General features: G+C 40.4%; 1 protein-coding gene across 2 annotated transcripts; it reads right to left on the minus strand.

The window, feature by feature from the left end:
- Window positions 1-13,150: 13,150 nt before the first annotated feature.
- Window positions 13,151-49,249, minus strand: LOC124551079. 2 transcript variants are annotated; one of them, XM_047126006.1, is made up of 3 exons: window positions 48,825-49,249; window positions 24,569-24,851; window positions 13,151-13,678 (listed from the first exon to the last, which is right to left on the minus strand). In XM_047126006.1, the coding sequence occupies exons 1-3, from the start codon at window positions 49,083-49,085 to the stop codon at window positions 13,449-13,451; spliced, it is 774 nt and encodes a 257-aa protein (XP_046981962.1). In that variant the 5' UTR covers window positions 49,086-49,249; the 3' UTR covers window positions 13,151-13,448. The 2 variants fall into 2 exon arrangements, with proteins under 2 accessions (XP_046981962.1, XP_046981961.1); XM_047126005.1 differs by having other exon boundaries at window positions 13,151-13,702; window positions 48,825-49,246.
- Between the last annotated feature and the right edge of the window lie 22,840 nt (window positions 49,250-72,089).

The raw sequence follows: 72,089 nt of genomic DNA on the forward strand, positions 1-72,089 counted from the left end.
CGTCTCCATGTGTCTCTTATAACGTGCACAAGAACAAGTCAAACTCCTACTTGGTGAACATCAAGCAGAATTCAAATCACACAGATTTGGCACCGAACAAATTTTCTACCTGAAATCCACATTGAAAATATTACGGTGCTGTGCAGATGAAAAATGTAGTCTTTCACAATTAACAGACGAGAGATGGAGATTGCCAGATTCTACTAACTATGGCTGCATTATTAATTGTTTGTCCACATGAGCTTTTATGCCGTTTATTGTATCTATTTTTTGAATGTTAGAGCTGGAACAATAGAAACATCAGATTTTCGCGATATGGAACATTCGAATTCACCTTATATCCGTCAGAAAAGCTGACAACAAGAAGGCATGACCTGACTTCACACAGATGTGATAATGACAGTGATCTCAGTAACAATATTGTATAGCAAAGATAATTGCCAAATCAGCCTCTGGAGAATCTCCAAAATTGTGAATCGCATCTGGTGAATACACTTTCGGTCCGATTAAGGCAGTAAAACACAAAAAAATTTTCGCAGTTATTAATTCATGACGTTTCGCTTGCACTCAGTGCATCCAGGTATTACTAGTAATTACACTCTAGCACTTAAACCTAATTACAGAAATCCAAATAAGACTCATTGACATATAATGAGGATATTCCGGCCCTTTCCACCCACAACTTTGAGACAAAGTTATAGTCACTTCCGATGTCACTCACAGAACACATCAGCTAGTCTCCTTCCTGGCGGTATAACTGAAACTTGGCAAGAACGCAGAATATGTTTGGCAACTCTGTGACTGACGTGTTACTTCCTTGATGGCACAGAACTATCCTACTAAATTCACTTGATATTGTCGTGTTATTTGAATTGCATAATGTGAGGATGTTCTCTTGAGATGTGATATAAGGATATAAGTTAATGCTTTTGAGTCCACGAAAGTCGTCCCACACGAGATATACAACTTCTCTTGATTCTTATGTTGCGATTTATCTGCCATAGTGGCTACTGGGCCAATAAGTAAGGCCCGCTATTCTCCACCTCTTCCCTAGCTCAGAGGTAATGTGGTAGCCTAACAGCTACAAACTGCTTTCGTTCGCTGTCGAGACTCGCTAAACGCCAGGTTTTTAATTCTTTTGTAGCACAGCTACAAGCAGGCAGATAGAAACTCAATAAGGGAATCGTAAGACAACGCTCGATCAAAATTCGTCTTGCTACTTTGAGTACCCCATAGTGTCAGAGCGAAAATCTTACAGCACTGCAAAATTCATAATGCCACTTATGTTTTTTGCTGACGTATTTTTCATTCTTGTGTATACATAATTTTATCTATGACCAGCCATATTTACATCATACTTGAGTATGATACAGGACATGAAATAAATACAGACTTTCTCGAAGTCAGAAGTCGGTAATATCCTACTAATTCGTGTTAAAATAGGCACAATAGTCTTACGGCCACTTAATGATTTATTAAGATAGACTGCCGTTGTAATGTTTCTATAGTAAATTTAATTTAATTAGTATTAGTCTTGAACTAATTAGTATTAAATACAGTGAATATTTTGTTTGTATTTTCCATTAATTTACTGAATACAATGGTAAACATCACAAAGAAATTAATCAGCAACAGTACATTCATTCACAATATCCAAAACAATCTGACAATGCTAAAGTAGTTTACAAATACAACACCTGTAGAAATCTACTGGTTCTAACGATGTCATTAAACTAGTGAAGTTTGAAGAGCATTTTCGTCTAGAAGTGAGTTGCCTTGGCGGTTGATCGATGAGGAGCGGGAAAAGTAAAATTTTACGAGTATGCGATCTCAGGAACAAATGCCTGAGAGATGACTTCCCTATCAATCTCCTAGATAGTTTTGTTTCTCAAATCAACAAAGTGCGTATTCATGCAGTAGCACGCGTGATGTAGTTTTGTCGGTCGATTTCCTTGCACTGCGACCGGAAGTTGTCTCAATTGTTGGCATCAAATTCCAGCTGTGATGGACACATTCTTGGGGAAGAATTCTTAGTGCAAAACACACTTTTGGAGCTATCAGATGTAAAATATTATGTTCACACTACTCTTTGCTCGAATTAGGTCTTTTGGTAGGACTCGTTCTTTCATTTCTTCTTAGGAAATTAACAATCAAGGCATCATAACTCGTCACCAGCAACAGCGTTGCTTAGGAATGTTCAATGAGCGACCTGATGACGTTCAAGCAAAACTGCAATAATAGTCACTCTGTTGCTTCGAATTAGAGCATCAGTACTCCTACACCAGACCTCTGAACCTCGCCTGTTGAATGCAAATGTCGCGTGATGATTAAATGGTAATCCGTCACTTATATCAGCAATCGAGACTTCCTTAATGTGGAAAATTATTCATGCCAGAACGATCTCAGTGAAAACAAGAATATCTTTCCTTTGCGCATTTTTCCCAAAAGTACTCGCGCAACCCCCATTCAAATCCTCTGAGCTGCCTCCTATGCCTTTACCCCTATATTATATGAAAAGTGAATAATGTGTTGCAGATGTTGCACCTTTCTTCACTTGCGACCCAATTTTACAGCCCTTAACTGTAGTTCATGATTTTCAAGTATGTAATCTCCAATCTTTAACTGCAAGGCAATAACTAGAACTTCAAATTCGAAAATGACAGCTGATAACACACTGACTGCTTCACGCCGCGTTCACGTGGGCGGCACCCGATTTGAGGCGGCGGGTGGCGTCTGGCCGGTGGCCGGTAGCCTCTGCAGCGCGATGAAACGCTCGAGCGTAAGCTGTTATGATCGCGACGCAGCCGCGAGCTGTCCTGCGGAATTGCTTCTGGAAGTACTTGTTATTACTGAGACGAGGGCCTAAATGTGGTTAAAAAAAAAAAAAGATACAGTGGGAAGCTTACAGGGGACTATACGTTTCGATTGCACAACGATTACCACTAGAGCACTGGCTCACACAGCACAACAACTTCTCGGTAGTAGCCAACACTTCCTCCTGACACTTCCCCATCTGACGGTGTTGCCAGATTGTGCAGATGGCCGGACTTAGCGTTATCAGGGGTGGTCGGTTTTATTGGCCACCTTAAGTGATCGACTCGGAATTAGTCCCTGTGACGGCCGGCCGGCAGGCACTTTTTATGTCTAAGACTGTACCTTTACTCAGCCTAGATTAGTGAAAAGTCACGTTTAGAATTGAATGGATGTAACTCCATTAGCGAATCAAAATAGGAATGGGACCAACATACTACCATTGGAATTTATCTGATTTACCACGGATGCTATTGCCTTCTGCATATGGCCTGTATCTCAACAACATTTCTTCTATATCTGATTGAAAAAGGTGACATAGCAAAGAAAGTTTGGTACAGCATTGTCACAGAAAATACTTTATCGTGTTATAATACATAATATTACATGCTTCATAATATATCAGAATACAGTTACATGTATAAAACGGTAACAGCCTATAAATACACAGTTTATCACTGTAATGGTGCTAACTTAGATTTTTTAAACCAACCAATATTGTACACTGCAGCTTGTTTTATATTTCTTAGAAGTGTAGAACTGTTTTTTGTATTAGTTTACTGATGTGTACATTAGTTTCAGACAGTATCCTTGTAATTTTGTTAGTTAAACTGTTCATCCACGATACAAACATGGTATTGTTAACAATTTATCCTGCTGTGAACACCCATATATCTGCTTACCTGCATATATAAAGAAAGAGGAAGATGTGATGTATAACAAGTAGAGGAAAAATATCTCCACAAACACATGGGAGCCAAGAAAATGAGGAGAGGATGGGTGATAAAGGGTAAAGAAGAAATTGTACCCAAACATGAAGACAGTATCAGGAAAATATGTGAGACTGCAACATTTACACGAATATATTCAGGATGGGCATGGATAGAATGGCCAAGATGGTATGGGAGAAAATGGGGAAGACGAGAGGTGAAACAGAAAGCAACTGGATCCAGGAGCTCAGGAAAAGACACACATGTTGTCACTAACTGTTTTTCACCATCACAACTATTCTTTATTTGCCATTAACATCACACAAAATGTGTAGAAGCTTGTAATACATTTACTGCATTGCAGAAAAACAGCTGTCGACAGAATCAATACTGATTTTGTTTTCCACATTTCATATATTGTGTCAAATAAGAGCTGGAAAACATATTAATTACAACAAGTGAACACAAGTGATATGTGGGAAGACATTACTTTAATAATTTGCGCTAAAAACAAGAATGTAGAATGGAATTTCAGTCCCCTTGCTTCATGTGCCTTTTGGGTTAGATCATGTTTAATACTGATGTCATTATTAAAGAATATTCTTAGATTAAAATCATTTCTAGGTGTTTACTTCTCGACCTCCTCTCACGATTACTGGAGTTCAGTTGTCATTTCTTTTTCGTTTTGCTTGTATCTGTGATTTCAGGCAGCACTCATTTCTGACTAGCCATTAAAGAAGCAGTCAGAATTTCTTCATTGAGGAAGTTATTGAAGTAGAAGATTGTAATGAATTCATATGTTAGAAAACATATGAATATGTTAAATGTACTTGTGCAGTTTCATGCTCAGGTAGTAATGAACCTTTTACATTAGCCCTTATTTACTCAAAAGTGTTCTTTATTCACTGATAATAACAAACTAATGATGCTGTTGAAACTCACAATGTCACACATTAGATTAGATTAGATATTACAGCGTAAAAAGGGCAGAGGAGGAGAGACTTTGCTGTAGCTAACATTTAATGGCCCTGAATAGAGAAATTTTTCTGGAATTTTGGAATGGGACAGACCTTTCGCAGTGGGACACAGTGTGATGGGGTGAGCAGAGGATACTGACGATCTCAACATAAAAGTGACAAAAGAAGGACGAAAAGGTTGAGGAGGCTCCGTGAGAAGAAGAGGCAATTTAAGCCTTGAACAGAATATCCACGTATGGGCAGATAGTTCAACAAAAGGATAAATAAGAGGAAGCCTTTGATAGCTTATTGATTAGTATGTCGCCATATTTAAAATTTAAATCATTCATGTATAACTGCTAGTTATCTGTCCAGAGAGTACCATAGAGAATCCTTTAGTATTTAATAACCTTTTCAGATTACAACCAATGAGTTCGTTTTTCAGTCACTGAAGCTCTCAGTAAGTGCTATAAAACTTGGTTATCTGTTTTGGGAACAATATAGTAGAGGAAATTAACCTTTACTCGACTGTTACAGGTAAAATTGGGGAAACATTTCATCTGTCATATGCAGGGTGTTACAAAAAGGTAAAGCCAAACTTTCAGGAAACATTCCTCACACACAAATAAAGAAAAGATGTCATGTGGACATGTGTCCGGGAACGCTTAATTTCCATGTTAGAGCTCATTTTAGTTTCATTCTTCCATCTACGCTCAATGGAGCACGTTATCATGATTTCATACGGGATACTCTACCTGTGCTACTAGATCATGTGCCTTTACAAGTACCACACAACATGTGGTTCATGCGCGATGGAGCTCCTGCATATTTCAGTCGAAGTGTTCGTACGCTTCTCAACAACAGATTCGGTAACCGATGGATTGGTAGAGGCGGACCAATTCCATGGCCTCCACGCTCTCCTGACCTCAAACCTCTTGATTTTCATTTATGGGGGCATTTGAAAGCTCTTGTCTATGCAACCCCGGTACCAAATGTAGAGACTCTTCGTGCTCGTATTGTGGACAGCTGTGATACAATACGCCAATCTCCAGGGCTGCATCAGCGCAGCAGGGATTCCATGCGGCGGAGGGTGGATGCATGTATCCTCGCTAATGGAGGACATTTTGAACATTTCCTGTAACAAAGTGTTTGAAGTCACGCTGGTACATTCTGTTGCTGAGTGTTTCCATTCCATGATTAATGTGATTTGAAGACAAGTAATAAAATGAGGTCTAGCGTGGAAAGTAAGCATTTCCGGACACATGTCCACATAACATATTTTGTTTCTTTGTGTGTGAGGAATGTTTCCTGAAAGTTTGGCCGTACATTTTTGTAACACCCTGTATACACTACGGTAGAAAGCCAAGAAAACTAATTTTAAATGGAAAAAAATTGGAAATTCATGGTAAGGACTTATGGGACCAAGCTGTGGAGGTCATCGGTCCCTAAGCTTTCGCACTACTTAATCTAACTTAAACTAACTTACGCTAAGGACAACATGCACAACCATGCTGATGGGAAGAACCGCGTGGGCCGTGACAAGACACCTGAGACTGTGCGGCTTCCCCACACAGCTAATTTTAATTTTCTTGTGTACATACTTTGTATAAGATGATAAAAAAACTGCAAATAGATATTTTCACAAATTTTGAATGTTTCAGTTGGTTATTTAGCATTATGTGCTGGATGGAATACTTTAATATCCTAGTTCAAACAGTATGATTGTAGATAGTGATTTTAGTTCATTTGTTCACCATCATAATTTATTGGGCTAATAATTAGAAATATAGGAAAATTCGATAATTTATACTAGTCAGCTTGTCTGCAGTCATTATCATAACTCAGCATAAGTTTTTCAGTGGATTAAAATTATACCCTGTGATTTTGTGGAAGACCTAGTTCATATAACGAATGTTTTATGCTAGATGAAGATAGGGCATTCATTTTTTAGAAAATAATTCACTGCCACATAATCATGCAACATCCTATTTTCTATTACAAACTATTTTCTATGCAGGGCATCTGCAGCTGCTGAAGGTCATGATGAATGAAAACGACCCAGGCAGCTGGTAATACTTAGTTTTAATTGACTGGACTATTGGTTTTGCAGCAACCTACATGTTTAAGAATTGAAATATAAAAATAATATGTAGTGCAATTTTGTGCTGTTATAGATAATTATGTGGTTGATGCATATAGTTGTTGAGTTTTTGTTTTGGATGTTTGTACTATTATTGACTGCTGATATTATTATTGACTGCTGATATTATTATTGACTGTTATTTTCTTATTTCTGGTTAAATGTTGTTATTTGAGATTGCATATTGTCATTTTGTCATTAGAAATAGTGAGTGGAGCTGTGGAAACTATAAAATGCAGTGAAAAGTGGAGAAATCGAAACTTTTCCGACATATTCTTCTGTCTGTGTTCAGTAGAGGGGTGACAGCATCAAAGGCAGCCAGAAACATTTGAACCATGTAAGCGAATAATGCCATTTTACAGAGCACAGCAAGAATATGTTTTTCTAGTATTAAGGAGGATTGTTTTGACATTAGTGTCTCTCCACATTCAGGGAGACCTTTGGTGTTTGATGAAGATTGTTTAAACACATTACTCCACAGTGATACACATCAGTGTACTCGAGAACTAGCAGATGATGGACTGTGATCAGTGCACCACTATGCGACATTTGTATGCAATGGGGAAGGTTCAGGAATCGGGTGTGTGAGTACAGCGTACTCTGAGTTACGCCATTAGTGAGAAGAGGGTCATAGCATCACAGGTCTTGCTGGAAATCTTGTAATGCTCCATTGGAAAGAAAAAGGACGTTTTGAATCTAATGGAGGAAGCGAAAATTTTTAGATACAAGAAAGGTAGTATACACAACGCATTGAATAGTTTGTTGACCTTAAAGCAACATAATATTTTGGCATACTTTCATTACCTGTATGGTTAGCTGCATAAAGGGAAGGACTTTAAATATTATATTTTCAATGTAAGGGATGTTGCACCACTATTAGTCACGTGTACATTGTGACACAGCATCCAGACAATTGCTAGTATTTACTGAACAGTCAGTGTTTCCTGGTGACTGGAGTAGACAGGACCTACTTTTACAAGCTGCACCTTATATGTCTGGTTTGACCTAGGTAAGAAAGCAGCACACCTAATTTATTCTGCTCTGTACTTACAGTCTTGCACTATTTCGACCATTAACTGTGTTATGAATTCGAAATTGTTTTTAGCCTTCTGCATTGTTTCCTTTTCTTATAGATACTCGCTCATACAATGAATGACTAGAATGCCAGTTCAATCTATGCAGCAACATTCTTAGAGGATATCATATGTACCATCTTCTCAATTATCCTTTGTTCATCTAGTTTTTTAAGTGATGACAGTATTCTCAGAATGAAAATATCTAGACTAAGAACGTTGGGTTCAACCTATGATAGATCAATGTAATATTTTTTGGGAATATAAATATTCAAATAATATTCTATAATAGCATAAAATTGCAAAACATTTTATCATTATATTTAAGTTCTTAAATATGTAAGTTCCACCTGAAGCTGTGCCTGTGAGCTGTGAAACTTGCAGTGTGGTCAATTAAAACTAAGTTTTACCAGCTGGCAGTGGGGTTTTTATTCTTAATATTTTCTACTAGTTCTGTTGGACTGTTAAATATGCTAGTTGTTGTTAATAACAGAGCAATTGTTGAAATGTATGTCATCATAACACATCAGATGGGTAAAAAAAGAAGAGTGAAAGAGAGAGAGAGGGAATGAGAGATAAAAAGTGATTACTTTATGAACAAGATGTAAAAGCATCTGCTGCAGTAAGTATGAAATGGCTATACGTTTTTTATTCGATATCTTTTGAGGGGACAACTTTTATAATGTACTCAAAACAATCGAAGGCTAAAAACTCTAGCCTCTTGGTTAGTTATAATCCCTTTATAGGTGAGCAGTGGTTTAATGTTTATTTCCATTACGAAAATAAAGTTTTATGTAAATCGAAAGTCAGTCCAAAATACTGCACAATTTTATCATCTTACCAAGGTATCAAGAGAATAATTTGTGGGTTACCTGCTTGTGACTTCAGATATTATAATCAGTTATTTATATTGCGATGGATTGGCAATGGGAAGTAGCTTGGCTGGAATATTAGCTGACATTCATACCAACTATGTAGAACAAAGAATACTTCTCAACTAATCAGCAAATCACAAACAAAATAATATACTGCAAAAGATATGTTCATGATGCAGTCCTTTTTGATGGTACAAATAGTGAAATTGTTGTATTGGCATCGGACTTCAGCAAAATGATTAAAAATATTAAATTCAGAGTTCAGCACGAAACAAATAAGAGTATAAATTTTCTTGGTCTTAAAATTTGTAACCTTAACCATAAACATCAACTTAGCATATAAAGAAAGCCTACCACCAATTATTAATGGTACTAAATACTAGTAAATTTTGAAGTAATGTATTCATAAATGTTCAGGTAGCATCTAAGGATTTCACACATCTTCTTGTCCACATTTGTTTCTCTATTGTTACATAAAATACGTTTTTAACGCTATAATACACAAAAATTCTATGTATTTATAGTTGTCTATCTGTGTTTAATGCCCTACGCTAATGTAAAATACTTTTTCAGTTTAATAAAATAGTAATTTCACTTTCTTTCCCAATGATGCTGTATCTTTGTATCATTTTATTGCAGCATCTTTGACACTCATGAAATTTGTAAACTCTGTGTTTGTTTGCATATGTTGTGAATCAAAACATGTGGTGCACATTGAAAATTCGTTTGGTGGCAAATCGAGAGTATTTTACAATGCAAACCAACGTGTGTGATTGTGAAAATACGAACATTCTTGAGAACAAAAATGTCAACATTGACAACTCCTGATGTAATCCCAATGAATGGAAAAAAATGACATGTTTCAGAGCCATGGTACATGGACTGCTGAAAGTATCTATGAGTCATACAGATAAACAAAATGAAATTAAATCAAAACAATCATTGTGATAATAATGGCTATGATCCTATAATAACAAACTCCACAACAAAATAAAAAGAAAAGTCACAGTTTGGCAGAACACAAGTTCAAACAGCACTCAATCCAAAACAGATCAGCCTCCCACAGAAGCCAAACCAATATATTCCCATTATCCCATTATCCCATCACAAAGATCCAATATCGTACCAAATTCCACATATATTTTAAGTGAAGCATAGTAATGTCAGCTTCTCTGCTAATAGTAAATTACAGCAAAAAGTGATCCATTATGTAAAACATTGCAAGGCCCCTACAGTGAATCATGAATATACGAGCTCCAATGTGATTCACGCCAAAAATTCTGTGCTGGTCATACAGGCAGAAGTTACGAGATCAAATACAAAGAACACCTTGATATCATAAAATTTGGAAATTTTAACAACTCTATATTTCCAGCCCACACTGCAGAAGAAAACCATTCAGTGAGAAACACCGAGAGAATTATGAAAACATTACATTTTGCAGAAAAGTGAGCCACTATGTATCTGTTACAGGAAATAGAAACAAATATTCTTAATGAGCAGACTGAGTAGGCTAACACTCCATTCCTGAAAACCTTCCACAAAGTACTTTTCATATTGCAATATAAGTGACGTTTGTACACCTTTCTGCAGATCAAGTAATTAATCATACAACATTGTATATAACTATAATAGTAATAGTTATTCATGGCTATAAATACTAATAAATTTTGATGTATTATATTCATCAATGTTCAGATAGCATGTAAGGATTCTGCACAACTTCTTGTCCACATTTGTTTCTCTGTTGTTATGTAAAATAAGTTTTTAACGCTATAATTCATAAAATCCCATGTATTTATCGTCATCTATCTGTGTTTAATGCCCTACATTTAAAGTAAAGTACTTTTTCAACTTAAGAATCAGTAATTTACACTTTCATTGTATTGCAGCGTCTTTGACACTCATGTACTTTGTAAACTCTGTATTTGTTTTAGTATGTTGTGAACCAAAACCTGTGGTACACATGGAAAATTCGTTTAGTGAGTAAGCGAAAGTATTTTACAATGCAAACCAATGTATGTGGTGGTGAAAATATTAATATCCTCGAAAATGTATTTCATTGGAAGAAAATTGAAAAACAAATGCGCCACATGGACATTTCATATAAGTCGCATTATAACACAATTCTATAGTGCAATCATTTTTGTTACATGTTTGTAATTGTGAATTACTGTTTATCCTATGGCAACTTATGGAAAACCGATGTATCATGTGTTTTAATGAGAACATGAAAAATTGTCTCATGGTGAATAGTGAAACGTTCAAACTGGTAACAGCACTTTTTGAATATAGCAACCTAAAACCTCTTTGTGGCTGGTTGCTGTACACTATCAACAATTTATTGCATATAACAGGCATGGTCATGAACTGTGTCTTTATTTGACAAAACAGCAACAATCAGTTATTTTCTAAATATTGATTTTTGGCATATACATTTTCTATAAAGTACTAGTTAAACACTTATGCTAGGATAGGATTCACTGGCAAATAATTATGCACAGTTTGGTGTTTCCCATCAGCTCATTATGAAATGTATTTCTAGCAAAGATTTTAAATTATATTCAGGAAGGTATTGTTTTAATAATCTGTACATAACAACAAAAATAATTCAGTCTATTTAATTATGCACTGAAATAGTTGTCCATTTACTACATGCATTTAATTAGTTGATTATTTGGCAACATTTATACCCAGCATCACATCAAAATATTTCTTATAAAATTTCAACAATTGACAGACATATTTTTTTTCTAAAACTAACACCAGTCTTAATTAACTCCCTGCCATTGGATTCAGCCAATAGTATTTGTCAATCTTTCAACATTATTGTTTCAATTTGCCATATTATTTTATGTTTCACAAAGAAAATATAAAACAAATTTGTGTGTTTTTATATGTCATGAAGTGTCAGTTGAACATAAACTCTGATCTGGCTAGTAACTATTCACATTATCTTTTTTCTATCTCCTAAAACAATATTTAATTAGAAATTAATTACGAATCAGAGTGTAGAAATATTTCATCTTGTGGTACAGGAATCATTCCCAGATTTAAATTTGTTCATTTGTTTATAAAGCTAATACTAGTGTCTCTTAAGTGTTTTGGAAGATGTAATGCTGGTGTCATTCAAAGGTACGTGTCTACAATCTAACATTCCTATTTTAGTTACTTTTTTATTTTATGATTCAAGGAGAAAATGGAAAGAGAGTTATGTGTATTTCTTTGTAGTGATCACTTGAATGTAAGCTCTGTTATTTTAACTGGCACCATATAAACATGAAAATTATTTTGATTCGTGTAGTTCTTCTTCATTCCCAAACTAAGCTATACTTAAATTCATGAACAAAGCAGGAGTGTTGAAACTTTTCGTACTGTAGAGGCACTGCTACACAATAAAAGCAGAAAGAGTATGGAAATCCCTTTTGGCCTAACCAGATTAGCAGCGGTATTTTGGGAAAATGCCAAGTGTTAGATGTCTATGGCGGCAAAGAAGTTAGTTATGTAATGTTGCAGGGCATTCCAACCAGCAGCCTTTTCTTCTGGTGCACAAGGGACATCAATCATCTCAAGGCACGAGAGGGTTGCTGTAGTGTTTGATAGGCTGAACGTAGCAAATGTTGCTGCTGACACCTTCAGTATGTAGTACAAACTGAAGTACCATGGCGCGTTTTTCTGTTTGCACATGAAGGTAATTCTCAGGAAATACTGCAGGGGCTTTATACTGTTTTCTATAATAAATAGACTAATTCACGATCAAGGTTTTTGTATGTAATTTACTTCTGCTATACGAGACAAGTCGTCTAGCCACAGATACTTAGCACCACCATAAGGCATGGGTGGGTTGCTTGAATTATGCAACATTTTTGTTTTTTTCCATTTTAGTTGATGATTCATCAGGGAAATGCAAAGGAGATTATTGCATATTCGTGTGCAATGAAGTATCAGTTAAATGTAAACTCTGAGACCTGATATACTGGCAAACAGAAATACAAGTGACTTCAGTTCAGTTTGGTTCTTTCTTAGCTCCAAAATGTGCTTTATTTAACATTAATAACGAAGAAAGAGTCTAGAAATTTTCTTCGATGCACTACATCTACTAAAGCAACCATTCTCATATAATACATTTATTTGTTTGTAAGACTAAGACCATTGTCTATTAATGTCTTTGTGAGGTATACGGCTGATATCATTCAGTGATACTTGCAAATCATCTAACTCTACTTTTTTGTTCAGCATTTTCTTTTGTGATTCATGTAGAAAATCAAAAGGGAATTAGTGTGCATTTGTTCGTAATATTATAATGTATACCGTAAAACTGTGTTATTCAATCCACAGGTAAATAAATATGTAAATGATTTTCCTCTTTCTCACTCCAAAAATATGCTTTATTGGAAATTTATAACAAAGCAAGAGTGCAGAAACTTTTCAGACTGTAATACAGCTACAACATTTTACCCATCAGATGACAAAAAATGGGTACAAAGAAGGTATTTGTTTAACGATACAGTCTGTTAGAGTTAGCGGCCTTTCCTTACAGTACACAGGAAGAATGATCATCCCACAGCTCTAGGTGGGTACAGTAGAGCTTGATAGACTGGAAGCGGCACAGGGTGCCTACAACGGCACCGCCATCTTGGTGAGGGTAAGAGCAAATGGCAGCTCTACGGATAGACACACTCGGTGTTGTTCTGAAGCCTGGCGCTGTCCACATAGCGGAGCCCGGCGGCCTCAAGCCGCTGGTGGAGCTCCTCACGGGGCAATGCCGATGAAGCGGGATCCCTTCCTAAGACTGAGGTCCACTCGGAGGCGGTGGGCCGTACGCACGTGGTGACGGTCATGAAGCGTGCGTCGGGCGTGAAGTCCACCACGGCAACTGAGGCACCCATTGTGACTGTGCACGCAGACACAGAACGTACTGTCGTCACGAGAAACAATGAACAGTATTACCACAAAGATATACATACACAGCACACAGCAAAGCATAGCACCTATCTGAGGGCCCTGTGATGCCAGATGGTGCTCCCACATGTAGAAGGCTGAAATAAACATTGGGGACACCTGTATCTTGGTGTGAGGTGGCAACACTGATCATTTGTACATTGTAAAAACAGAAGAGCATCTCATTGGAGAGATACAGCCTGTAGTCACACTATGATCCAGAAGGGAAACTGACCTGCCAGTGTCTGTAGACAATATCAAGTTGCCTCAAGACCCTAGACTGCACTATCCCCACTGCATCCACTGTCTGTATCCATAACACCAATTACTGTAAGCAGCAGATGCTCTATGAAACTCATCTTGTTAAAATGAGTACCACCCACAGAACAATCAGAATCAACAGAAAAGTTATTACAAAATAAACCCCTGTAAAGACTTGGTACCAAGACCCCATGTGCATCTGTGGCTTAACAACTTCTGAAAAAGCTGGATACAGAACACACTTGTGCTCAATCACAGTTACATCCCATGTAGTTTATCCAGAATAAATTCCTTTGTCTTACATAAATCCCAAGTAAAATATTTGTATAAAAAACCATGTCATTTGAAACAAAACAGAATACTCCAAGGCACACAACCTTACAGTTAATTTTCTGGAAAAATATAGCCATCACAAATTCCCCACATGCGGACTTCTAAGCTCTTATTCTGTGTGAGCTCCCAATTTAACCTTTTAAACTGCTATGTCTGTGGTCATACTTCCTGAAGGGCCCAAGGAATTACAACTACTTACCGTCATTGCTGCGTTCTAGGTGGCTGATCTTAAGCTCACAGTATGGGAGATTAAACAGAAGGTAAGCCCAAGTCAGAACATTTAGACCTATAAAACAAATTCCATCCTAAACCTGACCAATTATAAGGGGACTAAGAAGATAAACAGCATCACCCGAGAGTTCAAACCGCGCACGTGGATGGTAGAAGATCTAGATGCACTATTATCAGTCACCAGCAATTAGCAATAGCTAGGAGGAAACAACACTGTACTGCAAAGGAAACAACATCGACGAAGAGAACATTTGTATGGAGTCAAATAAATAACCTGATATCCTGCACAGTGAAATCGAAAATGCCATCAAGCATCTGAAAAACAACAAAGCCTCAGGTATAGATGGTATTAGCAGAGAAATGCTGATTACGATGGGAAAGGAAGGCATGCATGTCCTACATTAACTATGTAATAAGGTGTGGAAAACGGGTGAATAGCCTAAAGACTGGACTACATCTATCCTAATTCCTCTGCACAGAAAAGAATCAGGTCCCGGCGAAGTCCTTCTCGAGCATGGGAGTGTGTGTTTGTTCTTAGGATAATTTAGGTTAAGTAGTGTGTAAGCTTAGGGACTGATGACCTTAGCAGTTAAGTCCCATAAGATTTCACACACATTTGAACATCCAAAACACCTGGTATCCTTACTAAAAGATCAGTTAGGGACAGTTCCAGCTATAGGACCATAGCATTAATATCACATGCTAGTAAAGTCCTCCTGCATATAATAAATCAACGCCTAAACATTTTTGGCAGTCTTAGATTTTCACAGAACAAGCGGGTTTCGTGTCAGGTAAAGGTACTCGAGAAGCAGTCTTGAATTTAAGGCATATAACTGAAAAAGGTAATGAGTTCTGTGTCCCTGTCTACATTTGCTTCCTAGATTATAAAAAGGCCTTTGTCTGTGTCATGTGGGACAAGTTGTGGCAAGTGGTCAACGAGTCTGGGGTTCCAAAACACCTGGTATCCTTACTAAAAGATCTTTATAATAGCCATACCGCAACCATAAAAGTAGATGGTGAAGACGCGGAGTTTCTAGATGTGACAAATGGCGTCAGACAAGGTTGCATACCGTCACCTCAGCTCTAAAATATCCATGCAGAGTGTGTAATCAGAAAGCGCTGGATGGCTAGGGCGGTGGGATTTCAATTGGCAGCAGGAAAATCAACAATTCACGCTTTGCAGAGGATACTACACTCACAGCAGGAAGAGAGGAACAACTTCGAAATCTGATGAAATCTTCTCGAGCTTCCATCCGGGTAGCTGCGTCGAAAATCAGCGACGTTTCGACGAATGTTATTCTCATCATCTTCGCAGCTACCCGGATGGAAGCCCGAGAAGATTTCATCAGCAGTATACACCAGGAAAGCCTACATTCACATACAACTTGGTAAGTTGTTCTCAAGAGTGAAAGATATTAGTCTAAACCTTCGTCTAGAGATAAACATGACAAGAAAGTAATGGTTATAAATCGTCAAGGCATCGATCAAAACCAACTTACAGGACGCTTAACGAATCTGGAGATAGTGAGTGATTATGTACATCTACACTCTCTGATCAATTGGACAGGAAAGAGTGATAAAGAAATAAGACGACGAAACATTCTTGGCCCAGTCGCAATGGTCAAACTGACTAAGACATGGCAGAATCGCGCAATATCCGAGACAACGAAGATGCACTTGGTAGGACCATTGGTGTTTCCTGTAACTCTAATGCGGATGCGCGACCTGGACCGTGAAAGGTAGTGATAAGAGGCGCATTGATGCCTTCGAGACGTGGTGTTGCCGGAGGATGCTACATGTACCGTGGACACTCAAAGGAACAAATGTTTCAATAATAGAAAAAAATCACAAGAAGGTTATCTTCTCGTGTCAGTCAAAGATACCTTCAGTTCCTTGGGCACGTCATGAGAAGGGGATAGTTTAGAGAATACCATCGTGCAGGGAAAAATTAAGGGCATAAGACCACGTGGGAAAGCAGAAACAGATGGTTGGATCAAGCGAAGAAGATTACCAGTCTGCTGCTTCACGTCATATTAAGAAAGGCCGAAGATCGCTGTGGATGGAGACATCTGTCAGAAGTTTCAACTACTCACATATTTCCTGCAACTCTTTACTTTCCATCCTATGGTTGGAAGAATCATTTTTTTCGTTAACACAATGACTTACTATGACTAATAGAGAAAGTCGCTTTCTATAGTATTCGTACACTGGTGTACAAATTATAATAGGTGAAAAAGGACAATGGAAAGGGATCAATGCCTCTAATCCCGCAATTCTGGTCACTTAATTTCTAGATAAATATCAGGACGAAACAAGTGCTCCTTAAAATGAACAAAAAAATCGCGATAAGATGGGATTAGTTATGCAATGTGCCAATCTTCATAATGATTTTTTTTTTTTTTTTTTTTGCAAAGCTGCCACTTGCAGGAAATATGGAAAACGTGTGTCCTTCGTCTGTCGACTTCCTCTCAGCCTGCCGTTGGTCGATTCTGAGAGTATCTTCTACTAGCTCTGTACATCGCTCCAGAAACATGGTAGGATCAAGAAGATGGAATTGTGTCTGAGTCACGCTTCCCACATCAAGAATCACAGCAAAGGGGGTAGCGCTAATGAGGTGCCTGGGACCGGCATAGTGCTTATTGGTATGTCTGAATGAATAACTGACAGCTTATTCTGAGAGTGTATTCTGCTGCAACATATTCGCTGTAAGCCAGTTTTACCCACCATTATTCCTACTTTTGTGTCGAAGGACCCTGTACTTTCTTTGTAGGGAGGGAACACGCCCTTGGGTTGCTTCATTGGCCAACGGCCAGTCTGTCCCTCCTGCTGGTTTCTAATAACATTCTTGTCACTACATGCCTGTCACTACTTCCTTTTCTTTTTTTAGTCATTAGTCTTCTGGATGGTTTGATGTGGCACAATACGAATTCCCTGACCTGAGAGTAACACTTGCACTGTTCGTCCTCAATTCTTCTTTGGATATGTCTAATTCCTGACATCCCTTATGTATTTTTTACAATCTACAGCTTCCTCTAGCACAATGGAAGTTATTCCCTGACGTCTTAACACATGCTCTATTATCTTGTCCCTTCTTCCTTTCAGAGTTTTCTCTACTTTCCTTTCTTCGCCAGTCCTGCAGGGAATCTCATCATTCCTTATCTTACGAGTTCACCCAGTTTTAAAAATGCTTCTGTAGTTCCACATCTCAATTTCTTCAATTCTCTTCTTTTCCGGTTTTTCCACAGTCTATGATTGACTACCAGACAATATCATGCTCGAAATTTTTCTCAGAAAGTTCTTCTTCAGATTAAGGGCAACTTCTGATGCTAGCACATTTCTCTTTGCCAGAAATGCTGTCTTTGCCAGTGCTACTATTGTCTTTCCACTGCCGCCCTGCTTCATTCTTCATGTGTTATTTTGTTTCCAAAGTATCAGAATTCTTCTCTTCAGCTACTTCCCAGTCCAAAATTTTGATGTTATGTTTATAGTTGACTTCATTTCTGTTACTTCTCATTACTTTCCTAGGTTTATTCTCAAACTTTATTATGTATATTTAGACTGTTAATTCGATTTAATGTAGTTTTTAATTGTCTTCACTTTCACTGATGATAGCAGTGTCATCAGCAAGCTTTATCATTCATATTCTTTCACCCTGAATTTTAGTCCCACTCTCGACCCTTTCTTTTGAGAGAGGACAAGTTACTCTCTCAGCTATTTTTCGTATACAGAAAATTATTAAAGATTTTATTACAACCTCATGCATCTTGAGTGAGACTCTAGACAGTTAATGGCCTGAGCAGACGTTGATGGAGCCTGTTAGGGCACTGAAAGCATGAGGTATTTTTATGGTTCTTAGCTCTTAGAAACGGCATGTTGGGAGTTAAAAGCGATTGGCAGTTAGCCCATCCCTGAGCAAATCTTGCTGGACAGGGGACAGCCGTACAGGGCAGACAGAGCAGCTCCTCGTTGATACAGGTCTCCAGCAGAACAATGCTGAGCTACCTGCATTGGCGCCAGCCGAAGGCTTGGCTGGGGGCGACGGACTGAAGGGACATGTCTACACAATGGAGTTGTAAACTGGGCATTGTGTGCAGAGCCACGCATAATAAAAATTCACAAGTTTTCATGTTCGCTGATACTGCAAATAGGCCTGTGACCCATACCATTGGCCACCTCGGTTCTATAAGAAACTCCAGCGTCTGAGAAACGTTTAGAGGTAGAATCTTTATTACACCTCATAGCTAGGACTAACAAGCTCCAAGGCACAGGCGATTTAGATAATGATTGTATCTGTTCACTTGTTGCCGTGGGACATTATGCGACTTCGGAAAAAAATACCTTCACCCTCCGTGAAAACTTAAAAAAGGTCAGTAATTGGCGGTTTCCTTTTTTCTCCAGAGATGGAGGTTTTGTAACTCTTGCCCTGATTAGACAGGAGTTAGTGCTGTAGTGTGGGAGGGGAGATTTAGCGCCTCTAGAGCCGTATGATTGGCTCTCAAGACAACGTGACAGTGGTGCAGTTCATGCACTTTGCGGGAAAACGGATTTTATTTTCTGAAGAGGTGTGAAGCACTCGGGTGCTGGATTTTGTCTTGTAGGAGATCTTTTGGTCGAAGCTATGACATGTGTGGTTGGTACTTGTGATCCATCCTGAGACTGACTTCTGCTGTGAGTAGTTTGGACTGGGGAGCCTGTGGTGAAGTTCTTACTGTACTGATAGTGTGACTTCAAACGTCTCGGACTACTATTTTGTCGAGGGCACACTTATTCGTTTTTGGTTTACCGGTCTTGACGTTTGGTATCCTTGTGCGCTCCGTCATATAAGTGAACCGAATTGGTCCATGGTACAATCAGTGAACGGGTGTGTCACACACTGAAATCTACATCACTTGCTCTCAGCTGCACCTATATCGAGAAACTTCTGTATATTTGAACAATCCAAGTCTGCTCAGCGTCAGATCAATTCAGATTGCGTTATCCACAATTTTAGGGCCAGATTACTTGACTCACTTCTGCCACCCAAGATCGTTCTTCACTGTGGTCTTAAATCACCTATTAGTTTTTTACGGTATTAAATCATAACTTGTTTAACATAATGTATGTCTGTCTTTGTTTTCGGAAAATAAATGTTGTCAGCAAACTAAATTTTGCATACATTCTCAATCATTTTAGGTAACAGCCCCACAGGGTTAACTCTCACTTTGACTACCGCCATTGCTTCTTCTGTCTGTTGACTGGAGTCGGAGCAAGAGACTGCATCCTTTCTTATTCCGAACACTTCGTTGTTTGTCTTCAGTTCTTATTGTCCCGTCTTGGTTCTTGCACACATTGTCTTTCCCTACAGCTTACTTCTGTTTATATAAGAATTTCTAACATTTTGTACCATTTTACATTGTCGAACACTTTTTACATGTCGACAAAAGCTATAAACGTTTATTGATTTTTGTTAATTCTTAATTCCATTATAAGCAGAACGACAGAACTTTCTCTCTAGAATACATTCCTTCCCAAACCCCAAACTGATCGACATCTAACGCATCCCGAGTTTTCTCTCCCACTCTCCTGTATGTTATTCTTGTCAGAAACTTCGATGCAGAGCTGTCAAGCTGATTGTACGAAAGTTCTCGCACTTACCTTCCGTCGCTATTATCGGGATTCTGTGTGTGCGATATTTTCCCGCAAATCTGATAGTAAGTGTCGAGTCTCATACATTCTACACGCCAACTTGAACAATCACGTTACCACTTTACCCAATGATACACTATGTGATCAAAAGTATCCGGACACCTGGCTGAAAATGGCTTATAAGTTTTTTGGCTCCCTTAATCGGTAATGCTGGAATTCAAAATGGTGTTGGCCCACCCGTAGCCTTGATGACAGCTTCCACAGCATACTTTCAATCAGGTGCTCGAAGGTTTCTTGGGGACTGGCAGCCCATTCTTCACGCAGTGCTGCACTGAGGAGAGGTATTGATGAATTTGAAGCCATTTTGACTATTTTTTGACCGTGAATGTCTCAAGAAATAGGTATCTTTGAGACTGCCACGCCAGAAGAACAAAGATGACCACAGCATTTACGAAAAGGCTATGTAATATCATTATGACCTTATTGTAAAGCTGTTTTTGTAATGTCATTTAGCCTGAAGATAAGGTTTAACTCTCGAAACATGTCGCTAAATAAACAAGTAATACAACAGTTGACAAAGTTTGTGACTGGTAGCGGTAATTTTAAAAAAAAAAAAAAAAACCTTGACATATCTAGAAGTATTGATGTTGGTCGGTGGGCCTGATACGAAGCCGGCGTTTCAAAACATCCCAAAGGTGTTCTATAGAATGCAGGTCAGGAGTATGTTTAGGTCTATCCATTATAGGGATGTTATTTTGTTGTAACCACTCCACCACAGGCCGCTCATTATGAACAGGTGCTCGATCATGTTGAAAGATGCAATTGCCATCCCCGAACTGCTCTTCAACAGTGGGTGTGGCATCAGCACCCCACTCTCCTGGCTGTTGGTACCTTTCAGAATCTTGGAGCTGCTACCTTTCTTTCAAGCAGCTCCTCAGTCGACATCACGAGGCTGACTGGACCCTATTCCAAGCAACAACCCCTGATGACAGTTACAGGAATTGAAGTGAGGTCCTCCGCATGGCAGGCTTCCACACTGATCACTCAATCATGGAGGTGGCCTTAATATTTGTTTTTTATTATAAATTCAGTATCGTTACAGTTCTAAGGCACCCTTCAATAAAACTACGTCTCATCTCAACATCAGCAGCTAACTGACAAACCTTAGAACACCATTGGACTGCCTTTAGATAGGCCAGCACCTCACAGTTTGCAAAATACAAGAAGTGCTGTATCCCAAATACAAAGAGGGTGACAATTAATGAACTAAATGAAATAAAATCGTCATAACTTCTGAACGGTTGTGTGAGAGCGTTAAAACTGCGTGGCTGGCCGCGGGGAATTAGTATCCACATCCACACGTGCCTCGTTATCATCGGCCATGTTCATTTGGGTGGGTTCGTTCAAATGGTTCAAATGGCTCTGAGCACTATGGGACTTTAACATATGAGGTCATCAGTACCCTAGAACTTAGAACTACTTAAACCTAACTAACCTAAGGACATCACACACACCAATGCCCGAGACAGGATTCGAACCTGCGACCGTAGCGGTCGCGCGGTTTCAGACTGAAGCGCCTGGAACCTCTTGGGCACAACAGCCGGCCCCTGCGTCTTGGATAGGAGCATTAATCTCAGTGGGCGCTTTGGTAATAGGGGGAATCGCCATGTCCCACAATAGGTTTTGCCATCTCCTTTCTCTCTTACCGCAAATACAGCAATAAACTCTACATACACTCACGCTGGGTGTTGTGTGCTGTCCTTAGGTTAGTTAGGTTTAAGTCGTTCTAAGTTCTAGGGGACTGATGACCATAGCTGTTAAGTCCCATAGTGCTCAGAGCCATTTGAACCATACACTCACGGCGGTCACCTCAACATGTACACTTAAGGCATGACAAGCCGAGCACATACAAAGAAAGTGACGACTTAATCCACTCCTCACGATTACAGAGACAACAATGCTATACAGCTTTGCCCATCATACAGTTTCTCAGTAGCCCGGAACAGTACATTTTCCACGACAGAGAAACCTTAGATTAGTTACGTTATTTGTATGTTTTGTACAGTCTTGTAAAGTGAAACCCTCCACACAGCATCTTGATAGCGAATATTTCCAATGGCTGTGTAATGGTGTCTCGAGGCTTATTACACAGGTAGCTGCAAGGAAATCAATCTTCCAGTATAAAATCTTCTCGGTTCACAAGCCGCGTCCGAAAGAACGACACCACATACATAATTAAACCGATGACGGCCAATGATCCGTTCAGTGCAGATGCATACCAATCGGAATCAGCGAGATGCCGCTAGAAAATGGCTCTAAGCACTATGGGGATTAACATCTTAACTAACCTAAGGACATCACACACAGCCATGCCCGATGCAGGATTCGAACCTGCGACCGGTGCAGCAGCACGTTTCCGGACTGAAGCGCCTAGAACCGCTCGGCCACAGCGGCCGGCGATGCCGCTAGAAATGAGACTAATAAATAGGGGCTTTACATCGGTTGTGTGTGGTACAAGTTGAGAATTTCGGTTTGCTGTAGGTGTGCTCGGGCAGTGGTGACCACTGTGTTCAGATGACGTAGTGGTCAGGGCATGTGCCTTGTAACCAACAGACCCACATTTGAATCCCGGTCGGGCACAAATTTTCAAGTTGCTCCATTGATATAAATTGGTGACCTCTGGCAGCTTTGGGCTTTGAATAAGACATTCAGTTTTCGAAAGCTGTCACCGCTGTCTTCATCAGGAATAAAAAGCCACTGACTGCCGGGTTGGGCACGGTGTTGCGAGTATGTAGGAGCGAAAACAGCGCCTGGAACCTTCCAGAGGGATGGAGCTGACGGTAGGACGCGTTGGAGAGTTGGGCAGCTCCGGTCTGTAGACGGACCAAGGCCAACGAGATATACTGGCCCGCTGGCGTCTGTCACAACACGTGTCACGACCAGTCTTACGATTTGCAGCGACCGTCTCCAGCGGGGAGCAGGTTACTGTGTGAAACCACTTTAATATTCCATATCTACGTGTTTAAATAGACTTACGCTCTCGATGCCACATGACAAAGTTAAGGACTTTATTAAGTACCTTTTCATTGTAACACCGATTTCCCACCTGGGTCCAGATGTAGTTGAGCGTTCGTGATGTATGTTGAGGAATGCACCTCAAGTTCGTTGTGGGGCCTATATTTCCCATGTGTCCTGAACGAGACTGGGTTACGTCATGTGCCACGACAGGCCAGCGACACATTTGAAGTTGTCACTCCTGCATTGCTACAATCGTCAAGAATTCATATTTACTTTCGCAGGCCATTCAAAGCCCACACAAACGACCTAAAATTCTGCTCCCCCTCCCACCCCCCCCCCCCCCTCTCGTCAGCCCCTTTTGCCTCATACAGTTTCACTCGTGTCAGTTTTTACTACTGATTGTGATGTGCACTGTATACAAATCTTGCCCCTGGGTTTCAGAAACAGATATTGCACCTGTTTAAGAGGAACATTGTACCCTCCTGGCAGTTCGTGTTTTTCACCCCCGATGGTGATGGTGGGCTGTTGTTGTTGTGGTCTTCGGTCCTGAGACTGGTTTGATGCAGCTCTCCATGCTACCCTATCTTGTGCAAGTTTCTTCATCTCCCAATACCTACTGCAACCTACATCCTTCTGAATCTGCTTAGTGTATTCATCTCTTGGTCTCCCTCTACGATTTTTACCCTCCATGCTGCCAGCCAATGCTAAATTTGTGATCCATTGATGCCTCAGAACATGTCCTACCAACCGGTCCCTTCTTCTCGTCAAGTTGTGCCACAAACTCCTTTTCTCCCCAATTCTAATCAATACCTCCTCATTAGTTGTGTGATCTACCCATCTAATCTTCAGCATTCTTCTGTAGCACCACATTTCGAAAGCTTCTATTCTCTTCCTGTCCAAACTATTTATCGTCCATGTTTCACTTCCATACATGGCTACACTCCATACGAATACTTTCAGAAACTACTTCCTGACACTTAAATCAATACTGGATGTTAACAAATTTCTCTTCTTCAGAAACGCTTTCCTTGCCATTGCCAGTCTACATTGAAACCTCGAGTGTTTTATTCGAAGCGATGAGGCCTGTAAACCAAGGAGATTTTTTCTGCATGCCACTGTGAACGACTCTGGTATCATAATATTCCAGTACTATGTAATCGTGAGGAACAGACATTAAGCCCAGCACAGCACAAGATAGAGTGCCGCAGTGAACAAGCAGCCGAAGTCAGGAGTCGACTTCCTTCCCTCACTGCAGTGACAGATGGCAGCTGTAGTGTCAGCGTGACCAGTGCTGCCAACTCAAGCAGACGTCGGGTGTCCCCACAGTCTGGGGACCATCGGCAGCAGGGAGTGGCAGGAATAGCGAGACTCTCACCGGGCTGATCCCAGATGGCGCCGCCCGAGCCCTGAACGACGGTGGTCGTGTCGACGCGGTAGCTGGAGGTGTGGTGCTCGTTGACGTGCCGGTTGAAGCCGCGCATCACCAGGTGCTCGGGGCCCACGGCAGGTGGCGGCACCACTTCAGGCATCAGGTTGTTCTCCTCGATATCCCAGCGCCAGAAGTCCACACCCGCACACGCGTCCCGCCGCTTCTCCTTCTCCTTCTCCTTATCCACATTTGGGGACATTATCTCCAGCACGTACCAGCGGCCCAAGACCTAGAAGAAAGCAAACATTAGAGAATAATTCATTCTGTATTTCATTACAAGATCAGTATGTTTGTCGGCTATGAGAACAATATGACGGAACTATGTAACAGACAAGCTGAGTGCCTGGCTTTGCCTTAGTATGTATTTATTTCAATATTCTATTAGTCTATCTCCTCCTTCTACCTCTTTCCGCCTATCTCCTCCTCTCGCTCTGTCTGTCCTTCTCCTCCTTCCCCTCTCTCTCTGTCAGCCTCATCCCTGTCTCTCTCTCTATCTCATCCTCCATCTGTAAGTTCATCTCCTACCCACTCATCTCCTCCTCACCCACATTAAGTCATCTCCACCTCCCCTGACTCCCTGTCCATATCCTTCTGCCTCCCCTCTTCCCATCCATCTCATCCTCCCCTCTCTCTGTCTACTACCTCCTCCCTCCTGTACTTATACATCTCTTCCTCCACCTCTCTCTGTCCAGCACGACCTCTTTCCTCTCTCTGTCCACCTACTCTTCCTTCTCTTCCTGTACATCTCCTCCTCTCCCCACTGTCCAATTCATCCTCCCCTCCCTCTCTTCATCTCTTCCTGTTTTCTTCCTCAACCCATTCACTCCTATTCCCTCTGTGTTTCAATCTTCTCTTCCCTTTTATCTCTCCCCCATTGTGTGTCCACCTTTTTCGTCCCCTGTCTGTCTATCCCCCCCCTTCTTTCACTGCACTATCATCCCCATTCCCATAGATTGTTGCTGTTTCTTACACCCACAATATTTCTTTCCAGCTAGTAAATATGTGTACTAAATTTGGTTTCAATCGATTCAGAGTTTTAGGAGGGGCTTTTTACCTGCAACTTGGCCGCCTAAGTTCAAATGGTTCAAATGGCTCTGAGCACTATGGGACGTAACAGCTGAGGTCATCAGTCCCCTAGAGCTTAGAACTACTTAAACCTAACTAACCTAAGGACATCACACACATCCATGCCAGAGTCAGGATTCCAACCTGCGACCGTAGCGGTCACGCGGTTCCAGACTGTAGCGCCTAGAACCACTCGGCCACCCCGGCCGGCGCCGCATGAGTACTTGTCACACATATTTCACATACATTTAACATATTCCACTCATATTTTTGCGCATGTTTCACCTGTATCTCTAGAGATTTTTGTCCTGCAGTTTCACTTTCATGCGTCTCATTCATTACGACGACATCTTGACGTATCTGTCATATAATCACATATTTTTGCTAGTACATTCAGGGCTACATGTAAATACCGTCTAAATAATGTGTTGTGAAAAGAGTTATTAGTAATGAAGTAATAAACTAAAACGTCATGCCTGGTGCGGCAGTTTTACTGCATGATCAGCGAAAATGTAGTGTATAATAAACTGTTTTCCTTTCATCATTTTGTAGGGGGTGTCAGCGAGAAGGTGTCTCGTAAAAGATTATTAGTTAACCTTGTTGCAAGCCAATAAGAGCTCTGATTCTCAAATATATAGATGAAAATAGTCTGGCTATTTGCGCGTCGTCAGCTTCGATACTTTTTCACGCCTATCCCTTTGAGTGGCAGGTGGTTCTCAGCCACACAGTAGTTATTTCCAGGCAGTAAGTTATACGTGTACCAAGTTCGGTTGAAATCGATCCAGTAGTTTAGCAAGAGATGTGGAACATACATACATCTACATTTATAATATATCTGGATTGCAATGAGGACGAATCCTTTATGGGGAAGCAAGTGTAGTTGACAGGCTGCCTATCTGTGTGTGATGCATACGATTTACGACGAAGTGAAACCTTTGCGTAAGAAAGGAGATAAGAAAATACCATCAAACTTATGTCCACTTTCAGTTTGCCCGCATCCACAAAAATTTTAGAAAAGATAATATAATGCCGTGTTCTTAACTATCTCACCAGAAATAAAATATTGTCCAAGTCACAATTCGGATTTTTGAAAGGTTCCGACATTAAGAAAGCTGTCTAATTTTGGGGTAATTTATTACATTTTTTTGACTGATATTCCACGGCAAGTATTCAAAATACACACTTTTCAAGGTCGTCAAAACCAAAGACACATGTAAATACGACACTTTTAATGATTAACTATTACCACAGTACATGATCTAAATATTTAAACTCTTTCCACGTAGCATATCTTTGTTTCACTTTAAGGAACTTGTCCCTGCATTACTAGTGTGTTAAAAAAGAATGATATCACAGCGTAATAAAAACAATGACGTCGCTATACATCTGCCTTACAGTAAGATTATAGCAGACTTGTAAATAACTGCGGGAAATCCGACTAGGAGAGTATCAACAGACATGTCTTCTTTATTAGTGTCAGAAATGAATATCATACATACAAAGAAAACTATACAGTATTCACCCAGAATTGGGCAACTTTGATAGCATTAGGTGCTGCAGACGTTAAGACCTTCATGCTACAACTGGTTGGGCATAAGTTACATTGTCTGCAATTCACCTTGAAAGGTCTCTGTTGGATTCCTTTCATGTTAATTTCTTAAATCTGTTGTCATTTACGGCATAAATTCCTCTTCTAAATTTACTGTGGTGTTTCTGACTATCTGGGAGGAGACTGAGCAGTGAAACGTGTTACTTTTACACATAAAACGTGTTACTTTTACACATAAAACACAGTTTATATGTAATTCATGTCACACAGTCGCATACGGAACCTACATCCGCTTTCTTTTATATACTGTATATGATAAGATACTGTCATCCCCCTTCCCTTCTGTGTGAGAGGATGAATGAGCAAATGTATTTCTAGTTGCATGCTGGATGGTAGCAGACAAGCCTGTCTGCTAGAGAACAGTAGGACCAATGTTGGAACAGGTAGCTACGCTTTCTAAAAGCAAAGAGGTTTCTATCCTTAGTATGGTCCTGTCCGTCCCTTGTCATGTTGGTATAGGAAGCTGCCTCCGTGGCCACTTCCGTTTGTATCTGTGAGGCACCCCTCAGGTAGGAGCCCAGGGCAGTCTGTCTGCGGCGAGCGTCTGAATTGGTAAGATCTCCGGCTAAGCGCGTGTCTGGTAAGTCCATAGGACAATGGACTTCTTAAGTTCAGCCTAACTGAAAATTTAATCACCTTTATTTCAGGTTTAGCTCTAAAATATCTAATGTTATCTTAAATTACAACGCAGTGTAATTCGCGTGTGAAGTAGTTCAGAATATCTTCCGGTAGTTGCTTTGTCACTACTTTGTGAGTAAAGTGGAACCACGTGTTGATCAGTAACTCTAACTAAGATCATCAATCTTAAATGCGAATGCTCGTGTGATTATAACGTCTCGTCTTGACAATATTTTTCAATATAGCAACTTTTCTTTATGTTCAACCCACGTGGGGTGTACTTTGTGAGACCAGTACCACGTGTTTATACAATTGTTTGACCCATCAGGTTAATGGTAAGACGTTAGTAACCAGTTTGAGGTTTTTCTTCTGTAAATTGCTTTTCGATCTAATTTATTTTAATTATCAAAATTATTGTGAAGTTACACTCTTTGTGTAAACCAAGTTGACCACGTGAAGCATGTGGTGTAATCATCAAAGTAGCCCTCAGCTATTCTTTTCGGGAAGATTTCACAGAGAGTTAGTATGAATTTAGTATACCAGTGTGTGGTAATTACATGACGGACAGGATTGTGCTACGAACGTAACTTCTTTGGGTGAAAATTGAATCGGTTGGTTGTGGTTAATTTCCTCTTGCATATGTTTCAACGTTCTTCGTGTGTTATTTTATGAATGCAGTGTTGTATGCAGTCTCCCAATCTTGGCTCCATGTTTGATGTGTTCCGTAAGATTATAATCTCCCATTTTCACAATCCTAAATAAGGCATCAGTTTAGTTATGAATCAAGTTTAATATGCTGAAATTTCAATGATCAATGTTAAGATAAATTTCCAAATATAAACTGATTTATTTCTATTTACTTAAATTCTCTTTTATATATATATATATATATATATATATATATATATATATATATATATATATATATCACCGGTTGTCGTATGACTATTAAAAGATTATAATTAATGTTAGTCTGGTTGGGAATTTGGTAAGCTAGTCTTGATACCTAGTGAAACAGTTGCGCAGTAATGCAAGGTTAACTTCCCCAGACAGATCACTGCTTTCAACCCGCTCTTATTGTCTATCAGCACCGCTTACACCACAAATTAAACGAACAACGTTACACATGGCGACCCTGTTCTGTGATTCCGCTAGACTCTGGAATCTCTGAAACGTTAGATTGCGAGAGTTGTATAATCTTAATTTTTTTTCCCTGCAGCGCTCAAACAACTTCTGCGTTGTATCTGAGCAGACTTTCAAAAGATTCACGGCGTTGTTGAGCGGCGTTGTGTTGTTTGTCTTGTTTTGTTTTCTATATTTGTGTGTTTTATATGTATGTGTTTTTTTTCTCGCTTGTAAATTGCACTGACTTCGATCAAAGATATAAATTTGATGTGCGTGTGAAAAGTGCGTACTAATTTGGGTACCTTTCGTGTGAGCGTCGTAATTTTAGCGGGATATATTTATTCTGATTAGCGTGTTGCGTACCGGGCATAAATTGAGCTAATGCAGACTCGTAACCAAGCTAAAAGTAGGCGGTCCAACAACTTAAGCAACTAACCAAATTGATTTGGCAGAACTCATGATAGCCTTATTGCAACAAAATAAAGAAAACGCAGAGAAATCTGAAAAATCGATCCGAGAGCTAGGCGAACAAATGACGCAGAAATCTGAAAAATTGATCCGTGAGCTAAGCGAACAAATGAAGCAGAAATCAGAAAAATCGTTCCGAGAACAAAAAAAATCATCCGAAAAATCGATCCGAGAGCTAAGCGAACAAATAGACGAAAAACTAATCCAGCAGACAAATAAAGTCGACAAGTCGATGCAGAGAGTGTCCGATGGTATCTCACAAAGAATAAACAATCTGGCAAATGAAATAAAAAGTGATATTATGAAAGAATTAGGCCGTACATTTGAACAAATCGATGATCATCTGCAAGCCTTAGAACAGGGCAAGCGGAGTCGCGATGCGGAATCGAAAGAGAGCGAAGAACAGCTACTCAGGAATTTCCAAGCGCTGAGAGAAGAATGCCAAAGGGAACACCAGCAGGTACTCTCGAGGGTCCAAGAGGCGGAAACGCATTGTCCAGCGTCCATTTGCAACACAGTAGCGGACAACAGTCAAGCGATTCATGCACTCGAACAGCAAGTAGAACAATTGAAGCAAACTGGGGCGGAGGACAACAGAGAAATACATGATAAGATTGCGGCATTAGCGGACATCGTAGGCACGATGAAGGTGATGGAAAGTGATTACAATACTACACCGGTAGCGGTCGCAGAGACCGAAGTGCGTTCGCTTCTTAGCTTTCAGAAGGGACAGTTGGAATTGAACAGGCGGCACAAAGCTGTAACAGGCGAATTACAAGAACGCGTGGTGCATCTGGAAAACCGCATGGCGTGTGATTCCGAACTCGCCAATAGCACTAAAAATAGCCGTACGGACAGTGCAGAGAGGGACTCCGGCCACGAGAGAGATTTTGACGACAGGGAAGAATGTATTTTGAGGGGCAGACATGAGAAAAATAGAAACATTCAAGAGCCTCGCCGGGAGGAAATGCGGGGATTTGATTTCAAACATTTCCTTACGGTGAGAAAGTTTGAGATATTTCGAAATTCGCAAAAAGGAATACATCCACGAGCATGGCTCGAGCAATTTGAGTTTTGTCTTCCACCCGACTGGGCAAGTTCACATAAGATAGAATATATGTGTGGCTATTTGGAAGGCGAACCGGCGATTCGCATGAGGTCGGCAGCTCGTCACTGCAACTCCACTCGGGAGTTTCGACAAGCCTTTCTGTCCACCTATTGGTCGGAAGCGGCACAAGATAGGGTCAAGCATGGCATAATTATGCTGCCAAATTTGAACGAGTCTGGTTTCGGCAGCCCAGCACGCGTATTCGACCACATGCTGCAGGCAAATCAATTTTTATACGACCCATACGGGCCTGCGGAACTAATTAGGATATGCGTCACCAAATTGCCGATGCACTTGCGCCACGTCATTCTTGCGGGACGATGCAAAGAGGATGTGGAAACGTTTAAGACACTTCTCCAAGAGTTGGAATACAATACAGCAGAATGCCCGCCTAATCAGGCACAAAGTTATTACGGGGCACAGCAGTGCGATCGCAGTCGTGGGCGTATTACTAATCAACGGCGTGACTGGTCGTCGCGACGCGAACGGAACAATAATCGGGACAGGCCGTATAGAAGCTGGGGTAACAGTCGCGAACACAGGTGGAACAACGGAAATGATCGAGGACGTGGAGAAGATCGTGAACGCTACAGGTACGGCAACCAGGATCGATACTACGATGAATACGGTTGGAATAGGACTGTAGGCGGAGCACCTCATGATGTTGAAATGCGGCCGGCTAACCCTAGACATAATCCAGCAAATGGAAATGAACAAAACCGGCAATGACAAACGATCAGCGCAGAAGGCGCCCAATCGGAACAAATGAGCGACATGGCAAATGAGTAGAAAGGACAGTGAGAAGTAGAGAGGATGGTGAGGAGAAAGAATTGATTAGTTTAAATTTGTGACGTATGCATTTTGAATAATATGTTGGTAAAAATAATGATAAAGATGTTTCTATGTGATTGATTGAAGTGATGTTTTTAAATTTTTTTTCTTTCCTTGTGCAATTAGGATTTAGGTTGGTTCAAAGGTGAAGATAAAAGGTTTCTTTGTGAACGAGTGAAATGCTGTTTATGTTTTTTTTTGTGTAAATTGAAACGAGTCGCTCCTGAGAGAAGCAAGATCTGTGTTGAATTAATGCAAAACTCAGGGGAATATCCGATCTGTGGGTATTATGGGTCTGGCAAACCCAGGTCCCCAGCTGTTAGTAGCCTTGTTTCCGATTTTCTGCTTTCAGTGCTACTATCTGTCTATTACTATTCTATATCTGTCAGTATAAATGAGGATCTCTTACTATAGTATGCGTGCTGTATGAATATTTTAAGATAGGAGAACTCTGAGAAAGGAATGAGTAAGTTTAGAATCTTGAAAACAGGATGCGATAACACGATTGTTTAACCATTAGCTTCCCAATATTGATGATATACGTTTTTTTGTTCTTTATAGCTGAGTAGGTAAAGTGCTGTCTGTGGATTTCGTCAGTATATTGATTCCCTTCAAGGTGAAAGAAGAATTGTGGTTTGGGTAATTTACGTGGCCGTGAAATATTATTGTGGTAGTCAAATACGAGCAGTTTTTCAGCAAATGGAGAATGGAACAGAAATATGGATCCTTTCTGTAGTCTTGATTGATGTTGAGCCAAAGCCTGAAAAATTACTCTGCGTTAATACTTGTCCTAGAAAAGCGACGTTTATGTGTTTTGCTGATGCTGTGAGTATTACAGCTTACTGTTTCCGCTGGTGCGGGATTTACTGCAGCCTATATGATTTGTACTGAGGAAATTTCCCTCTTGAAGGTAGAGGAAGATTAAATAATTTTGATTAAGGGAGCGAAGAAAAGCTTGGTTTAAGGTAATAAGGATGAAGCAAAACATTTGTCATTTAAACTACAGTAGGATTCGGATCTTTTGTGTCTGTTGTAAGTTCAATATGTTAAGATGAAACTGTTTTACAGAATAGAGGAGACCACAATTTTGCCATTCATGAGAAATGAATCCAGAATAACCACCACAGGCGAAATAACTGATTTGGAAGCGAAAGGTAACTTAAAGAAGGAACGAAATGGGTAAGAAAATGTAGTATAACCTGTATAATGAAAATATTTTTACCCTTCTCAGAGTCATCTGCGTGATTAATTCTTGTGATAACGTAATTTTAGATGAAATTTTCTTACTGTTTTATGTGTGAATATATGAGTATGATAAATTTATAATTGCGAGTCTCTTATCAGGTGTGTCAACTGGTATAAATGTTTTGGCGTGCAAATAACCATTGTTCTTTTTACTATGTATGTTTAAGGAAAGTTTCTACATAATTATCATGTGACAAGACATATGCCGCGAGCGTCAAGAAGAGGACGAATTAGAACAATGTTGTAGTGGTATAAACACTGTGTTGAAGTAGCATTGATGTAGCTTGTTGGATGAACTAGTAGTGGATTGAAGTAAAATTTTGAGTAATGCATGTTTATGGGTAGTTAGTTTGTAGAATAGACAACAGGTTTGCATGTGTGTGTGTAAATAACATGTGAACCCTATGCTGTCCTGACCTATACTTGCACAAGGCATAATCCTATTCATTTTAGTGAATTAATAAGTAGCATTTGATTTAATAAAACACAAGTGAACTACATTAGTTATGTGGATTTAGGTATTATATTGTCAGCTCATTTAATTTTTATTTTTATACTGTCAAGTCATTTCACTTTTATTTTTTTATATTGTCAAGTCATTTAACTTTTATTTTTATATTGTCGATTCATCTAACTTTTTTATTTAAAAAAAATTAAGTCTCACTTTTGTTCTTAAAAATTGTGAAAGACAATACTAAGTGGTATTATGTATGACATTTTGTAATCAGATAACTATGATGAACAATTTCTGTGAATGCAGTTGAGAACGTGAAAGCGAACCGGCTAAACTCTTACGAGACAGCGGGAGCAGCGAGGAGGAGGGCTAGTTGTAAACTGGCGGGTTTCCCAGCAGGACACACTGTCAACCGGGCTACTTCGGGAGCGCGGTCGACCACAAAAGAAGGGTACGCGGCAAACACTTTCCCTTGCACCCAGAGCTAATGGCCAGCAGCACCAGTGCGACCCTCCGTGGAGGCAATGACCTGAGATGGCAGAACGGTCCACCGCGCGGAAATCCATCTGCTGGCAACGCACCACTCATACGCGACCGTGACGAGACGGCCGCAGTGAAACGACAAAAGACAGGGGATAAAGAGGCGTGGAGCCTTTTGACAGGTACTGTCCAGAGAAACTTGCAGACGTCAACGACGCCTATCGACATTTCCTGACGGATGCCTACTGTCAAGCGACAGTAAATCATGGTTCGATGTTCTCTGGTCGCTAAGGGTGGCACAAAGAAGAGCCATTAAGTGTCATCCTTGCCCAGGAATATCAAACCGGCGAGCCAATTGAGGATAACTCAAGAATGTAACAACATAAGGGGCGTGGAGCCTTTTGACTGTCCAGAGAAACTGGCAGACTTCAACGACGCCTATCAACATTTTCTGGCGGATGCCCACTGTCAAGCGACAGTAAATCATAGTTCGATGTTCTTTGGTAGCTAAGGGTGGCACAAAAAAAGAGTCATTAAGTGTCATCCTTGCCCAGGAATATCAACCTTCCGTGTCAAACGAGGATACCGCACGAATTTGAGAACACAAACATGGAACCAAATCGAGATGTACGTGACATGGGCCACCAAGAGAAACTTCATGAGAGGGCAGAGACGGCGGGATTGCACGCAATAGATGGACAAAAATCCCTACTGACAGCTGCGGCGACGAACGCCCCCCCCCCCTCCCCTTATATTGTGCCTCGGAACAGTGGAACTACTGAGTGTGTCAGTGAACAGTGATTATATGGTTCTTAGTTCAATGCATATACGTGTGTTTCTGTCACAGAAACTTTGACTCGTGTGTTTTGCAGGGGTTCGATTTATTGGTGTTTATTAGACTGACTCTTGTATTTTGCAGGTGTTCTATTTATTGTTTTTTTTTAGACTTTGACTCTTGTATTTTGCAGGTGTTTATTTATTGGTGTTTTTTTAGATGTTGACTATTGTACTTTCAGAGCTGTTTTAGTGATCAATGTTTGTTCTTGTGTGATGTATTACATTTGTGATATTTTGTTTCGTAAATTCATTCCTGTGGCATTGCTTCGTTTATCAGTCAGATAGCTATTCATTCTCTTTGGACTGTGATCGATTAGCCTTTGCATGGGGCATATTTATAGTGAAAACCCCATAAGGGTAACAATCACATAATTATTGTAGTTTCAGTATAATGACACAGTGCTCATTGTTTTCTAACTAACTGAAATATAGTAGAGTGATTAAATTAGTGCCACATAGTTATTTTAATTCTACAAATTATTAGTTTTATAAGATATAGAATTTTTTTGCGATAACCACTTTGTAAAACATGTTTTTTCTCTTAACTCTTTTTTTTTGCTTTTGCAGATTGTGCAGTGTAATGTTCTGCTTTATAATACTGATGTTATTTTCATGTTTTTTTAATTGCTGTGGCACCTTTGCTATTTTCATAAATTTTACTTGTTAATAAACAGTCATAAATTTTCCTGTGATCAGTTGGCTCTTGCAATGAGTAAATACTGGTGAACTCCATAAGGGTAACAACCAGAAATTGTTTTCATATTAATGCACAGGAACCATTGTTTTTACTTGCTGACCGAATTAGGTCTACACTATCTTTTAAATAGGTGTCACAGATTGTTTTTTTTTCTCTTTGAAATTGGTAGATTCTAAAGATGTGTTGAAATTATTGTGTTTTAGCAAGTAGCTGGTGACCTTTTGCCTTTTCTTTACATTTTTGGTTTAAGTTGGGTGTGAGAAACGTGCTTGGGAATGTCCCAGCATGGCCAGAAAATTCCCTGCACAGTCTTATCCCGGAGCGTTCGGGTTATGAAATGTCTCTGTTGGATTCCTTTCATGTTTGATTTCTTAAATCTGTTGTCATTTACGGCATAAATTCCTCTTCTAAATTTACTGTGGTGTTTCTGACTATCTGGGAGGAGACTGAGCAGTGAAACGTGTTACTTTTACACATAAAACGTGTTACTTTTACACATAAAACACAGTTTATATGTAATTCATGTCACACAGTCGCATACGGAACCTACATCCGCTTTCTTTTATATACTGTATATGATAAGATACTGTCATCCCCCTTCCCTTCTGTGTGAGAGGATGAATGAGCAAATGTATTTCTAGTTGCATGCTGGATGGTAGCAGACAAGCCTGTCTGCTAGAGAACAGTAGGACCAATGTTGGAACAGGTAGCTACGCTTTCTAAAAGCAAAGAGGTTTCTATCCTTAGTATGGTCCTGTCCGTCCCTTGTCATGTTGGTATAGGAAGCTGCCTCCGTGGCCACTTCCGTTTGTATCTGTGAGGCACCCCTCAGGTAGGAGCCCAGGGCAGTCTGTCTGCGGCGAGCGTCTGAATTGGTAAGATCTCCGGCTAAGCGCGTGTCTGGTAAGTCCATAGGACAATGGACTTCTTAAGTTCAGCCTAACTGAAAATTTAATCACCTTTATTTCAGGTTTAGCTCTAAAATATCTAATGTTATCTTAAATTACAACGCAGTGTAATTCGCGTGTGAAGTAGTTCAGAATATCTTCCGGTAGTTGCTTTGTCACTACTTTGTGAGTAAAGTGGAACCACGTGTTGATCAGTAACTCTAACTAAGATCATCAATCTTAAATGCGAATGCTCGTGTGATTATAACGTCTCGTCTTGACAATATTTTTCAATATAGCAACTTTTCTTTATGTTCAACCCACGTGGGGTGTACTTTGTGAGACCAGTACCACGTGTTTATACAATTGTTTGACCCATCAGGTTAATGGTAAGACGTTAGTAACCAGTTTGAGGTTTTTCTTCTGTAAATTGCTTTTCGATCTAATTTATTTTAATTATCAAAATTATTGTGAAGTTACACTCTTTGTGTAAACCAAGTTGACCACGTGAAGCATGTGGTGTAATCATCAAAGTAGCCCTCAGCTATTCTTTTCGGGAAGATTTCACAGAGAGTTAGTATGAATTTAGTATACCAGTGTGTGGTAATTACATGACGGACAGGATTGTGCTACGAACGTAACTTCTTTGGGTGAAAATTGAATCGGTTGGTTGTGGTTAATTTCCTCTTGCATATGTTTCAACGTTCTTCGTGTGTTATTTTATGAATGCAGTGTTGTATGCAGTCTCCCAATCTTGGCTCCATGTTTGATGTGTTCCGTAAGATTATAATCTCCCATTTTCACAATCCTAAATAAGGCATCAGTTTAGTTATGAATCAAGTTTAATATGCTGAAATTTCAATGATCAATGTTAAGATAAATTTCCAAATATAAACTGATTTATTTCTTTTTACTTAAATTCTCTTATATATATATATATATATATATATATATATATATATATATATATATATATATCACCGGTTGTCGTATGACTATTAAAAGATTATAATTAATGTTAGTCTGGTTGGGAATTTGGTAAGCTAGTCTTGATACCTAGTGAAACAGTTGCGCAGTAATGCAAGGTTAACTTCCCCAGACAGATCACTGCTTTCAACCCGCTCTTATTGTCTATCAGCACCGCTTTCATAGCAAATTAAAGCAACAACATTACAATCTCATTCGTGCTGTGTTGTGTCGACAGTTGGCAGTTGGAAGTTCCATTTAAGGAGATTGTCCCTCGATCTTGCGACTTCGGTCCGCAGTCTGTTCAAGGACTTCCAGATGACCCACCTCTCCATGTGTCCAGGCGGCAAGGATTCTTGTGGTGTCATCCAATTTGACAGGTGTTGGCATCTTCCTTTCCACTTGGTGGGTCGGTTAGCCGCAGCTTATCCTTCTAAGGGCTGTGAGGTTGTTAGGAAGCTCTTCCTGGACTTCAGTCTTGGCTTGGCAGGTTGTCCAAAGAGTGGATGTGAGGTCAGTGTATTTGATTTATGCCTCTAGATGTTAGCAGCGACCTCTCTTCTGATGTCACATGGAGCAATCCGTCAAAAGAAAACATGCAAAACACATCACTAAATTGAGCTCTACATTATTTCCTCCATTTGTGATGTTACCGTTACAACTGGACTAGGATAGAGAGCACATGTCTGATGACATCCTAAAAGAAGAAACAGGAGTCGATAGTGAAGAGATAGGGATCTAAAATTTCTTTTTTCCTTGAGTCATCATTCTTCTGACTGGTTTGATGCAGCCGAACACAAATTTTTCTCCTGTGCCGACCTCTTGATATCAGAGAAGTACTTGCAACCTACGTTCTCTACTGCTGGCTGGATGTAGTCCAATCTCGGTCTCCGTCTACAGAGTTTGCGCTCTGCAGCTCCCTCTAGTACAAACTAAATTAACCCCTGATATCTTAACGGATGTCCTGTCATCTAGTCCCTTCCTCGCCGATTATGCAGAGAACCTCCTCATTCTTCACCGAACCAATCCACCCAATTTTTAGCATTCTTCTGTAACACGTTTCAAATGGTTCAATTCTGTTCTGTTCCGGTTTTCTCACACTCGATATTTTACTACCCTACAATGCTGTGCTCCAAACGAACAGTCTCAGAAATTTCTTCCTAAAATTAAGGCCTTTGTTTTATATTACTGATGATGATGAAGTCCCATACTCCTTCACGGAGAGTAGGGGAACGATGCGGGATACCCGCACCGCCTTACTAGGCAAGGTCCTAATGGAGGTGGTTTGCCGTTGCCTTCCTCCGACCGTAATGGGAATGAATGATGATGAAGAAGACGACACGTCCACACCCAGTCATCTCGAGGTAGGTGAAAATCCCTGACCCCGCCGAGAATCGAACCCCGGACCCCGTGTTCGGGAAGCGAGAACGCTACTGCGAGACCACAAGCGGCGGCCTTTATATTACTAGACTTCTCTTGGACAGAAATGCCCCCTTTGACAGTGCCAGTCTGCTTTTTGTTCCTCCTCGCTCCGTTTATCGTCGGCTGTTTTGCTGGCTAGGTATCAGAATTCCTTAACTTTGTGTACTTCGTGAGCCCCAGTTCTGATGTGAAGTTCTAGTTGTTCTCATTTCTACTACTTCTCATTACTCTAGGTTTTATTCGGGTTACTTTCAGTCCACATCCTGTATGCATTAGACTGTCCGTTCCAACACCGGATCTCGTAAATCTTCTTCACTTTCGCCGAATATAGCAATGTCATCAGCGGATCTTGCACGGTGAAAATTATTGAACTACATGAAAAAAAGTAAATTAGTTTCAAACCACGGAGTGCACTTACTTCATTCGACATGTAAACCTCACTACAGATATTCAGATTTGGGTTATGACGTGTTCGATATGCCTGCCATCATTGTCGATTATATGGCGCAGACGAATAGCGAAATTCTGCGTGACCCGCTGATGTGTTGGAACATGGATGCTGTCTATGACCTACTGAATGGCTGTTTTCAGCTCAGCAAAAGTTTTGGAATTATTGCTGTACACCTTGTCATTAATATAGCCCGATAACAACGAGTCGCGTGTCTTCAGATCCGGATAATATGGTAGCCAATCGACGGTACCCCATAGATAGAATGCGTCTCCAGAGTGCTCCTCCAGGACATCACTCCCCAGATTCGATGTGGTCGAGTTCCGTCTTGTATGAACCACATCTCGAAATCAGGGTCACTTGGACAATGGGGATGAAATTACCTTCCCTAAACTTCACGTAGCGTTCGGTAGTCACTGTGCCATCAAGGAATATCGCACCAATTATTGCGTGACTGGACACTGCACATCACACAGTCACACGTTGAGGGTGAAGAGACTTCTCGGTCTTCTCTATCGCGAAATGCGGATTCTCAGCCCCCAAATACAGCAGTTTTGGTTACTGACAAACCCATCCACATGAAAGTTGGCTTCGTCGCTAAAGCAAACCATATGCGCATCCTGATACCCATGGCCAACCGTGCGGTTTGAACGACCTGACGCAAAGCGTTCAGAAGTTATGACGATTTTATTTCATATAGTACAATAATTGACACCCTGTGTCTTTGATATCCTTTCACCTTGCACTTGAATTCCACTCTTGAAGCTTTCTTTTATTTCAGTCATTGCTTCTTCGATGTATAGATTGAACAGCAGGGATGAATGACTACATCCTTCTCTTACACCCTTTTTAATCTGAACACTTCGTTCTTGCTCATTCAGTCTTATTCTTCCCTCTTGATTCTTGTGCATATTGTCTTCACCCGTCTTTCCCTATGGAACATCCCTGTTTTTCTCAGAATTTCAAACATCATATACCACTTTACATAGTCGAAAGCATTTTCCAGGCCGACACATCCTATGAAAGCGTCTAGCTTTCTCTTCAATCTTGCTTCCATTATCGAGCGCTATGCGAGAACTGCCACTCTGAAGCCTTTTCCTTTTCTAAAGTGATTGTCTTCTACCAAATCCTAAATGCTCTTTTCCATTATTCTGTATATTAACCTTGTGAGCTACTTGCATATATCAGCTTTCAAGCTTATTGTGGTGTTATTCTCATACTTGCCGACTCTTGCTATTTTCGGAATTGCCTGGATGTTTTTTCTGAAAGTCTGATGATATATCGGAAGTCACGAACATTCTACACACCAACGTCAATAGTGATTTCCCCCAGTGATTTTAGAAATTCGTATGGAATGTTAATTACCCTTCTGCCTTATTTGTTATTATGTTATTCAAAGCATTTTTAAATTCGGCTTCTTATACTGGATCCCCTACCTCTTTCTGTCAACTGCCGTTTCTTCTTTCAAAGCTCTTTTAAATTCTGCGTCTAATACTGAATCCCATACCTCTTCCCTGCCAACACCTGTTTCTACTTCTACCACGTCATCAGACAAGTTCTCTCTCTCATAGACGCTTTCTACGTACTCTTTTTACTTATCTGTTCTCTCCTCTGCATTTAATAGTGGAATTTCCATTGCACTCTTAATATTACCACTCTTGATTTTAATTTCACGGAAGATCGTTTTGACTTTTCTATAGGCTGAGTCGGTCCTTCTCACAATCATTTCTTTTTCGATTTCTTCGCAGTTTCCATGCAGCCATTTCACCCCATCTTCCCTGCACTTCCTATTTATTTCATTCCTAATGACTTATATTTCTGTACACCTTAATTTGCCTGATCATTTTTATACTTCCTTCCTTCACCGATCAACTGACGTAGTTCTTCTGTTACCCATGTTTTCCTCGCAGTTTCATCCTTGTTTTTCTTTCCATCTTCTGTCTCTGCTCTTTTTAGAGACATTCATTCCTCTTCAATTGAACTGCCTGTTGCGCTGTATCGACGTATCTGTAGCCTCAGAGAACTTCAAGTGTCCCTCTTCATTCCTTGGAATATCCGTATCCCATATCTTTGCGCATTAATTCTTCCTGACTAGTCTCTTAAAGTTCATCCTAGTCTTCATCACTACTGAATTATGATCAGGGTCTGTATCTGCCTCTGGTCACGCCTTACAATCCTGAAGCTGATTTCGAAATCTCTGCCTGACCATGATGCAATCTAACTGAAATCTGACCGTATCTCCCAGCTTTTTCCAAGTATATCTCCTCCTCTCACGATACTTGAACAGAGTATTCGGTTTTACTGGCTGAATTTTATTCAGTTAGTCTTATTCCTCTCTGATTTCTACTACCAAGCCCATATTCTGCCGCAAACCTTTCTTCTGCTCCTTCCCCTACAGTTGCATTCCAATCCCCCATGACTATTAGATTTTCAGCTCCCTTTACGTATTGAATTACGCGTTCAGTATCCTCATACACTTTCTCGGTCTTTTCATCTTCTGCCTGCGACGTCGGTATATATACCTCAACTATCGTCGTCGATGTTAGTATGCTGTAGATTCTGGTAAGAGCTACCCTATCTTTCAACTGTTCACTGTCTGCCCTACCTACCTGTCCATGATGAATCCTACTCCCGTTGTGCCATTTTCTGCTGCTGTTGATATTATCCTACACTCCTTTTATCAGAAATCCTTTCTTCTTTCCATTTTACTTCATGGCCCCCCACTATATCTAAACTGCGCTTTAGAATTTCCCTTTACAGATTTTATAGATGTTCATGCCTTCGACGTTTCACGCCCCGATTCGTAGAACGCTATCCTTTCGTTCGTTTTTCAATATTTTTCTCGTGGTCACCTTCCCAAAGATCCGAATGGGGGACTAGTTCGGAATCTTTAGTGCTGTGGAGAGATCATAATGACTTTTTTTCAATTCTTCAAAATCGCATTTCCTTCTGCATCCTCATGTATCATAGCTGGTACTTCGGACTTTTAGGGGCTGTTTCCCACGCCGAGGGCAATTGAGAGACCTGAACCTTTGTCAGTTCGTCGGCCCTCTTTTGATGAGGCCATTGGCAGAACGAGAGTGACCTCTTATGCCGTGAGTCTTCGGTGTCATTGCTGCTGATTACTCAAAATACATGCAGTGGCAAGATCGGAATCCAAGACGTTTTGATTACTGATCGAAGAGGCTACTTCTAGACCGCGAGTGAACCTCCAACCCAGCCTTGAGATGACGATCAGTTTGGCTTTAGTAATGGTAAACGTTCCGAAGGGCAGTACTCCTGACACTTCAGGGCTCAATTCGAACCTGGACTGATCAGTGACAGCAATACTACTCCAGAGATTCCAGGCCGCACAGACGTCTGGAGATGCCCCAGGCAGTGGCGGGGTACCAGCTTGACTGTTGACCGCCGTACAGCCCGACAACGACGGGTGGCAGTCTGGACTGCCATTTCTTTTGATAGGTGGACCACTTTACCAGTCATCCGTGGCACCTTCACAGCACAGCGGTCCGTCGACGATATTGGCTCTGAGCACTATGGGACTTAACATCTGAGGTCATCAGTCCCCTAGAACTTAGAACTACTTAAACCTAACTAACCTAAGGACATCACACACATCCATGCCCGAGGCAGGATTCGAACCTGCGACCGTAGCAGTCTCGCGCTGTTCCAGACTGAAGCGCTTAGAACCGCTCGGCCACCACGGCCGGCTCGACGATATTCTACGGCCCGTTTAGCTTACCTTCATGGCAAGCTATCCTCGGCTTACATTTAAACAAGACAATTCCCGCCCGCTCACGGTGAGAGTTTCTACTGGTTGCCTTCGTTCTTGCCAAACCATATCTTGGCGAGCAAGGTCGCAGCATCTCTCCACAATTCAGAAAGATTGGAGCATTAGGACAGGGCTCTCCAAACAGCTCGTGATTTTGACGATATAACTGACCAGCTGGTCAGAATTAGACATCCAACCACTCTGTCCATCAGTGCCAACCCGAATAACTGTTTGCATAAGTGCCAGATGTGAATCAATGTGTTATTGACTTCCTCAGTTTGTGAAGCTTTTTCTCTTGAATAAATCATCGAATTTTTCTGAAATTCTATTCATTTGTTTTGTATATCTGTGTAACATCTCTCTGTTTCCATTCCATTTGGATAATATCTTCGTGGTGCTTTGTTCCTTTTATTTTAGAGTGTATATACAAGGACTGGAACTTTAATAGTGGTAACTATTTATTTACAGCTCGTGCAAAATAGACACGTGTTTCAAAGTTTTACTGACCTTCAAAGTAGTCACCAGCACTGTGTATAACCCGTTGCCAGCGATGTGGAAGTCGTAGGATACTCTTAGCAGTGCCAGTTGTGTTGACAGTTCGAGCGGCGCGGTCTATTGCCCGACGAATTTGTAGCAGTTCTGAAGCGAAGGCCGTGAAGTGTTTCCTTCAGTTTAGAAATCGAGTTGGACTCACGAGGGCTTAAGTCAGGGGAGTGCAGTAGGTGGTATAGCACTTAGCAGCCCAGTCACTCAAACGAATCAGTAACAGCTTGCACTGTACGTGCTTGAGCATTGTCCTGCAAAATGATGGTCAGGTCCAGCAGAAAGTGTCATCACTTCTGCCTCTAAGTTGGTCGTAGGTTGTGTTCCAAAAATGACCAGCAAGGAGACAAACATGATGACACTTTCTGCAGGACCCGACCATCATTTTGCAGGACAACGCTCAAGCACGTACAGTCCAAGCTGTTACTGATTTGTTTGACTGATGGGGCTGCTAAGTGCTATACCACCTACTGCACTCCCCTGACTTAAGCCCTCGTGAGTTCAACTCGATTTCTAAACTGAAGAGAACACTTCACGGCATTCGCTTCAGAACAGCTTAAATTCGTCAGGCAATAGACCGCGCCGCTCGAACTGTGAACACAACTGGCACTGCTAAGAGTATCCTACGACTTCCACATCGCTGGCAACGGGTTATACACAGTGCTGGTGACTGCTTTGAAGGTCAGTAAAACTTTGAAACACATGTCTATTTTGTACGATCTGTATATAAATAGTTGCCAGTATTAAAGTTCCATCCCCTCCTAACTACATCCAGGATATTGTGCATCCACTTTTCTTTCGTAGATGTTGATCTATTCTTACAGGAATTGAGATAGCAGGGGAAGTGCGTTTGAAATCTTACTGTTCATGTCGCATATTTATGTCCTATCAGGCAGTATTAGGTGCTGGACATATATTCAGTCAGGTCTTGATGACACTTCAAATTTGTGCAAAGATTGATAATTTGTTTTGAATGTTCATCAGTCTAAAATTTTGCAATTCACAAAACGAAAAAAATGTAATACTCTGTGGCTACAGTACCGGTCAGTCACCGGTGGATTTAAGGAACTCATACAAATAGCTGGACGTAACAATTTGTCGGTGTGTTAAGTGGAATGATGAGGTAGATCCGCAGGCAGCAGACTACGAATCATTGCTAGGAAGCTTCGATATGGGAATCAATTTGGAAAAGAGATTGGATACAAAGCACTTGTGCGTCGCCTGGCAGAAAATTGCTCAGGTGTGTGAGGCCCATACCAAAGATGACTGAGAGGGGGCATTAAGCGGACACAAAGGACAATTCGGTTGGTCACAGTTTTGTTTGAGCCAGGAAATCCTGAAGTTGCATCTCCCGGAAGACAGACATTCCGCATCCCGCAAAATTCTGCTTACAAAATTCGAAAATACGAAGACATAGACTTTCAAAAATAAAGGAAGATTAATAAACATTACATGAGAAATATGGGCCCCAAACACCGAACTAAATCAATAAAATCAAAAATACGCTTTGTCTATATCGGCAAAGCATAATTTCTCAGTGTGAGTTTATTGATTTATTTCGAAGTTTGGGGTCCCCTATTTCTCATGTCATGTTTATTTATCTTCCTTTATTTCTCAAAGACTATGTCTTTGTATTTTCGAGTTTCGAAGGTGAAACACTTATAATCATATTGACTAATATGTTTCCACATACCAGTTGTCAGCAGAGAATCTTGATCTTATCAGAATATAAATCTGTTAATAACCCACTATAATTTATTGTTTCTAAAACTAATTTATTATTCAAACTTGACAACATGCCATTATTATTCTACACAAACTGTTCTACACAAACGTCATCTGTGAAGAAATATCGATATGAATGATACCCTATGATCTATCGAACAAAACTTCTGTATCTCTGATTAATGTTGCTCTCTTCTAGCAGTAGTGGGCAGTGAGCAGTGAAAGAGCGAAGTCGTAATATAACTGTGTTGATGATTGGACGTGCTGAGGTAAGACTGTATGTAACTTACCTGCAATGCAATGTGAAATATGTTGTCGGTGTTTGAAAAAATGTGAAACATAGTTCTGTGTTTATTCAAGAGTGAGAAAATGTATACAATAGTGATTTCAACTGTGTTTCATTTGATACCTGATTACAGTATTCTCAGAACACGACCCAGAAGGCCTTTTTGTAGACGACTGAATTGCGCCAAAATACTGAGTCCAAGAAGAAGGTTTGTATATTACTCTCAAACACTTTCAAGATCAAGGCATCCTCTCGACGAAATCGTATCGCGTTTATTTTCAGGAAAATGAACTATATCAATTACTACGGCAAGAAATTAAAGATGATTACTGTTTTCAACAATTAACTTTCACAACGTACAGTGTTAACGTAATAGATCTAGCGACTGTGCGCTGCGAATTGATGTAACCAGTTCTGCGCCATGTGTGCACAGAAAGAAATATATTCGTGATTGTTGTATTATTACAATAATCATTCAACAATATTCTAATTATGCCGCAGGATAGGGTGACTTCAGAAGATGCACATATAAGACAAATTTTCTGGAATATGCATTTAAAAAATAATAAATGAACTTAAACTCTAATATATCATATATATGCGCTTTCGCAATAATTCGTCCTCTAATAATAATAGATCAAGTAGACTATTGATGGCAAGTGCACAATACAATATTCACTCAGTAGCCGAAGCACTGTGTCTTTCATGTGCAGTCAGAATTCAGATGTCAAAATATTCATTGGTAAAAATCTCTTTATAAAAAGAGACAATGTAGACAATTACTGAACAGTTCCTTGCTGCTTGTGGTTCAAAAATTTTTACGGGGGCAGTTTGTAAAAGTGTAGCACCACATGTTACCAAACAGTTTGATAGACTTTCAGTTTTGGCTTTAGAACAAGGACATCAACAAAACGTTCAGGTTCTTCTTTTGACTGCAAAGTACTTGCACAGCCAAAGGTGTCAAGGACAGTAGGTATTTTGTTTGGTTTAACAAAAGCGTTTGAGTGTGATGCACGTTTTCTTAAGCTGCAACCCTGTGGAATTTGAGAAAAAGCCGTACAATAGTTAATTCCCCAAACAAAAAAGCAAGGTACAGTGTTTTGATCCCCAGTGTCAATAAACAGGAAACGATCTGAATCTGAATGGGATAGCTTTATGTTTTGCTTCTGTCGGTTTTATTATTGTTTATCAACGTCTTACCTCTAAACAAGGCACTTTATTAAAAACGAAAGTTGTATAAGCAGAAGGCACTATTAGCAGGAGGTAAAAATGTCATTGTCAAAGATGTAGAATGCAGTGTTAATGATTCAGCAGACAGGGTAGTGAGCAACATTAGCTAGTCACGTAACAGCTAACAGATCGAAGGTTAATTGCAGCGCAGTGTAAACATTTTCTGTCTCTGAAATATTTAAATCTTTCTCAAAGTTTAATGTGACCTGGGGAATTACTCGTTTTATGACCAAGTTGGCGTGGTTCACATAGCCTCAGGAAACGTGATGCTTGAAAAAAAAAAAAAAGAAAAAACAACACGTTGCAACAGTCACAACTGTCATCAGGTATCCAGATATCACATAATTAAATTCACTACTGTGGTCAAAATATAAAACACGCATTCATGTAATACAGGGAGCCTTGATTTAATGAATGTTTCATATTTTGATCGCACGAGTGCGCTTTAATGAAGTGACATTAAGTGCTAGGTACGTGGTGATGACAGTTTTTAAACGCATTGTCGTATAAGGCGAAAGTTATTTTACACTGAAGTTGATTGCTGTCGCATCATCACCGGTCCCTTTGGGACTCATTGATATCTCGCAACAAGAGTCAACATTACAAGTGTGCGAAGCTGGTAAGCATAAAAATTTCCACAAGTACCACCCTCTATGTAAGCATGATGATCTGAACAATTTTTACTACGCTCATAAAGCCTGAAACAGTACACTGCAAAAATATTAAGCTGCCACCAACACAAAGATTGGTTTTCAACGATATGCACAAGCCTACTAACTGTGGTACGCTAGGCCAACTGAGAATTGCACCACTTTACATTAATTAGTTAGTAAGTTACATGTACCACAGATCATTTGAGCGATTCTCAAATCGAAACGTTGTGGAACGAGTCAGTTTATGGGATACGCACACATGATCTTTGTTAACATTAATGAACACACAATTTTTTTAGCTCTACTCGTACAACCACACTAATTTTTCTTTATTTTTATTTTTTACTGGCTATCAAATTTTAGGCTGAAATTTGTGAATGGAACATGAGTTGTCCAGGACGAATGATTTTAAATTAGTTAAAACTTGCTTCGTTATTCTTTAGACATTTTATGTTATTGAGCAAATGATGAAAAACTTTTGTACCTACATATTGAACTCCCTTCTGAGCCACAGTTAGAACAGTGGGTAATAAAGTTCATTTTTCCCTCTACTGTTGTAGGTATAGACATCACTGTCCTCAAATTGTGACGGATGTGTTTCATTAGCGAGTATATGTATTGTGACGGAGCAGTTAAAACGCCTAGCTCCTTAAAGAGCGCCTGTGTGACGTCCTTGAGTGAACATCACATATTATTCTTACTGCTCGCTTCTGTGCAGTCAATACTTTCTTTTTACGTGATGTGTTACCCCAGAAAATTATTCCGTAAGACATTACTGGGCGGAAATGTGCAAAATATGTGAGCAGGTTGATAGTCTGAGTCCAGGATTATTAATTATACGAAGAGCAGAAGTAGCTCAAATTGACTGAGAAGCTCCAAGTTACGTATTCATCAAGGCCGGCCGAAGTGGCCGTGCGGTTAAAGGCGCTGCAGTCTGGAACCGCAAGACCGCTACGGTCGCAGGTTCGAATCCTGCCTCGGGCATGGATGTTTGTGATGTCCTTAGGTTAGTTAGGTTTAACTAGTTCTAAGTTCTAGGGGACTAATGACCTCAGCAGTTGAGTCCCATAGTGCTCAGAGCCATTTTCAACGTATTCATCAATATGTACACCCAGAAATTTGGAGCACTCTACGGTACTTACTGACTCCTGCTCTTATGCTACATCAATTGTTGTTTTACAGAACTGAATGAAGTGCGTTTTTTTTTCAAAACTAATGGTGAGACAATTTTCAGCGAACCACTTAATAATTCTCTGGAAAATATCATTTACCAACTCTTCTGTTGCTTTCTCTCTGATGGATTTTATTATAACATTAGTATCGTCTGACGTAAGTACCACTATTGTTAGTTGAATGTTAAGTGGAAGCTCATTCACATGTATAAAGAACAGCAGTGGACCCAAAATTGAACCCTGTGGAAGACTCTTCGTGATTATTTATTTATTTATTTTTTCTCCAGTCGGTTTCCGACATTATCTGTATTATTCAACACCCCCTTTTTGCATACTGTTTGTGAAGTGTGATTCAAACCTGATGTGTGTAAAGCCTTCAGTTCCACAAAACTAGAGTTTTTCTAAGAGACTAACGTAATAACACAATCAAACGCTTTCGAAAGATCGCAAAAAATACCGACTGGCGATAAGTTCTGTTTGATGAATGAATGTATAAATCGTAGTGTTGATACATACATATTTAGCTAAAAAAGCACACTCCAGTAGCAGCAATGGACTCACCGTTTCCAGGGAAACGTTAGAGACAGGCTTTATAAGACCACAGGCCCAGCCGATCTTCTTCAGCAGCTCAATGCCGGTGGGTGTCGGGGGCTCGGAGGACGCCTCGGGAGAAGTTTCGGTGCTGGTCGCGTCGATATCGGCGTCGGTGGAGACCTCGGCGCTGTCCCCATCCTTGATGACCATTGCCGAAGCTGCTGCAGCCACCAGCAGCAGGATCAGTGATACGGCCTGTAGGTCCCGGACCCAGCAGCGGGACGTCATCTTGGCTTTCTCGTGCAGCGAGTGTGGTACTGGTGCACCGGTGTCGCGGCGTGAGGAGGCAGTAATGCAGTGGATGGCCCCGTTTGGACGTTTTATAGTGACGGGTTAGCGCGCAGCAAACAGCTCCCCTCTAGTCGCGACCGTAACGAGAACCACTTGTCGCCAGTGAGATGGGGGAGGGAGGAGGGGGGGGAGGATTGGTAACGAGGAGCGAGCGGGCAGGATGGACTCCTGATGGGGTCTAATGGGTCCGCGCGCGCCGGCCAGGGTCAGGGCAGTGCGCTAGTTCGCGCGCCCGCCGCCAGAGTGTGTCCAGCAGGTGCGGCAGCCAATTGACGCCGCGGACGGACCCCCTCGTCACTTGTCAGCCAGCCACGGGCCGGAGGGGGGGGGGGGGGGGGGGGGGAGGGCAGGGGTTCGCGACGAGAGGGAAGCGCCCACTCAGAACCCGCCGCTGAGAGGGAAGTGGTCGCCGACACGCGCAGCGCTGCGAATTGCATGCACCGTGCGCCGCCCCGACAAGGCCGCAGGAATCTGCGTTGATTAGGTTTGACGTTGCCGCCGCGCACCGTACCGCCCCCGCCCCTTTGACACCCTCCCACTCCCTCCCCTCTCTTTCAGATCCCACTAGCCGTTCCCCCTCATCATCTAACTAACCTGTGACACCGCGGCGGACGTCAAGGGCATATTCATACACTGCACCCTCGCTGTTGCACAACAGTCCTCGGAATCGTTTCGTGAAAGGAAGAAAACACTTCAGCGTCTGGCCTTCAGTCCGAAGCTGCAGCTCTACACGTTGGCCTGTTTTGTGCACGCCCGTTCGTCCTGGCGTAACTATTATTACATAACGTCCATTTGAACCTGCACTCTGTTCAGGATTTGGTCTTAGTCTACACCTTTCAGAGTCCACATTTCTCTCCATTTCTAAACTGATTGATTGGAGAAGTATGTGCCGAAAAAGTGGGTTACGGACGGAAAAGACCCACCGTGGTTTAACAGCGCAATTCGGAGAATGCTCAGGAAGCGAAGACAGTTCCACTCGCGGTACAAGAAAGATAGGCAGAATGAGGACAGGCAAAAGTCAGTAGAGATTCGTGCTGCTGTAAAAAGAGCGATGCGCAAAGCATAGAACCACTACTACCGTCATACCTTAGTGAAAGATCTTGCTGAAACCCCAAGGAAATTCTGGTATTACGTAAAATCGGTAAGCTGGTCGGAGGCTCCCATCCAGTCACTCACTGATCAGACTGGCCTGGCAACGGAAGACAGCAAAACGAAAGCTGAAATTTTAAATTTAGTATTTGAGAAATCTTGCACGCACGGGGATCGTACAAACGTACCGCCGTTTGAGTCTCGCACAGATTCCCGTATGCAGGGCCTAGTGATAGACATCCCTAGGGTTGTGAAGTAGCTGAATGGGTTGAAAATAAATAAATCGCCAGGTCCTGATGGGATTCCAATTTGGTTTTACAGAGAGTTCTCTACTGCATTGGCTCCCTACTTAGCTTGCATTTATCGCGAATCTCTTGCCCAATGTAAACTCCCGAGCGACTGGAAAAAAGCACAGGTGACGCCTGTTTATAAGAAGGGTAGAAGGACGGATCCTCAAAATTACAGACCAATATCCTTAACATCGATTTGTTGCAGGATTCTCGAACTTATTCTCAGTTCGAACATAATGAATTTCCTTGAGACAGAGAAGTTGCTGTCCATGCATCAGCACGGCTTTAGAAAGCATCGCTCCTGCGAAACGCAACTCGCCCTTTTTTCACATGATATCTTGCGAACCGTGGATGAAGGGTATCAGACGGATGCCATATTCCTTGACTTCCGGAAAGCGTTTGACTCGGTGTCCCATTGCAGACTCCTAACTAAGGTACGAGAGTATGGGATTGGTTCTGAAGTATGTGAGTGGCTTGAAGACATCTTAAGTAATAGAACCCAGTACGTTGTCCTCGATGGAGCGTGTTCATCGGAGGTGGGGGTATCATCTGGAGTGCCCCAGGGAAGTGTGGTAGGTTCGCTGTTGTTTTCTATCTACATAAATGATCTTTTGGATAGGGTGGATAGCAATGTGCGGCTGTTTGCTGATGATGCTGTGGTGTACGGAAAGGTGTCGTCGTTGAGTGACTGAAGGAGGATAGAAGATGACTTGGACAGGATTTGTGATTCGTGTAAAGAATCGCAGCTAACTCTAAATATAGACAAATTTAAACTAATGCAGATCAATAGGAAAAAGAATCCCGTAATGTTTGAATACTCCATTAGTAGTGTAGCGCTTGACACAGTCACGTCGATTAAATATTTGGGTGTAACATTGCAGAATGATATGAAGTGGGACAAGCATGTAATGGCAATTGTGGGGAAGGCAGATAGTCGTCTTCGGTTCATTGGTAGAATTTTGGGAAGATGTGGTTCATCTGTAAAGGAGACCGCTTATAAAACACGAATACGACCTATTCTTGAGTACTGCTCAAACGTTTGCGATCCCTATCACGTCAGATTGACGGAGGACATAGAAGCAATTCAGAGGGGGGCTGCTAGATTTGTTACTGGTAGGTTTGATCATCACGCGAGTTTTACGGAAATGCTTCAGGAACTCGGGTGGGAGTATCTAGAGGAAAGGAGGCGTTCTTTTCGTGAATCGCTACTGAGGAAATTTAGAGAACCAGCATTTGAGACTGACTGCAGTGCAATTTTACTGCCGCCAACTTATATTTCGCGGAAAGACCACAAAGATAAGAGAGATTAGGGCTCGTACAGAGGCATATAGGCAGACATGTTTCCCTCGTTCTGTTTGGGAGTGGAACAGGGAGAGAAGATGCTAGTTGTGGTACGAGGTACCCTCCGCCACACACCGTATGGTGGATTGCGTGGTATGTATGTAGATATAGGTGTATGTCCTTACTTTTAGTCAATTTGTGCAATAAAATTCTGCTTCCCCATTTCGATTCACCACACTTTCATTACTTGCTTTGCATTAGCCTTCTAGTCTGTTACGTACCAGTGAATTCATGAGAAAGAGTGCTTTTACTGCGATTTTAACAAATATGGAATAAATAACTCGTCTGTCGAGATCCGAAGATGTTAACATTGATTACCGAAACCTGGTACCGAGAATAAAGGTTATTATTAGCGATCTTGGAAAAGAACTTTAGCTTTTCTGACGTAATATTGAGTTTTCTGAGTAGTGCAGATATTTCAATTATTTTCTGACATACGAGGGGCATTTGAAAAGCCCGTGCAAAAGTAAAAACTACTTACGTGTTTGGGGTAAACGATTTTTATTTTGCGACATAGTCTCCTGTTAGACTTATACACTTCGTCCAACGCTGTTCTAATTTGTTGATCCCTTCCGAATAGTAGGAATTGTCCAAGTCTGCAAAATAGCTATTAGTTGCCGCAATCACCTTCTCGTTTGAATAAAATCTTTCTTCATTTCTTCAGATTGGGGAACAAATAGTAGTCCGAGGGAGCCAAGTCTAGAGAGCAGGGGGGATGTGAAACGAGATGTAATACATTAATTTTGCGACCACTACTGCTGAGGTGTGTGCTGGTGCATTGTTGTGATGGAAAAGGACTTTTTTGCGGTCCAATCGCCGGCGTTTTTCTTGCAGCTCGGTTTTCAAACGGTCCAGTAACGATGAATAATATGCACCTGTAATAGTTTTACCCTTTTCCAGATAGTCGATGAGGATTATCCCTTGCGAATCCCAACTTTCTCTTGGCAAAGGTCTGAGTTCGAGTCTCGGTCCGGCATACAGTTTTAATCTGCCAGGAAAGTTTCATAACAGCGTACACTCCGCTGCAGAGCGAAAATCTCATTCTCACACATCGGACATAGGTGGCATACGAACCGACTGTCGCCCTCCATATGGCCTGGCAAACAGGAGTGACGGCCTGCGGTGCCAGTTTATTTCAGAACAGGACCGCTCTGGATGTTATCCGTGGTACCCTTGCAGCTCAGCGGAACAGCGATGATATTTTACGCCGCGTTTTGCTGCCCTCCGGGGCAAGCCACCCCGGGCTGGCATTTCAGCAAGATATCGCTCGTCCGCACACGGTGAGAGTTTCTACTGCACGTCTTCTTGCTTGCCAAACCCCTAACCTGGTCAACAAAGTCTCCGGATCTCTCCCCCACTGAGAACGGTTAGAGCATTTTAGTCGAGGTCCTCCAACCAGCTCGGGATTTTGGAGATGTAACGCGCCAGTTGGACAGAATTCGGCACGATATCTCCTAGGGGGACATCCAACAGCTCAGTCAGTCAATGCCGAGCCGTTAACTGCTTGCATAAGCCCAGAGATGGACCACTGCGTGTTTGACTTCCTCAGTTTGTGAAGATCTTTCTTTTGAATAATTCATCCTGTTTTTCTGAAACTGTAATCATTTGTTTGTCTGTCCACGTGCATTAAATTTACCCATATCCGCCCCATTCGGATAATTTCTTCGTGGTGCGTCTTTTTTGTTTTATTTCTTTTTTTTGTTTTAGAGTACGTATGATTGAGTTAGCACTCATCAATTTGATTCTGATACAACCTCCAAACTGGAAAAAAATTGGTAATTTGTGGTAAGGTCTTATGGGACCAAACTGCTGAGGTCATCGGTCCCTAAGCTTACACACTGTTTAATCTTAAACTAACTTACGCGAAGGACGACACACACACACACACACACACACACACACACACACACACACACACACACACACATGCCCGAGGGAGCCGCGCGAACCGTGACAGGACGCCCCAAACCGCGTGGCTACCCCGCGCGGCCTTCCAAACCAGAATTTTTATTCGGCGGAAATGCGCTGGGTAACATTATATACTTGCCTCATACGAATGATATTTCGTTTAGTTAGCTTGATATAGTCGAGCCACAGTCTAGGAGAGATGTCCAACTGTATGGCCGCTGTACGTCTGCCCTTCTGTTGTCGTCGTACGTGGCATTCCCGGTTCCAGCAGAATTTTTGATAGTAGATTTGTAAGCCCCGTTAGGGATCGCTGTTAGACGAGATTGTACTTCGGTTATGCTTCTCTTTGCTGTGCTCGCTGTTTCTTCAGTATTCTTCTTCAACACCTCGGTTCAAACGTTTTTATTCTCTTCTCGTCTTAACTGTTTATCATCTGTATATCACTTCCGCAGAAGCCTACTCTCTAGACAAGTACCTTTAGATTTTCTAACACTAAAATTTATGTTTCTCTTTTTAAGGAATTAATAAATTCTTCTTTTTCAGAAGTCTTTTTCGTGCTATTTTCAATTTCCTTTTCCTACCCTTGCTCCTCGTGTATCACCGTACCCATTACTTTTAGTGTCTCATTTCCAGGTTTAATTCCCTTAGCATGGCCTGATTTGATTCGGCTACTTTTCTCTGATGTATTACTTTCGTTCAGCTACTCTTCCAGGTCCTTAGGCGTCTCTGACACAGTTACGATGTCGTCGAGAACTATCAAAGTTTTTATTTTGTCCTATCTCTCACTTTAAAATCCATTTCCAAATTTATCCTTGTATTCCTATAGTGCTTGCTCAATGTACAGGCAGAATAATCTCTCTTCAGTATACTTCAATTAAAGTAGCCATATTACTGATTAGCAGTTTCTTTTTTGACAGCTCTTCTGATTCGAATGAAAAGACTCATCATGTGACACACACAAACAAACACACACACATATACACACACACACATACACACACACATATACAGGGTGTTACAAAAAGGTACGGCCAAACTTTCTGGAAACATTCCACACACACATAGAAAGAAAATATGTTATGTGGACATGTGTCCGGAAACGCTTGCTTTCCATGTCAGAGCTCATTTTATTACTTCTCTTCAAATCACATTAATCATGGAATGGAAACACACAGCAACAGAACGTACCAGCGTGACTTCAAACACTTAGTTACAGGAAATGTTCAAAACGTCCTCCGTTAGCGAGGATACATGCATCCACCCTCCGTCGCATGGAATCCATGATGCGCTGATGCAGCCCTGGAGAATGGCGTATTGTATCACAGCCGTCCACAATACGAGCACGAAGAGTCTCTATATTTGGTACCGGGGTTGCGTAGACAAGAGCTTTAAAATGCCCCCATAAATGAAAGTCAAGAGGGTTGAGGTTAGGAGAGCGTGGAAGCCATGGAATTGGTCCGCCTCCACCAATCCATCGGTCACCGAATCTGTTGTTGAGAAGCGTACGAACACTTCGACTGAAATGTGCAGGAGCTCCATCGTGCATGAACCACATGTTGCGTCGTACTTGTAAAGACACATGTGCTAGCAGCACAGGTAGAGTATCCCGTATGAAATCATGATAACGTGCTCCATTGAGCGTAGGTGGAAGAACATGGGGCCCAATCAAGACATCACCAACAATGCCTGCCCAAACGTTCACAGAAAATCTGCCTTGATGAAGTGATTGCACAACTGCGTGCGGATTCTCGTCAGCCCACACATGTTGATTGTGAAAATTTACAATTCGATCACGTTGGAATGAAGCCTCATCCGTAAAGAGAACATTTGCACTGAAATGAGGATTGACACATTGTTGGATGAACCATTCGCAGAAGTGTACCCGTGGAGGCCAATCAGCTGCTGATAGTGCCTGCACACGCTGTACATGGTACGGAAACAACTGGTTCTCCCGTAGCACTCTCCATACAGTGACGTGGTCAACGTTACCTTGTACAGCAGCAACTTCTCTGACGCTGACATTAGGGTTATCGTCAACTGCATGAAGAATTGCCTCGTCCATTGCAGGTGTCCTCGTCGTTCTAGGTCTTCCCCAGTCGCGAGTCATAGGCTGGAATGTTCCGTGCTCCCTAAGACGCCGATCAATTGCTTCGAACGTCTTCCTGTCGGGACACCTTCGTTCTGGAAATCAGTCTCGATACAAACGTACCGCGCCACGGCTATTGCCCCGTGCTAATCCATACGTCAAATGGGCATCTGCCAACTCCGCATTTGTAAACATTGCACTGACTGAAAAACCACGTTCCTGATGAACACTGACCTGTTGATGCTACGTACTGATGTGCTTGATGCTAGTACTGTAGAGCAATGAGTCGCATGTCAACACGAGCACCGAAGTCAACATTACCTTCCTTCAATTGGGCCAACTGGCGGTGAATCAAGAAAGTACAGTACATACTGACGAAACTAAAATGAGCTCTAACATGGAAATTAAGCGTTTCCAGACACATGTCCACATAACATCTTTTGTTTATTTGTGTGTGAGGAATGTTTCCTGAAAGTTTGGCCGTACCTTTTTGTAACACCCTATATATATATATATATATATATATATATATATATATATACAGGGTTGTCCATTGATCGTGACCGAGCCAAATATCTCACGAAATAAGCGTCAATCGAAAAAACTATAAAGAACGAATCTTGTCTAGCTTCAAGGATGAAACCAGATGGCGCTATGGTTGGCTCGCTAGATGGCGCTGCCATAGATGAAACGAATATCAACTGCGTTTTTTAAAATAGGAACCCCAATTTATTATAACATATTCGTGTAGTATGTAAAGAAATATGAATGTTTTAGTTGGCCCACTTTTTTCGCTTTGTGATAGATGGCGCAGAAAATAGTAACAAACGTATAAGTATGTGGTATCACGTAACATTCCGCCAGTGCGGACGGTATTTGCTCCGTGATACATTACCCGTGTTGAAATGGACAGTTTACCAACTGCGGAAAAGGTCGATATCGTGTTGATGTATGCCTGTTGTGACCAAAATGCCCAACGGGCGTGTGCTATGTATGCTGCTCGGTATCCTGGACGACATCATCCAAGTGTCCGGACCGTTCGCCGTTATTTAAGGAAACAGGAACTGATCAGCCACATGTGAAACGTCAACCACGACCTGCAACAAATGATGATGCTCAAATAGGAGTTTTAGCTGCTGTCGCGGCTAATCCGCACATCAGTAGCAGACAAATTGCGCGAGAATCGGAAATCACAGAAACGTCGGTGTTGAGAATGCTACATCAACATCGATTGCACCCGTACCATATTTCTATGCACCAGGAATTGCATGGCGACGACTTTGAACGTCGTGTACAGTTCTTCCACTGGGCACAAGAGAAATTACATGACGATGACTGAATTTTTGCATGCGTTCTATTTAGCGACGAAGCGTCGTACACCAACAGCGGTAACGTAAACCGGCTTAATGTGCACTATTGGGCAACGGAAAATCCACGATGGCTGCGACAAGTGGAACATCAGCGGCCTAGGCGGGTTAATGTATGGTGCGGCATTGTGGGAGGAAGGATAATTGGCCCCCATTTTATCGATGCCAATCTAAATGGTGCAGTGTATGCCGATTTCGTACGCAATGTTTTACCGATGTTACTACAAGATGTTTCACTGCATGACAGAATGGCGATGCACTTCCAACATGATGGATGTCCGGCACATAGCTCGCGTGCGGTTGAAGCATATTTCATGACAGGTGGATTGGTCGTCGAAGCACGTTCACCGGATCTGACGTCCCCAGATTTCTTTCTGTGGGGAAAGTTGAAGGACATTTGCTATCTTGATCCACCGACAACGCCTGACAACATGCGTCAGCGCATTGTCAATGGATGCGCGAACATTACGGAAGGCGAACTACTGGCTGTTGAATGTCGATACACGTATTGCCAAATGCATTGAGTTTGACGGACATCATTTTGAGCATTTATTGCATTAATGTGGTATTTACAGGTAATCACGCTGTAGCAGCATGCGTTCTCAGAAATGATAAGTTTACAAAGGTACATGTATCACATTGGAACAACCGAAATAAAATGTTCAAACGTACCTAGGTTCTGTATTTTAATTTAAAAAACCTACCAGTTACCAACTGTTCGTCTAAAATTGTGTGCCATATGTTTATGACTATTACAGCGCCATCTATCACAAAGTGAAAAAAGTGGTCCAACTAAAACATTCATGTTTCTTTACGTACTACACGAATATGGGGGTTCCTATTTTTAAAGAAACGCAATTGATATCCGTTTGACCTATGCTGGCGCCATCTAGTGGGCCAACCATAGCGCCATCTGTTTTCCCCCTTCAAGCTACCTTCAAGCTAGACGTTGCGGCTTTGTAGTTTTTTCGTTTGAAGCTTATTTCGTGAGATATTTGGCCCGGTCACGATCAATGGACCACTAGCTTGATGTGGCCCACCACGAATTCCTCTCCTGTGCCAATCTCTTCATCTCTGAGTAGCACTTGAAACATACGCCCTCAACAACCAAAATTATCTACGCTGAAGAGAGATGCAACGCCCAGAGGAACAGAGGAGGAATGGTTCAGTGTGGCTGTGTTACTCCGCAACTGTCTGTTGACGATCTTTGGCTGCATTTTCAGTTTCCTGTTTACTTACCAGCAGTGTCCATTTGTACGATGTATCTAGCGGTGGCGCTGCATCGCACTTTCTGCACGCCGCACAGTGCTTCAGGACGGTCGATTCCGTGCCCAAAAGTCGAGATATGAAGGTTGAAAGATCGATATGTTTGGAATGAATTATTGTAGAGGGGGGTATGGGGCATTCAGATCGTATTAGCAGAGGTCACAATATTGTGTGCCTGCTTCCCTGCGAAGTCGTAAGTTGCCTCTCGTAGAAAAACACGCGCGACGCTTCAGTGCGCAGTTATACAGTGCTTCAGAAAATCATACAGAATTTTACAACGACGCGTCCGATTCCTATTTTCCAAAATGGAAAATGTTGATGAAGGTATGTAGAAACAATTTATGTACTTCAATTTTCGAAAATGTTTGTTGTTATTTATGAAACGTTATGCTAAAGGTAGTCGTTGTTTCGCTTCTTTAGAAATACATTTGTGTCGATATAAAAAAAATTAACACATTTTAGCGCTGGCATTCACAGGGACATATTTGTTGAACTATCTATTATTTTCAAGAATTAGCTGCTCGAAAGTTGCCAATTTTGAATAATAACGATTTTAGTGTTACCGTGCACGCTGTCGTGCGTATTACGCACTGTGACTAATAGAGATATTCTCCCCTCAACTTTCTACACCTGAGGCTTGAAATGTCCCAGGTATGAAGGGTTTTTCGTAGATGTTTTCTATCTCTTTCTAAAGTATTGTGGAGATAAGTACGGTTTTTATTGCAACAGTGTAGCGTTGTGAATAAAGATTTTAAATAAAATTCCAACCGTAATGACCATTTTTAATAGAAATATCGAAAAATGTTTACAAATACTATTTCAAACATTGTTCATGGACAATAAACACATTTCGTAAAACATAATAATATAGTTTTCAATCGATTGTTCATGACTGTAGGATTGCTTATAATATTTTTCCGTTACGTACAATATATATATATATATATATATATATATATATATATATATATATATATATATATTGTATTGTATTTGTCAAATTTTGAGCTCCATTCGTCACGCAGGACCAAGGATATTTGTCTGCGTGTACAAATAACTTATTTGCATGTATGCCCTGTTAACATTACAAAAATTTTACACACACACACACACACACATACATATATATATATATCCTTGGTCCTGCGTGACGAATGGAGCTCAAAATTTGACAAACAAGTAGAAGTTCTGGAAAAATATTTTAGCGAATCGGAAGGACGTCCTTTCGCAATTTCAACCGATGAAAGGAAATGTTTAAGGAACCTCCTATTTCTATGAAGAAAAATGACAGGATAGCCGCAAAATTCTGGAGCACGAAACGTATACCTCGCGTTTATGTTGGCTCAAATGGCTCTGAGCACTATGGGACTTAACTTCTGAGGTCATCAGTCCTCTAGAACTTAGAACTACTTAAACCTAACTAACCTAAGGACAGCACCCACACCTATGCCCGAGGCAGGTCGCGCGGTTCCAGGCTGTAGCGCCTAGAACCCCTAGGCCACTCTGGCCGGCGCTTTTATGGATGCTTCATATTGCATATAAACTGAATGACGGAACGAGTAAAAAGCCAGGCGCGATCAGTGGGTGAAAAGAAAGTAGTTGAAGTTCATTGGGAACAAATACAAAAGAAATGTAAAGCTGCTTTAGGTTTATATATCGGTATGCGTAAGCAAGGATTTGGCAGTACAAATGACGGCAATACAGCCCGACGTTTTTTTGAGAACGCTGAACAGCAGAAATTTTGAATTAGGACGATAAATTCGTAGCAAGTTGCAAAGTAACTTTGCAGACAATGACGAGAGGTTTCGCCGTACATACCGAAAAGTTCAGGGTTTATTGCTTAGACCTTGCGAAACGATATGTTGAGCTATATTCCTGGTACCCGATGCCAACATTGGTACATACCGTTTTAATTCATGGCTACGCAATAATTGAATGTCTTGCCAATCGGACAACTTTCCGAGGACGCTCAAGAAGCGAGGAACAAGGACATATGTCGGTAGCGTGAAAATTTTTCTCGAAAATGTACGCGAGAGAAGACAATGTCTGACGTTTTTCGTCGGCTTCTTGCGTCCTCGGACCCACTGATAACTAATTTTAAAAATTAAAAATGAAAAGTGGTGCACCATTACCTTCTGATGTACTAGAATTTCTACTGGAAAAACCAGAAGAGTATGTCACAAATAATAGCTTACCCTCAGCAGAAATCGAAACATGTACGACGGATCCTTCTGACCTAGATTATGATTTTTAATTAAGCCAATGTAATGTATGGAATTATGTACGTAAAATTAATTGGAAATGAGCGTTTGGCGTCATTGGCCGGGAGGCCCCTTGCGGGACAGGCCCGGCTGCCTTGGTGCAGGTCTTATTACATTGGACGCCACATTGGGCGTCCTGCGCCACGGATGGGGATGAAATGATCAAGACAACACAACACTCAGTCCCTGCGCGGAGAAAATCCCCGAACGAGCCGGAAATCGAACCCGGGCCCGTAGGACGGCAGTCCGTCCCGCTGACTACTCCGCTATCGGGACGGACAAAGTAAAATAGAGATTTAAATATTCTACAAAACTGTTTTTCATTTTGGAATTTCAAATGTCATGAATCTAATATCAAATTCGTAATTAGAAACGTCGAAAACCTATTGGTGCAAATTTTCGGACCGATAAAATGATTATTTTTCGAAAATATCCGCCATTTTTTTGTCCGACGTTTTGAATTTCATAATTTTGATACCAAATTCGTAATCAGCGACCTCGAAAACTTATCGGTGCAAATTTTCGGATCGATAAAGTGATTATTTTTCCAGACTTTTCACCATTATTTGTCCGGAATTTTGTGTTTCATAATTTTGATACCAAATTCGTAATCAGCGACCTCGAAAAACTACCGGTGCAAATTTTCGGATCGATAAAGTGTTTATTTTTCCAAAATTTCCGCCATTTTTTGTCCGGCATTTTGTGTTTCATAATTTTGATATCAAATTCCTAATCAGCGACCCCAAAAACCTAAAATTGGAAATTTTGGAATAATTATTCTCTATTTTCGACTTTTGTCCAGGGATTAGGCCGTTCTGAAGCACTGCGCGACCCGTCGCAGCGTATCAACTCGCCACGGACATGATAAACTCTCTTAGTGTGCATAGTGTAGTCATGAGGGGCTGACTCGATATACAGAGCATCAAAAAAAGTGTCGAATATATTTAGAGCTATTAGTACCCTTCAAACGAAGGAAAAATGTCTAGTAAACATGGGCTCCAAAATGCACACCTTAAGGCCTATGAGCACATCATGTTCATCTCCGATACTATGCAACACATCCGTCCTGATGCAAGCTCTTTGTGTTCCATATTTTGGGGTGGAGGTAGTATGGACCAGAACAAGAAAGAAATTTACAGTGAACATGGGCTCTAAGAAGTGTATCTTCAAAGTAATATGAAGTGCTCATACCTCTTAAAGTTCGCATTTTAGAGCTGATGTTTGATTTTCCTCTTGTTTTGGTGGGTACTACCATCTGTCAAGTATTCACCTATTTTCTTTTTGATTAACTTCTCATGGTTGGGATTCACAGTCATATATTTCTTAAAAGACATCATAGTCGCCGTTGACTGTATAAAATATTTATTGTTGCTGTTGCAATTTCGGTCTTATGGTCATTTTCAAGTAACACTGCAAAGTTACCTAAACACAAAAATGAAGTACAAGGTGTATATACATAATTAGGCAAGCATTTCATTTGGAAAGTAGCTCAATTATAAAAATTTGAGATAAACGTACATTACTTACATTCTGCCAAAATATAAAACTATGTGACATGAGTACACGTCGTCGTCAAAATGCAGCCTTTTGACTGTGAGAGTCGTACAAGATCTGAAGAGAACGACACTTATTACATAGTAATATGTTGTTAAATATATACTGAACTGTCGATGTTACCGTCGTTCTAATAATCTATCACACATACAGGTTCAGGTGCACTGACAACATGTGGAGCTAAGTCAGTTGGCGCGAAAATACATTTACTAAAGATATTGCCTGTGCACGTAGCAAAGATAGTGCACACCAAGGATTCAACTTATAAGTTTTATATCGTAAAGTCTTTTCATCTGTCGACATCATACAGCTTACTAAATAGTGCTATGATTGTAATGGGCAGTAGGATAGGATGGGAATATTTATTTATAAAATAATAGGGGATAATACATGTGAGAGCTTATTAACAGATAACACATGTATTATCCCCTGTTATGTTATAAATAAATATTCCCATCCTATCCTACAGCCCATTACAATCATAGCACTGTTTAGTAAGCTGTATGATGTCTACAGATGAAAAGACTTTATAAGTAGAATCCTTGGTGTGCACTATCTTTGCTACGTGAACAGCAGTATATTTAGTAAATGTATTTTCGCGCCAACTGACTTAGCTCCACATGTTGTCAGTGCACCTGAACCTGTATGTGTGATAGATTATTAGAACGATGGTAACATCGACAGTTCAGTATATATTTAACAACATATTACTATGTAATAAGTGTTGTTCTCATCAGATCTTGTACGACTCTCACAGTCAAAAGGTTGCATTTTGACGACAACGTGTACTCATGTCAGATAGTTTTATATTTTGACAGAATGTTAGTAATGTACATTTATCTCAAATTTTTATAATTGAGCTACTTTCCAAATGAAATGCTTGCCTAATTATGTATATACACCTTGTACTTCATTTTTGTGTTTAGGGAACTTTGCAGTGTTACTTGAAAATGATCATAAGGCCGAAATTGCAGTAGTACAATAAATTTTTTATACAGTTAACGGCGACTATGATGTCTTTTAAGAAATATTTTCTTTTTAACGCCCTGCGTGGTAGATCAACAACTAGGGACCCAATTATAAATACAATTTCGAAACATCCGAATGAACAGAAAGTGTTGCCTTCACAGAATTCTGACATCAACACTCAATAACCATGAGAAAATAGAGGTAAATATCTTAGAGATTACCAATCATTGGTTACAGAGCTGCGAAAACTAAACTCCTAATTAAACAATGGCATGTAAAATCACCCAAGATCTAGGTGCGAAAAATAAATCATCGTACATAAGATAATTTTTAAGGAAGGCATCTTGGAAAAAGTTGCAAGTGTGTTTGGGAAGAAAGATGTCAAGATAAGGTTCAAAATTAAGAGCTCATTACATAACATGCTTTCATATAGCGTTGTATGCGTAGAAAGATTTTTCAACCTCAGTGTTTACAATATTTCTTACAATGAGTGTAATAGTTTTTGTATTGGGCAAAGGTGCGCAAATTTTTGGCAAAGTTTAAAACGGCATGCTGCATGGGCAACTAAAGATAAGTCTACCTTCAGTAATCAACTAATTAAATTTAAGGATATGATATTATAAATGGAGAATAATCTTGAAATTTAACATATCATCCCAGACAGCCGTGTGCTGATCTTAGGAGTGGACAGTGGACAGAAGAGCAGATAAGTTACTCAATAAGCAAAGAGAGCTTAAGGAAAAGTAATTCCTAGAACTACTGTATGCATTGAAAGGTGGCTACACTGAGCCACAGCGCCAGAGATTGCGCCAAAGAGTATTATTCAGCCGCCTCCACTGGCAGTGCCTGTCTAGGACTCGTAGTAGTCAGTGCTTGGGGAGAGCTCGTAGTAGTGAGTGCTTGTTGAAAACTAGTGGTAGTAAGTGCTTGTTGAGATGTGATAGTAGCGAGTCGGTGTGGAGAGATTGTAATGTCTAGAGTGCTTTTCATCAATATAAACTTGGTAAAAAAAAAAATTTTTTTTTGTTTTCTCTCTCATTATTTCAGTGTCCTGAATAATGCGTCATTACAGGATCAGTCAACAAAGCATCTGGCGTGTGTTCTTGTATTAGAGTGTAATTCTGGGTTTCTTGCGCAATTATAGTATTTCTATTTTTTTTAATTACTTCAGTATAAATGATATTTAAAATTTCTTGTCTTGTTGAAGAAGAACCGTGCCAGATGTGTGCGTTGAGTCACACTCCCACACACAGAACAATTACACTTGTGCTTTGGTTTCGTAGGTTTCATAGTTGCTGGGGACTTAATTAATTAATTGTGTTAACGAAAATTTTCATTTCATTCTTTGTTGTTGTTCTATGCATTCAGATAGCGTAATAATACTAGTCAGGGCCAACCGTTTACGAGACACAGCGTAATCGGGCATACAGTTACCAAAAATATTTGCATTATATATAATGAAGCCCCCATGCACGTGGCGACCGCTGCTTCGGATCGTCCCTTGGAAGTCTTCTGATTGTAAAAATAGTAGACAGTAGTATTGTTGTAGTAATTTGTAGTTTAGTAATTGTAGTCTATTTTGCATGTGTAGATTTGGTAATTGTCATTTTTCTAATAGTATTTTTTTTCTCAGAATTCGATTTGTTGTCTTGTATACGCGTTTGACAATTTAGTGCAATTATGTCAATTGTTCGATTAATCGTGTTTGAGGGAAACATTTCATGTAAATGGTATTGTTGGAGATAAAGAGTCATTGTGTGTAATTTTCGTACAGTGACGAATTTTTTATGTTTTGTAAATGATTACGCGGTCGATGAAAAAGGCGAAAATGATGAATAGTGAGAATGACGAAATTGTTGACATGGCGAACTCGCCAACACAAGACAACAGTATGATGAATAATGGAGTTGAAACCAATTTAATAAGTCGGGAAAATAGTCCGGAACCATTTCAAAATTTTTCTCAATCAGAAAATTCACAGAATACGAGATTAACGACACAAGATTCTGTAATAGTATCGAACACAGATGGCCTTACAGCTATGACGAAGGAAGCTGGTTTTGTGGGAAATGTTAGGGGCGAAAGGAATTTTGAACTAGTTCATACGGAGCAGTTGATGAGTGCAATATTAAATTTGGGATCACGGTTAGACTCACTGGGATCACAGTTACGATCTGAATTAAAAACTGATATGGGAACAATGGAAACACGGATGGGAACAATGGAAACTCGGTTAGGATCTGAATTTAAAACAGAGATTGGAACAATAAAAACAGAGATGGGAACTTTGGGATCTAAATTAAAAACAGTGGCAACACGTTTAGAAACAGAGATGGAAACAATGGAAACACGGTTAGACTCACGAATAGGGACATGTTTCAAAAACATGAAAGATGAATTAAAGAAAGAAATCAGAGAAGAAGTACAACCGATTTTGAATTCTCACAATAACAGATTAATTGCAGTAGATATTAGACAAAGGGAACAGGATAGAGAACAGGAAGAAAGAGATCGCGTGATAGTACAGAAATTTTCAGAGTTAAATTTACAACGTGCAAAAGATAAGGAAGAAATATTTGAGAGAATCGAGGAATCCGTACCAAATGACAGATTAAATAATCTAAAACAACAATATGAGCAGTTAACTACCAAATGTGTCAATACTGAAACCCGAGTCACGACACTTACGGAAGACGTAAATAAACAGAAAGAACAATTAGGTGACTTATCGGAAAGAGTTGAGGAAATTTCAGATAAACTGACAAATCTTAGTTTACATGGGGACAGAGATTCGGATGATACAGCACCATTGTCATTTGCAGAAACCGAAGAGTATCAGAACATAAATAAACATGTTGAAAATCAGGGAAAATTTAATGAACGCGTTAAAAGGGAAGTTGAGGCATTACGAAAGCAAGTCAAACAAATTGAAGGTGAAATCGTAGGAAAAGACAGTAGAAGAAATTTAGACTCACAGATAGCAGAGGGCTTTGAAGAAAGTAATTTGTTTCATTTACGAGATGCAACAAGAGAGCGCCAGGCGCGTGAATTTAACAATAATCGTGATTGTGACTGGGACAGACGCGGTAGGTCTTTGTCGCCACGAGGCGAAAACTTTGACTATAAACACTTTTTGACTGTTCGGAAATTTAAGATCTTTCGTAATTCTAAGAATGACATACATTCATGTTCATGGCTAGATCAATTTATGTACGCACTTCAGCCAAATTTGCCACTAAGTCACAAACTGGAAATTATGTGCAGCTATTAAAGTCCTCAGGGGATTCACTACTCTAAGTGAATATGTGCCGTAGCGAGCATAGGGCCCCGAGCTGTAGTGGTGCTATTTCCCTTTTAGTTTTCTGCACCGCTGCCTACTCTTTTACTATTCTTTGCATCTGTCAAAACAACTCTTCGACTATCAATCTATCTAGAGAGTAAGTAAACAATAACCTGATATGACTATTTTACCTAAATGTGATTTCGGAAATTACCGTTTGGACTTACTGTATCTTCAGCAGCATTCATTCGTAGTTTAAATGAAATTTTACCTGTTTATCTTCGTGACAATATTACTTCATATGTTGACGATATTCTTATTGCTAAACGTTCTTGGAGTGAGCACAACAAAATTTTGGATTCATTATTACGTATTTTTGCAAGAGTTGGCATTACGGTGAACTTAGAAAAATCTCAATTTGGTCGTTCTCAGGTGAAATTTCTCGGTCACATTATTTCTATAGAAGGTATTCTTCCTGATCCAGAAAAATTAGACGCTATTCGTAATTATGCTGTTCGTACCACAAAACGTGATGTTCGTAGTTTTCTTGGTGTCTGTAATTTTCTTAGACGCTTTGTTAGATTGGACAATTTGGCCACACCTCGTTTATGCGACCTATCTGGAAAGTTCTTTTTTTTAAACGAAAATCGGTCGACAACTCTGTTTGGTTAGTTTGTATTCCCGATGAGTGGGTTAATAAGCTGATTTGGTATACGCATTTCAGTTATGCACACTTTGGACCCAGAAAATGCTTTCACAAATTACGAGAAAATTGCTACTTCAGTAATATGGAAAAACGTATTCGATCTGTTCTTGCCAAATGCAAATTATGTCAAAAGGCTAAGCCGCCAACAATTTCTCACAGAGCACCGTTGTTTCCTATCATTCCTGCGAAATTAAAGGAGATGGCTGCAGTCGATTTGTTCGGTCCAGTGGTTTGTTCTACTAGTGGTTTTGCGTACATTTTCGTAGCAGTGGAGTTGACATCAAAATATGTGTGTTTTACACCGTTACGCAAATCAACAGCTCGTTCAGTATCTAATGCTTTCATCAAACAGTTTCTTAAAGAAGTGGGTCATGTTGATAAGGTTATATCAGATAATGGATCACAGTTTCGTTCTAAAATTTGGCTTCGTACTCTACGGCGTCGTAAGATTAAACCAATCTTCATTTCACTTTTTCACCCTCAATCTAACGCTTCAGAGAGATGGATGAAGGAAATCAATAAATTGTGTCGTCTTTATTGTCATCAGAATCACAGAACGTGGGATCAGTATCTTCATATTTTTCATAACATTCTGAATGAACTTCCTAATGACTCAACTTCTTTACCGCCGATCCTGATATTAAAAAACAAAGCACCGACAAATCGCATATCTGAAATCGTTCCTCTTCCGCCTTCACGGAAACTGCGGCATTCTGAAGTTGTGAACATGGCTCTACAAAATATTGCATCTGCGGCTGCTAGAAGAGAGAAATCAGCTAAACATCCTGGTCGTTTAAAAATCTTGTCAGTCGGTCAGAAGGTGTTAATTAAGTCTCACTGTTTGTCTCACAAAGGAAAGGGCTTGTGTCGCAAATTTTTTCTGCTTTATAACGGTCCATATAGAATTCGCAAAATTATACATGATAACACTGTTGAAGTAGAAACTCATAAATCTCGACGCTCTAAGGGAATACATCATATATCAAACGTCAAAATTTTTGTGGAATGATAGACTTTTGAAAATTTTTTGGGGAATGACATACTTTAGAGAAACTAACAGCTACACGTAAACATGCAGAGAATACAAGGATACCGCGCTGTGTTTTGGCGGCGGCATATACTCAAAGCAACAGTCAAGTCTGCGCGCCGCACAAGGCAGTCGTTGACCGCAAACAATTGCTTCCTACGTCACGCGCCTACAGCTGATCGAGCGCTCAGTGCGAATGCACTGACAGCCGTAAACAAATACACAGTCTGATTTCTCCGACTAAATTCAGTATTAAGCTATAGTGAGTTGATGAATTATGTTATTAACGTTCAGTATTTTTCAGGATACGGTTCTATAAAATATTTAAGAACTCCAGGTAAATTCTGTGTGTCTCCGACGTTAAGAGGACTTGCTATCGAGAAATTTTCAGGAAGAATGTAATTTCGAAGAAGAAACTAATAAACTAAAAAAGGTAACTATTAATTGAGTTCATTTTTCAGGTAACGTATTTCCACTTAGGTACGTACTTTAGACGTAATTTGCTGCTCGCGATTACGTGATTCATACTTTGTGCTAAATTTTATGTTCTATGAAATTACTTGTGAACCGACGTGCTTGCGTACGTTAACTGATTTTGACAATGATTATTAATGAATTGGGTTGTAACTTGTGTATATTATGCATCGCTTGGCTGCACTGCTTTTTCACTGATGTCATATTTTTTAATTATGTGCCTGCTGTGCTTATTTATTTAAATTATAATTGTCACCTGATTAGTTGTGCTGATATGTATGTAAGTTATACTTTGTGATTTATCTGCTTGCGCCTTCATGTTTACTTATTAAGATGACATATGAACATTTATTTGCTTATGCTGATACGATGCTAATGACCTGTTTATTACGTAAGATATATGTTTACTGCTATGCGTATGGACTGCATATTTATACTTTTCTGTTTGTCGTCACAACTACTCTTTAATTTGGTATACAGAAATGCTGATATACTGTGTACAAATATAGAGTTTAGGTCACACTATTGTATTAATTATAGATTGTTCGCTTGGCAGAGCCTCGTTGTAAGAATTGTGCTGCATCCACTTGTTGACATTCTGTTCTCTACTGGTATATTTACTCGCTATTGCTTGTTTTGCTTACGCTCAGTGCCTTATATTTTTAAGATAAGAAAATGAACTGCTATAATTCGACGAACAACATTAGTACAAGAAACTTCATAGAAGTCACATGAGCTGGAGGTTTTATGGAAGCTGTATAAATTTATGCTAATAGGAAGGAAGCTAACGACGTGACATACCAACACTAGGTTTAGACCATTGACAGTCATTACACTGCATTTTTCGTGAGCAATTGAAATAGTAAGTGACACTTGACACAAAAAATACTCCACATGTTTGCTTCTGCCATAATTCTTGAAGTGGTGTACACACTGTGAAATATTATGATCATTCACACTCCGTAATCGTACTTAATTACTGAGAGTTATTCGAACTAAGTCTGTTAGAGGTCATGTATGCATTTCTTTGTTTATAATTCATAATGAGTAGAAGATTTGGCTCAGATGGATTACACAGAGGTTGTGTGTTGACAGTGTGTCTTCGGATTGTATGGGATGATGAGGTTTGCATTAGGATTTTATCTGTACTTGTTCGAAGAGACTGACTAGAGGAAAGAGTTGTTATGGAAGTGAAATGATATTGGTAATAAGGTTTATATGTGTCGACGTATTGAAGAGGTATTATTGAGGTATTGAGATTATATGAAGTTGATGATTATTGGAGTTTTTGTGGACAAGAGGTAAGGTAAATGATATTGATGATAAGATTTATATGTATCGACGTAAGAGGTATTATTGAAGTATTGAGATTATGTGATGCTGATGATTATTGGAGTTTTGGTGGATAAGAAGTAAAGTAAGTGAGGTGCATTTTTTTTTTTTTTTTGATCCATATGGGACAAGGAAGATGAAGTTGGCAGACTACAACACTCAAGTAGAAGGAAGATTGTCTACACACACTTTGTTAAATCACTAAGCGGTATATACTTTTTTTGGAGAGAGGAAGTAATCGCATATCTTGGCTCACTGACAGTTGTTCAGCAACTGTACATTTTGATCTGGCTTGGCAAACATTGGTCTTGACATGATGACTATGACGTGACTTAACTATTATTGACTGTTATACATTGCTGCCACTACTACTTGATACACATGATGAACATCAAATTTTGACAGAATTACATTTACACAGTTAACACTATTCAATTATACAGTAGTACTTAATGTGGATGAAAGATGAGTGAGTGTGTTTTGTGTGTTTTCCTTTCCTAATCCTACCCACCTATCTCCTAAATATTATTTTATTTGTATGTTGTGGCTTGCACTGACACCCATAAATATTATAGGTTTACTGATATTTGTGTATTTGTAATAGTTAATATGACAATTATCTGATATCATTTGTGTGTTTATTAGAATTTATATGTTTAGTGTAAAAGCATTTGTATGTGGATTCAAACTATTGTTCATGCCTGAACTGTCTGATTAGTGATGGTGAATATTATGAACTGTTACCTGCGCTTGTTCAACATTGATGGGTGCCACTTAAAAATGTTTAATTTCTGCTGATGAACTGTGTGATCAGTGATAATAAATATTATGGACTGTTACTTGTACTTTTTCTACATGATTGGTGCCACTAGGACATGTTTAATTTCTGCTTATAAACTCTGATGAGCAGTGGGATCAGTGATAGTGAATATTATGGACTGTTACTTGTACTTTTTCTACATGATTGGTGCCACTAGGACATGTTTAATTTCTGCTAATAAACCCTGATGAACAGTGTGATCAGTGATAGTAAATATTATGGACTGCTCTCTGGACCTGCTCAACTTTACTGGGTGCCACTGATGAACTGCTTCTACTGAAATGTTGTCACTTGTTGCTGTATGCACCTGCTCAACATTGCTGGGTGCCACAGATGGAACTGTTTCTACTGACATAATGTCACTTGTTGGTGTCTGCACCTGCTCAACATTGCTGGTGCCACTGATGAACTGCTTCTACTGAAATAATGTCACTTGTTGGTGTCTGCACCTGCTCAACATTGCTGGGTGCCACTGATGGACTGCTTCTACTGAAATAATGTCACTTGTTGGTGTCTGCACCTGTCAACATTACTGGGTGCCCCTGATGAACTGCTTCTACTGAAATGATGTGACCTGTTGCTGTGTGCACCTGTTCAACAATGCTGGGTGCCACTGATGGACTGCTTCTACTGAAATGATGTCACTTGTTGGTGTCTGCACCTGTTCAACATTGCTGGGTGCCACTGATGGACTGTTTCTACTGAATTGTTGCTGTCTGCACCTGTTCAACATTGCTGGGTGCCACTAATGGAACTGCTTCTGCTGAATGATGTCACTTGTTGGTGTCTGCACCTGTTCAACATTGCTGGGTGCCACTGATGGACTGCTTCTACTAAAATGATGTCACTTGTTGGTATTTGCACCTGTTGACCATTGCTGGGTGCTACTGCTGGAACTATCAACTACTTGTTTTTTTTAATCATTGAAAGCATTTTATGTGAACATTTGTATAAACTGATTTTTTTGTATTGTGTAAACTATTATGTAAAGCCACATGTATGAAAGAATTTGTATTGCTTACAGTATTTTATATATTAGGTTATTGAAAGGTCAGTGCAAAGCCAAAAATTTTATCTAATTATGTGATATTTAGGTATTAATATTATCTTTTATTTTTGTCTGTATTTTTGTGGACGAATTTGGTGGTATTTTCACCACCAATACTGGCAA

The sequence above is a fragment of the Schistocerca americana genome, chromosome 9 (genome assembly GCF_021461395.2).
Source record: "Schistocerca americana isolate TAMUIC-IGC-003095 chromosome 9, iqSchAmer2.1, whole genome shotgun sequence".
In the NCBI taxonomy this organism is placed as follows: Eukaryota; Metazoa; Arthropoda; class Insecta; order Orthoptera; family Acrididae; genus Schistocerca; species Schistocerca americana.

Bases quoted from the DNA above. Each gene is read 5' to 3' on its own strand.
- LOC124551079 (XM_047126005.1), bottom strand. From the start codon at position 49,085: ATGACGTCCCGCTGCTGGGTCCGGGACCTACAGGCCGTATCACTGATC. The intron at 24,852-48,824 runs GTGAGTCCATTG...GCTTTCTTCTAG, and splicing joins CTAACGTTTCCCTGGAAACG to GTCTTGGGCCGCTGGTACGT. The intron at 13,703-24,568 runs GTGAGAGTCTCG...TCGTGACGACAG, and splicing joins CGCCATCTGGGATCAGCCCG to TACGTTCTGTGTCTGCGTGC.